The 72,089-nt window shown below is 37.8% G+C and overlaps 2 protein-coding genes across 14 annotated transcripts in view; one reads left to right on the forward strand and one right to left on the reverse strand.

Annotated features, from left to right (window-relative positions):
• Positions 1-3,749: 3,749 nt before the first annotated feature.
• FMNL2 (formin like 2) lies at positions 3,750-39,249 on the forward strand. Of its 4 annotated transcripts, none has more exons than XM_069080196.1 (15): positions 3,750-3,873; positions 5,568-5,889; positions 8,231-8,422; positions 14,107-14,231; positions 15,006-15,208; positions 17,911-18,145; positions 19,433-19,501; positions 19,667-19,747; positions 20,599-20,728; positions 23,013-23,176; positions 24,690-24,791; positions 28,495-28,593; positions 29,379-29,502; positions 32,464-32,589; positions 37,009-39,249. In XM_069080196.1, exons 1-14 carry the CDS (start codon positions 3,808-3,810, stop codon positions 32,553-32,555), a joined length of 2,004 nt encoding a protein of 667 aa, XP_068936297.1. In that variant the 5' UTR covers positions 3,750-3,807; the 3' UTR covers positions 32,556-32,589; positions 37,009-39,249. The 4 variants fall into 4 exon arrangements, with proteins under 4 accessions (XP_068936297.1, XP_068936296.1, XP_068936298.1 ...); XM_069080195.1 differs by lacking the exon at positions 32,464-32,589 and adding an exon at positions 34,643-34,736; XM_069080197.1 differs by lacking the exon at positions 32,464-32,589 and adding an exon at positions 34,643-34,689.
• A 6,677-nt stretch (positions 39,250-45,926) lies between these two features.
• PRPF40A (pre-mRNA processing factor 40 homolog A) overlaps positions 45,927-72,089 on the reverse strand; it is a 58,401-nt gene continuing 32,238 nt past the window's right edge. For 6 of the 10 annotated variants that reach the window (XM_069079928.1, XM_069079924.1, XM_069079930.1 and 3 more), the window contains 18 exons: positions 71,478-71,502; positions 70,425-70,802; positions 68,929-69,037; positions 68,052-68,116; positions 67,035-67,199; positions 66,619-66,727; positions 63,405-63,555; positions 61,942-62,075; positions 58,260-58,374; positions 58,001-58,104; positions 57,760-57,876; positions 57,303-57,440; positions 53,870-53,965; positions 51,272-51,358; positions 51,087-51,183; positions 50,940-51,001; positions 48,582-48,713; positions 45,927-47,059 (listed from right to left, as the gene is read on the reverse strand). In XM_069079928.1, the coding sequence (XP_068936029.1) occupies positions 46,967-47,059; positions 48,582-48,713; positions 50,940-51,001; positions 51,087-51,183; positions 51,272-51,358; positions 53,870-53,965; positions 57,303-57,440; positions 57,760-57,876; positions 58,001-58,104; positions 58,260-58,374; positions 61,942-62,075; positions 63,405-63,555; positions 66,619-66,727; positions 67,035-67,199; positions 68,052-68,116; positions 68,929-69,037; positions 70,425-70,802; positions 71,478-71,502 (2,177 nt within the window). In that variant the 3' untranslated portion in view covers positions 45,927-46,966. The remainder of the gene's footprint in view (positions 47,060-48,581; positions 48,714-50,939; positions 51,002-51,086; positions 51,184-51,271; positions 51,359-53,869; positions 53,966-57,302; positions 57,441-57,759; positions 57,877-58,000; positions 58,105-58,259; positions 58,375-61,941; positions 62,076-63,404; positions 63,556-66,618; positions 66,728-67,034; positions 67,200-68,051; positions 68,117-68,928; positions 69,038-70,424; positions 70,803-71,477; positions 71,503-72,089) is intronic. The other 4 variants (XM_069079926.1, XM_069079932.1, XM_069079929.1 and 1 more) reach the window with 1 other exon arrangement.

Here is a 72,089-nt window from a genome sequence, read left to right on the forward strand (position 1 = left end):
CAGAGGCCCCTTTAAGCTCTATATCTATGATGTATGATATTATGTACATCACAAATCATCTGTACCATGCTGTATGCCTTCACATTTCTGCCATGCAGATATGAATAGGGACAGCTAGGTGGCACAGTGAATAGTCAGGAAGACCTGAGTTCAATTCCAGCGTCAGACACTTGACACTTAACAGCTGTGTGACCTTAGGCAAGTCACTTAATCCCAATTGCCTTGCCTTCCCCCTCAAAAAAAAAAAAAAGATATGAATGGATTTGTTGCGGTGATATAATTTTCAAAGAAATCAGTAGGTCTGTCTCTTGATCCTTTTCTTTGGATAAAGTTGACCTGTTTCCATTCATGATTGCATTATCAGTCATTCAGTAAACATTTATTAAGTACTGCTATATGCCAAGCACTATGGGTAAAGTGCTTGGGATTCAGAGAAAGGCAAAAGATAGTTCCTGTCCTCAGACAGCTCACAATCGACTGGGGAAAGCCAGTACATTAAAAAAAAAAAAAGATAAAAAGGTGAAGGGTACCTGGCAAGGGGGCATGGTAAAGTCCAGGAGTGGCTAGGGGGAAATGATAAGATTGCTGCCCCCGACTTAAATGGAGGATCTGGGAAGCTTTCCGCAACACTCTCCATCCTCTCTAACAAGAGGGAAGGAGGAGCCCTAGGGGTAGGGAGTACTGGGGGGGTTGGTGTGAGATTTAGGGCTAATATGTCTTGTAGGATGATGAGAGTCCAGAGGGCATGAGGATGAAGTCCAGGACTGCAGACCATCTCTCCCTTCTGAGGCTGAGTTTTCACAGAAGGCAAAATGTTGCTGCTAACTAAAGTTAACTTAATGAGAATGTGAATGGGCCCCAAGTTATTTGTTTCAGTTAATTTGTAACTCCAGCTGGAATCACTTGGTAACCTGAGCCATGAAGTGTTGTCTTATGGACCAGAAATTCTCATTTGTGTAGAAATTACAAATTCCTTGTAGCAGGGCAGAGTACCATTTAATGTTGTATACAAATGTGCTTGGAGTTCTTGTGGCTTCTCGCACGAACATGTGCACTAAAACAGAAAGTTTGAGAAAGTCTAGGTGGCTTTTCATTTGAATACAGGCAGCCTGGAGAATCAAAGTAAGAGCTCTAAAATACAAGACTTAATTTTGAAAACTTATGTAGCATAATGAAGTCCTGCGCTTGATGTCAAAAGACCCGGATTTGAATTTAGTCCTTGTATTCACAGCTTCTCTGAGCCTCCGCTTCCTTGTCTGTAAAATGGGGATGGGTGGTAGTCAAAGGGTGGTATAGTCTATAGAGGGCCAGCCTTAGAATTGGGAAAACCTACATTTAAGACCTGCCTCAGATATTAAATAATTGTGTCTACCCTGGTCATGTTAATCTCTTAATACCCCCAGGAAGCTTGAGAACTCTTTATTGCCTATGAATTGCCAATCTTCATGAATTTGCCAAAACAAAGAAATCACAAGTCCAAATCCAAGCTCTCCCCCCGCCCCCACATTAGGATAACTAATATTTATAGTATCAATACCACACAAAGTTGTTGTGAAACACTTTGTGATGTATAAGGCGCTGTATTTGTTGTCATTGTCCAGTCTTGTCCAACTCTTCACCCTATTTGGGGTTTTCTTGGCAGGGAAACTGGAGTGGTATGCCATTTTCTTCTCCAGTTCATTTTACAGATGAGGAAACTGAGGCAAACAGGGTTAAGGGACTTGCACAGGGTTACACAACTGGTGTATGTCTGAGGCCAGATTTGAACTCAGGAAAATGAGTCTTCCTGACCTCAGGCCCAGCTCTCTAGCCACTGTACCACCTAGCTGCCCATGGCACTGTAATATTTTGGAGATTGGACTCTTAGACACTATTAGCTAGATGATCCTGGTCCGGTTACTCAGCCTCTATGTACTTTAGTTTCCTCATCTATAAAATGAGGGATTGGAGTTCATGGTTTCTGAGGTCCTCTCCATTTCAAAATCTGTGATCTTATGATGGTATGCTTGTCTGTCTGTGTGTTGGTTGCTTCAAGGTGAGAAGGAAATATCCTTTTAGATGGTTGAGCAGAGCAGCTAATCTCAGACTGCTTAAGTTTAGGGGGAAATTGGAACCTAACTAAAAGCCCTATGAGATCCTTTCATGGATTACTATTAGCTTTTGACTAGAAATGAAGTATCTTTCAATGTTATGCAAATTAAGGTTCTATTTTCTTTCTCCTGAGGCATTTTCCCTCCTTACTAGAATAGTGGTGCCCCCTTTGAGAAATAATCCATCTTCTTCTTGATTACTCAAGAAAATGAGACTGTGTATTTGGCCACTGCACCATTAAAGCACATCAAAGCAAGCTGAAAATGGGCATCTTCATTGCTTATATTTAAACCAAGTAGTTGGGTCAGTAACACCTCCCTATATATTTAAGAGACAGTCACTTAGTTGACACATCCTCCTTAGGATGTGAATTCAGTCTCAGTATTTCCTTCCTGAAAGTCCTCCATTCCAAATAGCAGCACTGTAAATTCTCATTTTCCCTCTCTTCCTTTTCTCCCTTCTCTTCCTATTGCTCTCTCTGTCTGTGGCTTTCTCTCTGTGTCTCTGTCTCTCTCAGTTTCTCTCTGTCTCTCTCTCTTTCACACACACACACACACACACACACACACACCTTTTTTTGTTTGTTTCCAATCCAAGTATCTTCCATACTTAATTTTCTGGCTGCAAATTAGTCTAAAAAAGAGAGGTGGCATACTTTTTGTTAGCAGGGAGACCTAGGAAACTGAAAGAAGCTATCCTTTTAAAGCAACTTTTTGAATGATGGAATCTCCCACCCTCCCATAAAACTGCTGCTAGCATAATTTACTCTGTATCCTTAAGATAACCATGGCCCTCCGCATTCCATATAGAATGTCTCACTTGCTTTTCTATGTTTAGCATTCAGTCTCCTTTGCATAGGTCCCATAGGTCCCATGCCTAGAATTCATTCCTTGCCCACTTCCAGCTCTTAGTATCCCATCTTCCACTCGGGGTGTATCTTAAATGCTACCTCATATGACCTTTTTAATTGTTAGCATCCCCTACACCAAAATTTGCTTGGCATATATTTTATATTTGATTATCTGGGTATATTTTGTTCCCCATCAGAAAAATGAAAGATTATTGAGTTGGACTAATTTTCTGTTTTTGTCATTATGTCCCTAGTTCCTACTATAGTGCCTTTCACATAATGGTATTAATGAATGCTTATTAAACTCAATTGGTGAACCCACATCTGTGTCTAGACTCATCGAGTTATGACTTTATCTGGGCTGACCTCCAAAAATGTGACTTTAGTTTTTGGGTAGACCCTAAGCTACAATAATTGTTATGCTATGTGCCTATCATGGCTGAACAAAAGTTTCTTAAATCAGCAATTTTCAAATAGCTTTTGACGCACTTTGGTAGGGGCAGGTACCCCCACAGGTCATTGTCCTTCGTCAGAATGGGTAGAAAGAGGACTGCTTTTGATGAAACACTCATGAACTCATTTCAATGTATAATTATCATAAGTAATTATTCTTGCCCATATTAAAATAGACAGTCATACTACTTAATAATCTGTGATAAGCCAGTGATGACTTGGAAAACTCTCATGGTCTACCGATCATATTTTTTGAAAATCACTATCCTAAGGAAGGATAACATAGTGAGAAGGGTTTTCTGAACCTTAGAAGTAGGTAACTCTGTGTGGCTTGACCATATGGTATAGTAATGTAGCTCCTTTTCAAACTCTTCCAGTTGTCTGAAAAGCTGCAAGACACAGAGAATGAAGCCATGGCCAAGATTGTGGAACTGGAAAAACAGCTCATGCAGAGGAACAAGGAGTTGGATGTCGTCCGAGTAAGTGGGACAATGACAGTTTGCCCAGATGCAAAATTCCAGGGAGTGATTTCGAGCTTTCATCCAGTTGGATATGGAATAAATTATTTTCAGGAGAATAGAATGATATAATGTATATGAGATGATATGGTATACAGATAAGTAGACACGTAGATCAAGAGTTCATCTACATAAATGTGTGAAACATGGTACTACGAGTTCAGTAATTTCTAATCGAAGGATTGGCACTGACCATCCTTTCCCATGTGGCAATGGCATGAACCAGTTGTGTTCAATATTGCATTTGGTTGGAAATATAAACACAATATGAATCTGATTGATGCCACTTGTTTTTTATTAGGATTTAGGTTTCTTTGCATTGCTTTTCTTTAATTCCATTTGAAACCAGATTTCTTGGCTGCCATGGAAACAATGAAATCATAACATAGACAGGACTCAGTGGCATCTACCAAGAAATTCAAAATAAATCCCTTTTATTATCAACAAGCTCAGATATTTTATTTGGCATTGCTTTTGTTCTCCGTGGTGATTTAAGTAGTTCTGAAATGCCAGCCATGTGCTTGGAGCTATGCATAGCATAAAAAGACAAAGGTTGTCCAAGGCTTCTGGTCCATGGCCTGCTTTTTACATACAACACTGTTAATAAAATGACACAGGGCTTATGCAATGATTATCAAGTCTAGGTCCTTTGCTAGATATCTTTATATGTCCTGAAGTTAACTCCAGTGAGTTTACTTTATGGCACGCCATAGAAACCAAGTTTTAACATATGGACTTAATTCACATTGAGATCCCCACAATGTTAATAGTAGACAGGGTGTGAAGAATGTTTGACTGTCTGCTGGAGGTCTAGGCTAAGAGATCACACACGCCAATTCCTGCAAGTGAGATCTGTGCATGGGATGAACTTTCTCCCAGGGCCCTCTTCAGGCCCCCCTAAGAAGGGACTGAAGCTGGGGGAGGAGGGTTGCATTTGCTTAAAGAGGTAGTAACTTTCTTTTCTGTTTAAAACCTGGACTCTAGAAATGATCACTTGGTGATACAGTTTTTGGATACAGACACATCACCCTCTAGAAAATGAGGAAAAGCAACAGTAAGCCCTGAGTCTTGGCCAGGGAGAAATGAAAAGTATCTATGCACCAAACCAAGTGCAGTCAACCTCTGATTATTCATGAGCAGATGATCTATTTTGTGCATTATCTCTGGGTATATTTTGAATCCAACCTGGCTTCGCTCCAGCATGCTTCTTGGGCCCTCTCCTTCCCTTTTCACCTGGTATAATCCTGGGAAGGGAAACCTAATTTTATAATTAACTGATGCAAAGCACAATTAGGAAAGGCAGTTAGCTACTTGAAAAAAGAAAATCATGTGATTTGTTCCAAAGTCAACTTAAAATTTATAATTATTTTTGGATGATCTGTGCCCTGCTTCTTTTCCACCCGTGGCTAATTGGCAATTGACTGTTGTAGTGTAAAGTGCTATTACATTACAAATAAACACTGAACTAAAATGTGTTGCATATTGTCTATCAGTAACGAGCACTTTTCTTGTTTCTTAAAGAGCTCTACATAACTTATATTAACATCTGTATGTTCACCTTTAGATTTTAGAAATGTTCCTTCACACCCTCTCAGTCATTTTCCAGTGCAATCCTGGTTCTCCTGTCACAGGTTCTTGACTGAGTTCTTTTGCAGGAAATCTACAAAGATGCAAACACCCAAGTTCACACATTGAGAAAAATGGTCAAAGAAAAAGAAGAAGCCATTCAAAGGCAGTCTACCCTGGAGAAAAAGATTCATGAACTGGAGAAACAAGGGACCATTAAAATCCAGAAGAAAGGGGATGGGGACATCTCCATCCTGCCAGTCGTGGCTTCTGGGACATTACCTGCAGGGTCAGAGGCAACAGCTAATCCTAATGCCTATGTAGGACAAGTCTCCGGAAGCCCTTCCTCAGTACCATCACCACCACCTCCCCCACCGCTACCTCCATCCACAGCAGTATCAGAAACAGCAGGTAAGAAGCCCCCAAAACTGAAATTGGTAGCAGGGGTGGGAAGGTCATTGCCAGACTTCTTCTTAGCTGTGACAGTCTTGAGAGTTTAGCAGGCCTCCAAAGGGCAGATGGTTAAATATGTAGGCCCATTTTTTTCATTCAGTCTGTATTTTGCTTCTGTGTTCTCAGGTAAAGAATGCCTTAAATTTAAGAAAAAAAAAATCTTATGAAATATTTGAATGTTCACAGTGCCCTGAGCACTATACAGCTCATACAAGATATGACTGGTAAAGGTAATGTAATGTGACTGATTAAAAAAAAAGAAAGACAGAAAGAAACTTAACAGATTCTAACCATCTAACTAGGACAGCTAGGTTGCACAGTGGTTAGAGCTCTGAACCTGGAGTCGGGAAGACTCATCTTCCTGAGTTCAAATCTAACCTTAGACACTCACTAACTGTGTGACCCTGGGCAAAGCATTTAGCCCTATTTGTCTCAGTTTCCTCATCTGTAAAATGAACTAGAGAAAGAAATGTCAAATCATCCTGCATTGTCTTTACCAAGAAACCCCAAATGGGGTCACGAGAGACAGACACGATTAAAACGACTGAACGATAGCAACCACCTAACCATTGGCCCCATTCATAGGAATTACCTCTTGGATTCCTCTTTTAGAATTATTTTCAGAATGTGCTTTGTGGTGTGGCTAGGAGAAAGCTCTAGCTTGGGAGTTAGTAAGACCTGAATTTGAATCCTGTTCTGGCTAGTTAGTGCCTGTATGACCTTGGGAAAGAGGGTTAATTTACCAGAACTTCAGTTTTCTCCTTTATAAAATGAGGGTAATCTTATTTGTACCCCCTACCTCAGGGTTGTTTTAAAAAGAGTTCTTTGTAGTCTTCAAAGCACCATATAATAAGTAAATACACACACGTAATGTGATTGTTATTTGGAATATCCTCCTCATTGATAACACTTGATATTTTTATATCATGCACTTGAATACTTTTTATATTTAGAAATAGCCAAGAATAATTCAAAATCAAGTCTGATAAATAAATGAATACTTAAGGTAGGCTTATACAATTCTGTGTCAGTAATGAAGCATCTGGGTGGTCCAGTGGGTTAAAGCACTGAACTGAGAGTCAGGAGAAACCTGAATTCAGATCCCTCCCAAGACACTTACTAGGTGTGTGACCTTTAATTGCTTTCAGCCTCAGTTCCTTCATCTGTAAAATAGGAATATCGATAGCACTTACCTGCCAGGTTTGTTGAGGGTCAAAAAAGATAATATTTGAAGTGTTTTGCAAACCTATGTAAAGGCCAGCTATTATTACAGAGTAATAAGAGAATGTGTTGGAGGTGGGGAAATTTTAAACTGGTTCTTGGGCAGCTTCCAAGAGGAAGTTTCAGGAGTATTTTAGGGGTGGGAGTTGGGGAGGGGGAAACAATGGCTGTATCATTGCAGAAAGCTGTAACCCTTCCAAGACCACTTCAGAGGGTAGTCATTTGGATATATAAATTCTGGTATTCTTGTTCAAAGCTTCATTGCTCTGGGGATGTTTTTTGTCTGTGCGGACCATAACCCCCTTAATGCCCCAGTAGACAGTTGATGGTAATGAGTTGCTTTGGATGGAACAGCTTACTTGGTTATGACCAGGGGACGTGCCTCACTAAATTCAGGCTGGCTGATCCTGGGACAACAGATGAACAAGCACCGCCAGGCCCACCCTGAAACTTTTCCTGCTTTGTAGTTTCTGTCAGTTTACACTCAGACATCGTGGCCCTTAAGAACGGAGTCGTTTACACATCACAAGGAAGCATAAAATTTTGACTTAAGTGGTCCTGAAAGTGGCGGAGTGTGTTAAAGATAAATTAACTGTCTAATTGCTTTATTGTCACACCACATATAGGACATATTCTTTGCCTTTAACATTTGAAGGTTTAAAATTGCTTGTCTGGTTCACCTTTTCTGGTTACATTTTGATTTCAGAAGTTTGAGTGCAATGAGAATCCATTGGAAAACTTGCTATCCTCCTTAGATTAACTGTCTTAACATGGTTAGCTTTTCATGGGTAGCTTTCAGGAGATCTCTGAACTTGGGTGAAACAATTATATCTTTATTTTCCCTAACCTTTAACTGAAAATTTTGCATTTCCTTTTATTGTTTAAAAAATTCTTCTGAGAAGGGGTTCATACCCTTCACCAGACTGCCAAATGGGGATCTTGATAGAAAAAGAAGAGTAAGAACTTCCTGCCTTAGATATTTGCTTTCAATCATGCTGAGAGCAGATCCTAAAGAGTAAGCCTTCTCATTTCTGTGCCACCTTCTCAATTAAATCATTTCTTCTTTCCCTCCTGTTAGTACAAAATGGCCCAGTGACAGCACCTGTTCCTCCACCCCCTCCTCCGCCCCCACCACCACCTCCACCACCTCCTCTCCCAGGACCAGCCGCTGACACTCCACCAGCTCCTCTACCACCCCCGCCTCCTCCATCAGCACCCCCACTGCCTGGCACAGCTTCCCCCACAGTGGTTTTCAACTCAGGATTAGCAGGTAAGATTGTGGAATTAGTCTAGAGGAGGATCCCTTTGCTTTTTTTTTTTTTTTTCTGATGTGTTCTCCCAGAGGACAGGAGTTGTATTTGAAGGAACCTTGGTAGTATAAGGTTTGGAGTGAAAATGCCTGCTCTAAGAGTCTGTCATTAGCCATTACTTTGTCCATTCCCAAGTGACACTCTTCTTTCTAGGGCCAAAGTTGTTTTCTAAATGGTCCATGAGCTCCCAAAAGTCTGCCTCTCAGATGTTGTTCAAGTTCTCCCCCACGGTTATGGCCAAAGCCAATGGAAGGGGACGACATCTAGGTTCAGAGGTGAATACACTTTTGTTCATTCACATAGCAAATATTGGTTTGGAGTGATTACTCCCTGCAAAGCCCGTATCGGTGCTTTCAGAGAAGGACTTCCAGCTAGTTTTATTAAGGACAGTGAAGATCTTGTCTGTAAAATAGAGAATGCTTTTTTCCTCACAGTAATTGTGTATTGTAGACCCTTAGGCGTCACATTAGTTTATTTGAGTGCATTAGAGTTTCTTCTTGTGGATCAGGGATTGCCAGCAACAGCCTTTCTCAGCTCCTTTCAGCTGCCTTAGAAGAATTCATGTTACATGTAACTTTACCAGGAGACAGTAAGAAAGAAAAAAGTAAATTCTATGCTTCTTTCTTTATCAGAAATAATTTCTATAGATTACCCTTAAGCTTTGAAGTATAAATCCTTAATTTTGAATCACAGGACTGTTTTTCTTTAGGAAATGGAATCTATTTTACCAGTCAGCACCCCTTTCACAGGTGCACACACATCTGGGTGTTCAGACTTGCTCTGAGCCCCACCTGCTGTGTAGAATAAAAGAGTGTGTTTCCCACTCAGATCAGCTTCAAGAGGTTGGGGGTTATTCTGACAAATAGGCCTTTCTCACCTGGTGGGACTTTCCCCACCTGGCCATCTGCACGTTTGGGCTTTTTCTGGAGGATGAAACTTCACTACTCTAGCTTCCATCTCAAAATTTCCTGCTCCAAACCCACAAGGCAACAGTTTCTTGGATAAGCCAGTGCATGTTCGAGTTCCTAATCCCTTGAAAAGTGCTTAATCATGTTACCAGGAGACCATTAGGACTACTTAGCTTATCCCTTTTGGTAACACAAATTTGACACCACCAAATTCTGGCATCATCAGGCCAGTACCATTGGGTTTTACCCTCCCTTTTATGTAGCTTTTATTAAAGAGGCAAGTGGAGGACCTTGCCCAAAATATTCAGAAGAAATGCACAACTTATTTCTCCTCTTCATCTTCTTCCAGTCTGCCATTTTCTCCTAGAATTTTTCTTTCTTCTGAAAGAGAAAAGGAGGGAGAAGCTGATTTATCATGGAACTGGTAGATGATGGAATGTTTTTTAAGAATGACAACTCCCAAAACCTCCTAAAACCAGTCCCCTGGAATCCATTTAGCTGACAGGCCTGTCTTAGTGATCACGTGTGAAATACTCTAACCCCTCTTGCATACCTGAACTTCCTAATTAGGCTTTCCATTAGAGCATTATAAAAAGAACATCCAAGTTGTGAGAGGCATCTGTTGTTGAATTGCTGATTTGACTCTGCATCTTTTCTGGCTGGTAGGGTGTGATGCGGCACCATATGTGCTGACATTCACCTCTCTCCTCCTGAGTTTGTCCTAACATTATCACTCAGCCCTGCAGTGATAGAACAGATGAGCTTGGCAGCAGAAAGGGTCAGATCCCCTTCCAGTTGACCATTGGCTCAGCAAATTGACTTTCTAAGATATCTTTAATCTTCCCATGATTTAAAAAGATTTTAAACCAGTAGTCTTGGTTTGCTTGATACTACCATGGGGCACAAGAGCCCCTTATGAGTTTATTCTCACTCAGCTGTTTTCATGACTGGGCACAGCTATTTTCAAAGCTGCTACAATTAATCTTATTTTCTCTATGCTAGTTGTCATTTAGAAGGATGTGAATGGGTAACAGGGATTCCAAATTATGGATCACTTGCTTGTGGAATTGGGAGATTGCTTAAGGAGGTGCTTAACACCTGAGTGCCCATACCCAATGCTCTGGTAGGTAATAGTGTCCATTAGCACTGATGACATCTTATTAGATTTGCAATATGTGTGGCTGGCATTTTCATTAACCATTCCTCTCCATGTATCTTGGAGGTCTATCAGAATAAATTTTCTTAATGATGAGAGGCAGAGAGTTGGACAGTTTGGCATAGAACTATCCCAATTATGAATCTGGTGGCAACTCAGAATTCATTAGGGCTTTGACAGCACAGGGAACAGCAGGCCATACTCATATATATATATATATATATACATAGGAGCAGTGGAGTGTTTTCCTTTTAGATGAAGATGGGGTTGGGTTGGAAGAAGGCTTCTATTAAAAGCCCATGTATGGAGTGTACACTTGGATTTACAGATACGACACTACTACTATTTATATCTAAGCGGAAGACTCATTCCACAAATCTATGAATCTTTGAGGGGACAAGAAACTTCCAGTGCTTTGGGGGCATCACCTACCAAACATAGTTGGCTTTTTCTCCCTGGCTAAGGCATTTTCATTGAGCCTAAATTAATGCTCTGGCCTTGATAAGCCATACAGTCTGGAGCTCTCCAGTTGGTTATAAAGTTAAACATGTAGATATGAATGTACTGTGTGGGCTTCATGTGAAATGTGGGCTTCAGTTCATTGGAATTCTTTGTTTAAAAACAAAAGACTCTTCATATCCTATAGGATTGGCTAGCATCCTTTCCTCCCCTCCTCCCCCAAGCTTGTTTTCATAGCTTTATAGTTGTTGGAGGTCCTTTCTGTGAAATACAATTAAACATTTGGTCTGTTTGTTCTCTAATAAGGGTCTACTGAAGAAAAGGTAAAGAAAAAAAAAAGCTTTGATGCAGGCCTTCAGAGATTTTTGCTCACTCAGCGTTTAGTTGTGAAATGCTGTGTCAGGATAAGCATGGGATACAATACTAAGAGTGCATGAACTGCTGAATGGATGACTCTAACCATGTCTAATCTTTGTTTTATTTCCTTTGTCCTCTGCTTCCACAAAAGATGGGCCAATCAAGCTTTTCTGTAGGTTCCTTCTCACTGAGTGTTTTTAAGTATTTACCCACGTCTTCCTGTCAATTGCTCTGTGCCTTGACATCTTTCCACTCCATGTTATTTTAAGGACAGACTCATTACATTCTGACATTGTGTTTGAGGAGAGTCATGATGTTGGCTTACTGTTTCCCCACAGTTTTGCCTCAGACTACTTTAGCTGAATTGGTAGATAAGATTTTTCTTCTTCCTTCCTTCCTTCTTTATTTTTCTTTCTTTCTTCCCTCTTTCCTTCCTTCCTTCTTTCTTTTTATTCCTTTCTTTGTCTCTTTCTTCCCTTCTTCCTTCCTTTTTCTTTCTTTTCCTCTTTCTTTCTCTTTGTTCTTTCCTGTTTCCCTCCTTCCCTCCTTTCTTTCTTCTCTCCTTCCCTCCCTCCTTCCTTCCTTCATTCCTTTTTGTTTTAGGGCTGTCTGTCTTTTGTAGGCAGACTCTCTTCCTCATGAGAAAAGGAAATGTTCTTAGTTAGGTGCAACTATCTTGAATCCCTGAATTTCCAGACCTCCAATTTCTGAGAGGGTCACACACTTTTAGCATAGGAGAAGACTTGCTAGCAGTGCCAAGATATGCTAATATACCAAATCATAAACTTATTCTCACCCTTCTACTGCTCTGTTACTCTATCAGTTGTTAAACCAGCAAAGCTTCTCCCTCTGACTTGGGCAGGGGTCAAAGTTTATGGGTGGTGACAGTCTCTATTTCGCTATTTCTGAGCCCTTGCCCCCACTTCCACCCCCATGTCAGTCCTATTGGAAATGGCATCTGTCAGAACAAAAGTGTGCTTCCTTTACATTTTATAAAGATCCACTCATATGGAGGACCTCTGTGAGGGTTGGGAGACTTAAGACCAATACTGACTTTACCCCACTGACCATATGAGGAAGTAGGATTAAAACAAGTATTGTTTTTGAAACTGAAGCACAAGAAAAACCCAAATGGAGAGGGTAAGCTTTTTTTAGTTTACTGAAATTTCACACTCCGGAGAGGAGACAAGGGAGAACTTGAGTGGAATTTCCATCTCTGCTCCCCTCTCCCCTCCCACCACCACCATACCACCCTCATGCAGGGCCTGAATTCTTCTGTCCCCTGAAGGAAGGAGAACTGAAGCTCACAGGAGTTAGAACTAGTGGAAGATAGTGATAGATTTCGTTGTATAAAGGCTGGATTTGGTAAAAAGGCTGTGTCTGTGTTCCTGCATGCTTTTGTATGGATTTATATGATGACATTCCTGCTGTTTATATGGCCTTTGTGACACTGGAGGAATGAGAGGCAACATGTTTTCTCCCCCTTTCCATTAGCTACAAGCAAGGGAAATGGCTAATAAGGAAAAAACCCAACAACCCTTCAAATGTATGTGCACTGAATTTTCTGCCCTGGAACATTCAAGCTTGTCATCCCTACTTTATTAATGATGACAAATGGTGAAACTTCCCAGTAATAAAATGTGCCTCATATGACACACTTGAGAAGAAAACTGTAGCTGGAAGTCTTCATGTTGTTTTATTTACTAAGTGGATCTTTGGTGGATCACCTAGTCTATCCTCAGTTGAGAAAAACTAATATGATTTCTTTGGATTGACCCTCCCCCCTTCTCATGAGAAGAAATGAAAATCATTATTTTTGTTAAAACTTTATAGTCACATGTGAAAAATAATTGACCTCCTGTTGAAAATTTGCTCTTGAAATGAGGAAGAAAAGTATGGAATCCCTTACTGAGCACCTAACTCATTCCTTGATATCTGAGGATCATTGGCTCTTACAGAGTTAGAAAGCAGCTTAACCCCTTTTTTACCAATGAAGAAAACCCAGGACCAGAGAGGTAAAGGTCACTTGGTGCTTTTGTCTACTTGAACATTTTTTTCAGAACTTCATAGGGCTTAGTCTGTTTGAGCCAAGTTTGCCTTGAATTGAGTTCTCAGAAACAAAACTAATTTTTCCATAGGTATAATCCAAATTATACAAACCATTAACAGGAATTTATGGCTTTGGCTGAAGGTTTGTTCTTCCTGAGTGTACATCCTTGGCATTTTGGACAGCTTTATCTGTAATATTTAATGAAAGCCTTTAAAGACTAGTTTGAAAACTTGAACCTTGAAACCAAAGGTTTAGGAAGTTAACATCACAAAGCAGTTTACATTTGGCAAGACAGAGCTCAGTCGTATAGAGGGCTCACTCAACATTTTCTGCTGTCCAGTAATGTTGGCAGTAATTTCTGAACTCACAGAAAAAAATGCCATTTGTTCTGGTTTTATTCTGAATTTATTCATTCACAATATGATGCAGTAATCCAGTTGCCTAACTTGAGTGGGGGGTTGGGTTGGGGAACTAACAACTCTTTAGTTTCTAGACAGTTTTAGAGTCCATCAACCAACTGAGAATTGAACTAAAAATCCCTCTGGTTTTTGTCTATTGAGGCCACATACTATTTTCAGGATTTAAAGCTTTGGATGACTCTTGCCCATTTTCCTCCAGTGATGAAGTGTCATCTGCAAGGATTGTTGTTTGATTGTTCCAGATGGTCCCAATTTCTTTGCAGAATTTTAATTTTGTTCCTTCTGATGCCTGTAGCCGTGAAAATCAAGAAGCCAATCAAGACAAAGTTCCGCATGCCTGTTTTTAATTGGGTTGCTCTGAAACCCAATCAGATCAATGGGACAGTCTTCAATGAAATTGATGATGAAAGAATTCTGGAGGTAATGATGCTCTTAGTGGGTATAACTTTGCTTTCTGATCTGCCCAGTAAAGGTAGTTTGGCTCAGCCAAGATAAATCTCACCATGGACGTGATATTTCCAGTTACACAGAGGGGAAATAGGTCTGTGGATACTGAGCTAGAAGAGAACTCATTGGCCATTTGATCCAACTTCTTCTTTTACAGTTGAGGAAACTGAGATTCAGTGAGATTAAGCAGCTTAATTCTAAGGTTCACCCAGGTGGCAAATTTCAGAGGCAGGAATTTATCCTAATCCGTGTAACCCAATCCTGTGACTCCAGAGGCAGTGTTCTTTCAGGTGATAGTATTCATTATTCATTAGGCTCCTGAAATATATTGTGTTAAGCATGCATATGACATAATCCTTTTTCCTTATAAATTTTAAGATGACATGAAAAACCTCCCTTATCCATTCTACAAATGCATAAGGATCCAAATATCACAACATGAACCAACTACTTTGGATAATCAAAATTCATAGTCGTGGCCATGTTAAGTCAGTTTGATTAGCTTTTTTGAAATAATCAGTTCTTACCTACAGATAGTCACTATTTTTAATGCACTTGTGATTGAAGTCTCATTCCAATTTTAAACTAGGAAAAGATCTAAGGCCTCAGTCTTAGGCAAAATATTAAGCAGAAACTCCTAGATCTCTGATAAGCATGATGAATAATACTTGAAAAACTCTCCAGGGGTTTTATAAGTAAATTAAAAACACAGAACCAATTTTCCAATTTAATTTTTTCTTCCTTCAGGATTTAAATGTGGATGAATTTGAGGAAATATTCAAGACAAAAGCCCAAGGTCCTGCTATTGATCTTACTTCAAGCAAACAGAAGATAACTCAAAAAGGATCAAACAAAGTAACATTACTAGAAGCAAATCGGGCCAAAAATCTTGCCATTACCTTAAGAAAAGCTGGAAAGACTGCAGATGAGATATGCAAAGCAATTCACATGTAAGTTAAGGGCATAGTTCTGTAAAAACATATTCAAGGAGGTGTAGGGGAAGCAAAAAGATATATAAAACAGTTATGGCTTGACAGGAAACAGAAATGATTCTATAGGAATAAGAAGACTCAGCTGTTCTTAGTATCTGTGAGCAACAGATTTCCTTTAAAAAGAAAACCTAAACTCTTGAGTTGTATCACATCCTGATGCTAAATAGGTGGAGGAAAAATTACCTTAGAGAGAATTAGAATGAGTAATTAATATCTCCTGGATTATTTTCTCTTTATATTAATATAGAAATATATTTATTGTTTTATTAGTATGTATAATTTTATAATATGCTTATATTAGCATATCAACATAAAATACATTTATTATATTTATATATAAAGCTGCTATCTTATGTTTGCATTGTACATTGGTTCTGCAAACAAATATCCAATATAAGCTTTGTATGTGTTAGGGAAATAATGGTGAAGTGGTCTATTTTTTCCAAAGTTACTGAATTTAAGTCAGATTTGTTGAACTTATATAAGCTACCTGGTATCTTGGGAATGATCTAAGTGAATACCAAAAACCAATATGATGTAGGCAAATGTGAAAATTCATAAGAAGAAGAATGTGTTTTTTAATGTTCATTTGGCACATTAAACTCAGTTCATTTTTGGCCTTAGATTGCATTGAACGTAATTGTGTTAATTTACTTGATTATAAAGAACATCAAAGCAATCATTTGAAGGTCATGGTGACCTTAATGTGGGAATAGGACACTTTTTGGAAGTGCTTTGTGAGATTAAAAAGTCCTCAGGACTTGGACTGTATGATGCCATTATAACATCTTGTTAGTGTATCATTACAGCCTTCTAGAACTAGAAGGAGCCTTGAGAGGTCATCTAATCCAGTGTCTTGTAGCTGAATAAGAGGAAGATTACAGATTTTACTTTGGTTTGCTAGTATATTATATTTAAACTTACTTTTTTTTAAAACATTCTATGATTGAGGTATGTTGTGATTATTAAATGTAATTCCATTGTTTCTTTAAAAAATAGGGGTAATTCAGATTTAAAATTAAAGGTTGAATTGAATATTCACTCTGGTGAATTCTTTCAACTTTACATGTGTGACTCCTAGGCCAGAATATCTAGTTTTACTTGATTTGGTTAAAAAAAAAACCCAATTATTTGAATGTCTTTATCAAAGTAAAATAAATTTGATAGACTCTTTTACTGAATTTACCAAGGGTTCTGATATCATGTAAACAGGCTTGATTTTTACAAACATTACATCTATGGATCCCTAGAAAAACTAACTCCATTGTCCTATTTCTCCACTCTTTGTCAAGCAGAAGTTTTCTCTCTTCCTTGGTTTGCTAGTGTCTAATATTTAAACTTGTTCTTTATTTTTGGGGGGGGTAGGAGAAGGCAGGGCAATTGGGGTTAAGTGACTTGCCCAAGATCACATGGCTAGTAAGTGTTAAGTGTCTGAGTTCAGATTTGAACTCAGGTCCTCCTTCCAGGGCTGGTGCTCTATGCACTGCACCACCTAGCTGCCCCAAAACTTGTTCTTAAAAAAAAAAAATTACATGAATGGGGTATGTAGTGATTATTAAATATAATTTCATTGTTTCTTTAAATAAGGATAGTTCAGATTTAAAATTGGAGCCTGAGTTTAATATTCACAGAGGTGAATTCCTTCAGCTTGGCATGTATGACTCTTAGACCAAAATATCTTTTCTTAGTTAATTCAGTCAAAAAAATTAGTCACTTGAATGTCTTTGCCATGGTAAAATTAATTCGACTGTTTTAGTGAGACCCTGCCATGACATGTTCCTGCAGATCAGTTGGAATGTGCTGCTGGTAGAGAGAGCCTTTGACGGCCCAAGAAAATTAAGCCAATATCATGGTTTAATAGAATAATGGATTTTGAATCTGAGGGCCTGGGTTTCTATCCTGACTCTGCTCTTTGTTGCTTTTGTGACCTTAGGCAAGTCATGTAACCTCTCAGACGCTCAGTCTTATCATCTGTAAAATAAATGAGTTGAACTTGGTGATCTGTAGTCCTCCATTTCCAGGTTTCAATCTATGATCCCATGAACTGAGAATGAGAGTTTTCTATGTGGTTTAGGTTTTCATAAAGGATGCCTAACAATAGCACATACTTTATCATTGTTTACTAAATTCCTTTACTCACAAATTTCTTTTCTCATAATGCAGCCCACCTGTGAGGTGGGCACTGTGGGCATTATTGTCTCCACTTTACAGATGAGAAAACTGAGTCATAGAGTGGTGATAGTCATTACCTCACAGTAGTGAGGTTTGGGGTGAGCCTTTGGACCTGGTTCTTCTGACTTCATTTATTATTAAATAAATACTTTATTTAAGAAATAAAGTATTTACTTTGATAAAGACATTCAAATAATTGACTTCTTGCATTCTTCCCACTATACTATGCACAGTTGCTTGATCATCCATCGGGATTGGTTGAAATCAGTTGCACCACATCAAGATTCTGAGTTCCCACACTATCTCTGCCAGTATTTGTGTTGTTTAGAAGCAGCAAAGTCTCAGACCTCCAGAAATGCTTAAAGACTGACCAGTGTAGGAGTTATGGGGGGTAGGCAGGGTTAGCAGGGGTCACTAAATAAGGAGAAGGTTGGTTTTTTTCCCACTCTCTTTCAGTACTACTTCTTTCACATCTGTCTTCTCCTCAGATTTGACTTGAAGACCTTGCCAGTAGACTTCGTGGAGTGTTTGATGAGATTCCTGCCAACTGAAAATGAAGTGAAAGTGTTGCGGCTGTATGAGAGGGAAAGGAAACCTCTGGAGAACTTGTCTGATGAGGATAGGTTCATGATGCAGTTCAGCAAAATTGAAAGGCTCATGCAGAAAATGACCATCATGGCCTTCATTGGAAACTTCTCTGAAAGTATCCAGATGCTCACACCTGTAAGGCTGGGTGCCAGCCCTAAACAGTAGAATTCCTCTGAAAAGCACTTAAATGTTTCCTACAACTTTTCTCATGCTGCTTCCCTATTCAGTCAATCAGTTCAGTCAATCAAATCAATTGACAAGCTTCCATTGCTCAAGGGTGATAAAATTCCCCCATGAGGTATCTTTTGCTGTGGTTGCAAAACTCCTTTGGACTTCAAATATAGCTCTAAAAATAATGAGGAGTTGGAGGGGATGGAGATTGGACTTCTCGATTCATTGTCAAACTCACCAAAACAACCATGTCTCTTGTCTAGATTGACTAGACTGAAAACATGATGGGCATCATCTTGCCCCATCCCGTCCCCCCCCCAAAAAAAACCAAACCCAAAACCCTCTTTATTTTGGAATATGGTATTTTACTTGAAATTCTTAAAATTATCTTAAAAGTAGGAATTTGTTAAATTCTCTTTGTGGGTAATTAGATGTATATAGCCTTTGACTTCTTGGCCAACTCAGATAGTCGATAGTCTAGCATGGAGTAATTTAATGCAGACAGGCCACTTGCATACTATAGAAAACTTTAGATTGTTTTTTAAAACCATTTCCTAATTAAAAACTGAATGCTTCTTGCTTGCCAAAGGGAATATTTCTGTTGAAAAGAATATTAGTTGACAATTATGCAATGCTTTGGGGTTTGCAAAGGGCTTGATATACATAATTTTCAGTTGAGACTCAACATTACTGTGCTATGGTTATTACAAGTATTATCCCAATTTCACAGATGAGGAAACTGAGACTCAGAAAGATTGTGACTCACCTAGTGACAGGGTTTGAGCCTAGGCTTGATGGATTCCAAGATCAGATCTCTGTTTGCAGTGTGACTCTGCCTTTTAAGGATAATCATATCTACTTTACGTTTCCCAGCCCTGATTTTTCCATCCTTTCTCTTCCCCATTGGTTTAAAAGTAGAAATATTATTGCACTATGATATGGCAAGCTGGGAAGATGAGGGCTCCCTGGATGGTACTATTGACTGTCAACTGTGCGGAATGTTCCAAGTAGCTAGTTGCATATTTTGAGAAATTTGAGTTTTAAAGTGATTTAAAATAATGTTTATATATAATGATGTAGCTGCAGTAGACACAAAATGTACAGGTTGAAATCAGATACAATGGAAGTTCAGCATTGAGATTCTGAGAGCTAAATTTAAGTCCAGTTTCCTGTGTCAAATTTCAGATTCCAATTCAGTTTTGCAAATGTTAACGTATCTTTTTTTCCGCTCCTTCTTTGCTGTTAATCTAGCAACTGCATGCAATAATAGCAGCATCTGTCTCAATAAAGTCATCCCAAAAACTCAAGAAAATTCTGGAGGCAAGTGAAAGTTTTTTTTCCCCTCATTTTTTTCTTACATGTATTTAAAAAGCTGCCTGTCAGTCACATTCCTTATTAATGTGCCTATATATAGAAATGCCTGGGGCACCAAACCAACATGTTTCTCTCTCTCTCTCTCTCTTTTTTTTTAAATTTACCTTGCAGATCATCTTGGCTCTTGGTAACTATATGAATAGCAGTAAACGGGGAGCAGTTTATGGATTTAAACTCCAGAGTTTAGATCTGGTAAGTGAAATAAAAGAAAACAAATCATCTTAACGGGAAGACAGGTGGCAGAGATTGAACTGGGAGGGGAGAAAAGGGGTGAATTACTGTGCTATTCATTGTCACCTGAGCTATATGAACAGGACTAGCAAAGGTTTTACATTGCATAGTGTCCATTGGGATCATGGGATGGCCAAATAAAATCTAGCAAAAGGCTGAAGTGATTATTTAAAGGCAGTGTTTTGAAATGTCAGTTTGAAAGTGAGTGGGATGCTGCCTGTTATTGGTATAGCCCCACCTTGTCCTGGGCCAGCATGTTTACCACCCTCAGTTCCCAGGAGGCCCAGGAATGGTCAGAAGGTCGGAACTGAAGGTGCTCTGAGCACAACTGAGTTGGTGAAGCTTGCACAATACCTGCTTCCTCCTTATCTACTTGGAACAGGGTTATCTAGCCGTTAATTTTTTGAGGGATAAAAAATCTGACCTTGGATCATTTCAGTTTTTATTCTAGGTGAATGGGAAGAAAAATCAGTGCCATCAGAACAAAACAGAGAGGTGTGAGATACACGTAGGGGATCAGAATCACCCACTTAAGTTAAAATGCCCACTGGCTAGGGAAGTCCTGTGCAGTAAAACCAATGCCTCATGCACTAAAGGATACTTGGCTTCCATCTGTACCCTTAACTATTAGCTCCTTGCCACATCTCATCTGGAAATGCCTGAGGGAGTGGTCATCCTGCTGTGCTGCTGTTTTCTCCTTTTTCTTCCTTCGTGTTTCATTTCTAAAAGAACAACACTTGTGCTGAGCTATGCAGTTCTTATGATCCAGATTTTCCACACACGAACCTAAAACCCTTCTCTTTGGTTTTCAGCTCCTAGACACCAAGTCAACAGACCGAAAGCAAACCCTGTTGCACTATATATCCAATGTTGTAAGAGAGAAGTATCATCAAGTGTCCCTCTTTTATAATGAACTTCACTATGTGGAGAAAGCTGCTGCAGGTACATGATATTGCTTGATTATGTCCTCAGATGTGATATGACTTCTTGCATTATCTGGGGATTGGTCACTGCTCAGACAACTAGCTAATGATTGGGATCATTTAACCAGAGCCTTAAGCAGCAAGATTTTCAGGTACATTCTTTTTTTTCAAAGGGGAAGAGAACAGGCATTTATTAAGTTCCTACTGTGTGCCAGCCGATCCTCCCAACTACCCTGGCAGAAAGGCAGTCTTTTTAATTTCCATTTTATAGTTGAGGAAACTGAGGCAAAGGTTAAGTGACTTGCTTAGGGTTATACAGCTAGTTAGTGTCTGAGGTGGGATTTGAACTCAAGTCTTTCTGACTCCAGGCCTAGTGCTCTATGCACTGTACAGCCTCATGGTAGCATCAGAACAGGTATTATCTACTCTCAGGTAGCAAATGTTTTCAGAGGGCTAATGTAGAAATGAAAATGTCACCTTTCTGAGATCTTGTCTATAAAGCTCACAGAATCTCAGCGTTAATGGGACATAAGAGACCATCCAAATTCTAATCCAACCAGTCTGAAGCTTAAGTCTCATGTGCTTTTCCATCCAATTAACAGGACCATTTTTGTTCCTTGCTGGTCTTTGGAGTTTCCTAGCAAGAGAACCTCTTGGAGCACCGGCTCCAGTGTCGGGATGACCTGGATCAAATCCGGGCTCAGATACTCAGCACCACACCCAGAAATAATAACTGGCCGTATAACCTTGAGCAAGTTACTTAGCCCCAATTGCTTAAAAAAAAAAAAAAAAAGAGAACCTCTCGGTCACTTATTTTTCTTGCATCTTAGAATCGATATAATATTGAGCTTTCAGGGACCTCAAAGGTCTCCTGATCAAACGCTCTCATTTTATAGATAAGGAAACTGAGGCCCAGGCAGGTGACACGGTGACTTGTCTAAAGTCGCACAGGGAGTGATCATCCAGGTTTGAATCCAGGTCCTCTTACTTGAGAGTCATTGTTTGTTGCATCAAATTGTGTTCTGTTCTATAGTATAGCAGCCCTAACCAGGAAATAGTGCTAGGAGGACGCATTAAAAAGCAAATGATTGGTTGTTGATTCATGGTTCCAGAAGATAGAGGGGGAAGTCATAGCCCAGAAGTGTAACCAGCCCTTGGAACCAGTGTGGGGCAATCCGCATTTGTGCTCCTTCAGTTTATAAAAGTAATTGAGATTACCACCTAGTTGGCAAGAATCAAAATGGAAAGTTACCACATAGCAATCTTTACCCTGTTTATTGACTGCCTCCCTAGTGGTGGCCTTTGTCTCTTGGTGTTCCATGGTCTCCTCCATCTTCACAAAGTCTTATAGTGTCACAGTTCAGTTTATCTGGCATGTATTAAGGACCTATGTTGGACATAGGGACTGGCACTAGATCTTTGATTTCACTGATATGGAGAACTCATCTATTAGGACACTCTTTATACTAATAATATAGGTTGGCACCCTTTCTGCTACTTCTGCCTAGGGCATTGTGAGGGTTACCCAATATCATGTAGGCAGTGCATGTTAGAGGCAAGAGTTGAACCTAGGTCTTCCTCTTTTTCAAGGTCAGTAGTCTATTACTCTAGGTGCTGGAAATACAAATGAAAAAGGCAGTAGCTTATGTGTTCAAGGTGCTTAAGTTCAGAGAGGAAAAGGATAGATAGGTAGATCAATAGATAGAAACAAAATATATTCAAAATAAATATATACTCTCAGACCTAGGCTTCATCCCCCATGCCAAGTAACACAGACCTGATCTAATCTGAAGAGCTTCCCCAAAAAGCTCATCATACCCATATTCATAATTTACCCTAGGAAAAATCACCAAATATTACATGTTTCAACACCTGTGGGAATGGGATCCCTTGGGCCAGATATGAGCCCTTCTTAATTAGGGAATAAGGTACCTGTCAGCCAGTCACATGTGATCTGCAAAGGGAGTGCTGCCTTAAAAGCCAGTCACTAGATTTTAGATCTTTTAAGTTAGGAATTCTTAACTTGGTGTTAGTAAAATTTTTAAAATACATATTATTTTGATAATGTATTTAACTGTATTTCAGTATAATTTACTTTATCTATCATAGACTGTGTATTTTATTTCATACATTTAAGAAACATGATTTTGAGAAGAAATCCAGTCTTTACCAGAGTGCCCAAAGGGTAGGGCCATGCTAAGGAAAACATTGTCAGCCCCAGTTATTTGTCATATACCTCATAGAGCAGGTTTTTTTGCTGTCTCAATTGATGGCCCATATCCCTTTCTTTTCCTCCACTTCAGTGTCTCTGGAGAATGTCCTTCTTGATGTCAAGGAGCTCCAGAGAGGCATGGACTTGACCAAAAGAGAGTACACGATGCACGACCACAACATGATGCTGAAAGAATTTATCCATAACAATGAAGGGAAGCTCAAGAAGCTGCAAGATGATGCCAAGATTGCACAGGCATGCAGTGTGCCTTCCATTTTGTCCCCCAAATAATGTCTCCCCTAAAATATGGAAAGCCCTCTTCTGGTCCCTGTCTTTATGTCTTTGCCCAGTGGCAAGCCAGTTTGAATAGCTATGCAAGTGTAGACAGGCTGGATGGGGCTCCCCCAACCAGTCAGGGTACCAATACATTATAACCAAGTCCAACAGAATGTTATATAGAGTCCCACCGTAAAGTCATCCCCCCAACCAACTGCCAAAGACACAAAGAGAGTGAGAAATGTTGCTTTATAATCAACTGAAAACAATGAAAGGGGCTTTTTTGGTAAAAAGACTTTTCCGCTGTTTGAATCTGCAGGCGTAGCATACTTTGATATGTCAAACCTGTGACCATCTACTGTTGATTGTCCCCTGTGAGTAATCCTTCCAGGAAGTTGGTCACCACATCCAGCTTCCTTTAATGGCTGATGTGGTACAATCCTTTGTCTTTCTTTTCTCACAGATGATGCCAATCTGGCCCATTCATCTTTGGGGACTCAGTCAAGGTGCTTGGCTCCCCAATCATTTCTGTTGCTCCCTGACCCTCAGGGTGGAGGGAAAACATAACCAAAACATTACCCTCTGAATGTAACCACTTAAGTGACTTTTGATTACCCAGAGATCTTTCAGCAGCCATAGTGCCAATACCTGCTACTCATCTGACAGTCCCAGTCCCTGTTCCGCCCAGATCACACCTTGGGGCTTTTGTTCCCTGCTGGGGTTCATCCCTCTAAAAGACTAATTAGCACTTATATTGTATGACTGCCTCGGAACATAACTCCTACTTAGATTCTTGTTCCTGTGGAACAAGTTGCCCGTGTAATATTGTCTCGAGAGTGTTTTCTCAGACTAAAGTCATTTAGATTCGATAAAGAAAGTTTAGGTCATAATCCTTGTGAGATTTTTCCTTCCGGGTTCTAGCAACTAATATTTTTCCAGTTATTTAAATGTGTCTTTATTTCTCTAAAGAATGTTTTATACTTGGATTCATATAGTTCCTGTGTGTGTCTTGGTAGATAGACTTTCAAGTATTTTATCTATTTATTTTTTTGTTACAGTATTTATTTAACTTGGAATTTAACTTTCTCTTTTCTCCTGTTGGGTTTTGTGTGTCTTCTTTTGCATTATTCAGAATATTCTGAATGGGATCCCTGTGAGAAAACCTAGGGGGAAAAAAGATAAGAGGAAGGGGAGAACAGCAGATTGTGGCCAGTGAAGTTTATTTCTTCGTTGCTTATCCTTCAGTTAGTCCACCCTCCCTGGCAGAGTTGAACATTGAAAGCAATTCACTGTTGGTCATATGAGAGAGGAAAAAAAATGAATGGGAATGAATGTACAAAAAAAAATCCCAGTGGAGACTTAGAGAGGGAAATATAAGTTGCAATGACTTTTATGGGATGAGTCTATTTGATATTCAGTGGTTTATAATAAATATTTTAAAAAGAAAGCAAATCCTAGGATTCATGAAATTTACAAATGTGCTTCTTTGCAGGATGCCTTTGATGATGCTGTAAAATATTTTGGAGAAAATCCCAAGACAACACCACCCTCTGTCTTCTTCCCAGTCTTTGTCCGGTTTGTTAAAGCTTATAAGGTAAACAGGAATACTTGGTGTTTCCCTCTGTACAGTTTGTCTGATTGTCCGGGACCTGGGGCACAGGGACATCCAGAGTCCTGCCAGGAGCAGAGACTCTGTGCACCATGACTTACGGGTTTAAATGTTCCCAGGCGGTTCCACTTTCTTTTGCTGGACTGAATGCCTACTGCTCTTAGGTAATAGACATTCTTTGGTGTATCTTTGGGTATGTTTGACTGAGTCAGACATCAAGCTGTTGAGCACCATGTCAGTATCACAGTATCCCAAAGTCATGGTGACACCTTGTGGCCACTTCTGAGCTCAGGCACAAACAGTCTCTAACTTATTTCTATTTCTCTAATGGTTGAAAAGAGTGTGTGCACTCTAACTAAGGAAATTATTTCTGTTAATCCAGGGTCAGGGTAGGGTTAGGTAAGGCCTGAGATGACTATGACTTTAGGGCTAAGAGGAAAAGAGGGTGGTAATTGATGACATTTTCACTTTCCAAAGTATTTGCCAGTGCAATTGCTTCCAGGAAATGGAAGGAAGGGGAATCATGACTTAGTAAGAGCCTGTCTACTAGGTACTATGCTTAGGGCTTTTTACAAATACTACTTCATTTGGTCTTCACAACAGCCCTGTGAGGTGGGTGCTATTATTATCCTCACTTTCAGATGAGGGAACTGAGGCAAACAGAGGTTAAGTGACTTGCCCAGGTTTGTACAGCTATTAATAATAATAATAGCTGAGCTCATTTGATCTTTGCAATAGTGCTAGGAGTTAAGTACTTCTATTACCTCCATTTTACAGATGGGAAAGCTGTGGCATAGAGAAATTAATGACTTGCCCAGGTTACACAGCTAGTAAGTGTCTGAGGCTGGATTCGAACTCAGATTTTCCTGACTTTAGGGCCAGCACTCTATCCACTGTGCCACCAATGGCCTCTAAGATGGCCTTCTGACAGCTTTGTCAGGTGTGTTAGGATGATGTTTATCTTATTTGTAGCAGCAAGCACCCCAGTGTCCCCAGGGTGGCTGCCAACACAGGTTCTTAGATCTGCTTTGCTAAAAAAGGAAAGCAACTCAAAATGGGTTAACAAGCTTACTTTTATCAGTCAAACATATATTGTTTACCTAGTTCAGGGGGAAAAGGTCAGCACCCCAAACTTTAGAATATACAGAGGTTACAAGTATAAGTTACAAGAACATTTCAGCAGACAGGCTTCCAAACTGTCCAACCATTACATACATCCATACTTAATCACAGTTACCGAGAGGGAAGCATCAACATCTGGGTTTTCAAAGCCGGGGGGCTCTCAACCGCTGCCCAGAGTCTCATCTAGTCAAATCACATAATACTTCTCAAAGTAAGCCCCAAAGCAAAGCCTTTCATCAGGGCTTATATAGCCTTTTCTTGACCCACTGCCCAATCACAAAGTATCTCCTGAGAAACAAGGCTCCCACCACAGGCTCCAGGCGTACTTAACCTAGGGGCAGGAAAGATCTTAAAAATTTGCATTCCCATTACATTGTTGAGATTTTTGTTGTTGTTAAGTCCATTCAGTCACATTCCTTTCTGATCCTATTTGGGGTTTTCTTGGCAAGGATACTAGAATGGTTTGCCATTTTTTTCCTCTAGTGTGTTCCCATTTTACAGATGAGGAACTGAGGCAAATAGGAGTTAAGTGACTTTCCCAGGGTCATGCACCCTAGTAAATGTCTGAGTTTAAATTTGAACTCAATGACCACATGGGTGAACTGGTACCTGTGATCTAGAATACCCCCTACCATACCCCAAACAAGTGGTCAGCCAGGCTTTGCTGGGATTCCGACTTCCCAAGAGGTGGAAACCCAGGCCAGGAAGCTTGTTCTTACATCAAACCCAAATCTCCCTCTGTGGAACTTTTCTTCATTACTCCTAGTTCTGTGGTCTTGGGACCAAGCAGGGTAAAATCTAGTCCATCTTCATGATAGTCCTTTAAATGCTTGAAAACAACCATCATGTTCTCCCATCTCCCATCACGTTTTCTCCTCAAATACCGCCCCCCCCCCCAAAACAAAACAAAACTTCTCTGTAACTCATCACGTGCTTATTGAATGACTAATATTTGCTGAGAACTCTTCTAGGGGCTAGGGACACAGAGACAATCTCAGTTCTTTCGGTTAATCCTCCTGTGGCAGAATCTTAATGCCTTTCACCATTCTGGCTCCCTTTCTGGACACTTTCACCAGAACTTTGAAAACAATCATAGTATGCCTCGTGCTGTCCTAGGTACTTTAGGGGAGGAGCCAAAAGAAATAGAAGAGCATTCTTCTTTGCTTTAAGGGACCTCACAATTGGGGTGCCTGGGTGGCACAGTGTATAGAGAGCACCAGCCCTGGAGTCTGGAGGACCTGAGTTCAAATGTGGCCTCAGACACTTAACACTAGCTGTGTGACCTTGGGCAAATCACTTAACTCCAATTGCCCTGCCTTTTCCCCTCCAAAAAAAAAGTCAAAAAAAGGACCTCACAATCTAATGGGGGAGCCAAAATATACTTAATAGAATTATAAAATGCCAGGCTTTGAAAGTATGTAAAGATTATCTAGTTTATCTGCCCTTGTTTTATAGATGAATTGAGGCACAGAAAAGGGAAGTTGAAGGTCACATGCTTTGTAATGACTGACCTGGTATTTGAACCAGGTTTGCTGATTCTGTTCATTCAAATTCTAATACACACAACATTGACTGAGCTCCTTTACATACAAGGCATCATACTGTGACAAGGACAAAGAGGAATAGACCTCGTCCATCCATGCCAGTAATTTATAATCTAGTGGGTGAAATGAGACAGAGACACAAAGCACTTGAATCCAAGGTGGAATGTGAGAAGTGCTAGAGGACAGTTATAAAGAACTCCAGGAGAGTGGAGGAAAGGGAGACGGCTTCCAAAGTGAAGCCATCAGGGTGAGCAGAGGAATCATGGAAGAGGTGGCGTTTGACCTGGGCCTTGGATAGTGTTCAGGATTTCACCAGACAAGGATAAAGGAAAAAAGCAATCCAGGCAGAGGAAATATGGTGTAGAGACATCACGGCATGCTACATAGAATATCAGAGTTGGAGTCAAGAGGACTTGGATTCAAATCGATCCTCAGATACTTATATTAGCTGTGTGACCGTGGGCCAACCACTTATCCTCTCTCTGCCTCAGTTTCCTCATAAGTAGAGTGAGGTTGGGCCTACCTGATGACCTTTTGGTTCCCTGCTAACTTTAACTATCATACTTTGATCCTATGATTAAAAAAAGTAGAGTTACAGAGATGGGAAAACATAGCATATGTTCAGGGACTACCTAGTCTTGGTGAGGAGTTCAGGTTGGATGGAAGATAAGGCCCCCTGTCTCTAAAATGACTTGGGATTTTCTGCTGACCTCCAAACCTGTAAGTAGTACAAAATTCATATATGACTGCTGAACAGAGTCGAGGAGGGATTAGAGTGAATTAGGGCTAAGGCAGGAAGCCACATGTTGTGCATTAGTCTTCAAAAGTGAGTAATCTGGACTGGAAATCCTATGGAGAGAGTGGTAAACCCTGGGCTGAAAGCATGGAACCTGCTGAATTCAGCTTCATTTGTACTTTCAGGTTCTGGGCCTGACTTCTCTTAAGTCATTGCCTAACAAAATCTGGCACCCCCAGTCACGTGCTATTTAAACGCAGTTCCCTTGTCCTTTTGCTTCAAACAGCAAGCCGAGGAAGAGAATGAGCTGAGGAAAAAGCAGGAGCAGGCCCTCATGGAAAAGCTCTTGGAACAGGAAGCATTAATGGAGCAACAGGACCCAAAGGTACAGAATCTGTACAAGAACTCATCAGTGGGCACCCTTGCCACCCGTGGTGGCAGGTGATAGAAAAGCTTGCCCTAGATTTCTGCCTCCCTGTCCTACCTATGAAGTCAGGAGAGCCAGGAGAGAGAGAAAATCTCATCCACCCACCCTGCTAAGTGGTCAGCTAAACCCACTCGACAGGCCTCTCTCCTGTCATATAGAATCTACTGGGGAGAAGATTGCTTAACTTTGCTGGACAACTCATTCTGCTGTCTAAAAATCCTTCTAGCTAGATGCCTGCCCTGGTGGGGGTGGGGGCGGGGGTCTAAGTCCTGGGTCCTGCTTACATAAATTGAATGGGAAAACAAGACTTGTATGCTCATAACTACAGTACAAGGCAGTGTGAGGCATCGAGGATGGGAGGACGTTTGAGTGGGGAGTACAGAAAGAACTAAGGTATGGAGGCAGGTTACTTCCTCATAGCTCTTTGAAGCCCTCCAGGATAAGGAATTATCAATTAGTATCCCTTTTGTAGAGACTCTGGTCCTTGGTGGACTAGCTTGAGTTTTTTTTAACCTTTTTAGAAAAAATTTTAATCCAGAATGATCTTTTTTCTTCACCTGTCTAAAATATTCACTTGATTTCATTTCAATCCAGTCATCCAATGAGGTTTCTTTTCGTTGAGTTCCAGATAGTAGAATAAGGCCATTTGCTTCCAATTTGCAAGGAATCCTTTACGTATGTTGAGTTCCCCTGAATTTCCTCCAGGTTGTGGGGCACCACTGATCTCTTTCCTTTTATTCCAGTCTCCTTCTCATAAAACCAAGAGGCAACAGCAGGAATTAATTGCAGAGTTAAGAAGGCGGCAAGTGAAGGATAACCGACATGTATATGAGGGGAAAGATGGTGCTATTGAGGATATTATTACAGGTAAATGAGCCTTTTTTGTCCTAAACCAATGGAAATTCCCCACTGACCCCAACTTCACTGGACTGCATGCAGCAGATCTTCTTGCCATACGTTCCTGGTGTTTGCAAGTCCTTCAGTGGGTCTGATAATGTTCCGGTGTTACCTGTGGACAGTGGCTCCTCAGGTGTGCAGCAGTGTTTATATGATGTGAATCTCAAGCCCACCTATCTGAACCCAACAAACTTTCTCCCATGCTACTTTGTCCCCTTCTTTCTGACTTCTCTCTTATTTCTGAACTCTTAATGGAGGCTCTTTCCTTTATAGAATGATTTTCTATTTCTTTCATTGAGTTACTATGAGCACTTCTCCCCTCCACCACCTTATAAAGTACTAGAAGAGAAAGCAGGTTATTCCTCAGTATCCCACCATGCCTTTCAGGACATTTTCAGAAAGCCTCTCTCCTCCCCTGAGATAACAGAATTCTTCTATCTGTGGATGAGAAGCTTATGTTTTCATTAAAACACACTTAACAGGGTTTTAGTCCCATAACTAACACACAGCTGGGGACAGATCATTTCATTCAGATTTGAATGATTTATCTCTCAGAGTGGTTCCTGTCAGATTGAGCCTTGGAGACTAATCCATGCTCTCTACCTGTTGCCCCCAATTCTTGAAAGTTTTCAATTTTCCATATACAAGAAGGAAAACCATTTTTATGATGGTGACAAGAGACTTTCCTTGGCTTCCCACTCTGCAGTTTACCAACTCTCTGCCTTTGTTTCTTTGACATCACAAATTCAACCCTATAAATATGCATCCCAAGCTAACAGAAATTCTGAATCTCTATTCTCTGCCCCCAAATCTTGCAGGAAAAAGAAACAAATTAATCAGCAGGCCTGATTACTCCCCGCTTCAGCATCACTGTGCTTGGTAGGAAGGCAAAAGTACCTCAAGAGAAGGCTCATACAGGGTGGTCCAAAAGTCTTAACACAGGATAAGCTATTTACATTTTAAAACTGCACTATGACTTTTGGGAAAACCTGTATATGTAGTTCAAGCAAACATTTAAGTGCCTACGATATGTGATGTGTCATACTTAGGTACTAGAAATGCAGAAATGAAATGTGCCTGCCCTCAAGGAGCTTACATTCTATTGGAATATGTTGTATGTCCATGGTGATGTGTATAAAGCACCATATTTGGAGTCACGGGATTACAGATTTAGAAGGGGAAAAATCCTTAGAAAACATGTGGTTTAACCCCTCAATTTTACAGAAGAGGAAATAGAGGCTCAGAGAGGTGACGTGACTGATTACAGAGCCAAGATTCAAGCCTTAGGTTATCACACTGCAAAGAAAAAGGAAGGGAAGAAACATTTATTAAATACCGACTGTGTATCAGATACTGAACTCTAAGCACTGTTATAAATATTTTATTTGATACTTATGACGATCCTGGGAAATAAGTGCTATTATTATCCCCATTTTACAGCTGAGGAAATAAAAATAGACAGGGGTTAACTGACTTGCCCAGGGTCACACAGCTTGTCAGTATCTAAAGCTGGATTTGAACTCAGGTCTTCCTAACCTGAGTTCAGGATTCTATACACCTTACCACCTAACAGCCTCCCTTTCCACAGCAGCATGCTGAGGCACAGGACCTTGGGTTCAAATTCTAGTGGGGTGACTTCACCTATTTTCGAATATCAGAGGTGACTGAACACAAATGGGGAACTTAGAGTAGATGATCTTTAATGTCCCTACTGACTCTAAAGCCTTTAAAATATGAACATGTATAGACACACACACACATATTTATACTGTAGCAGTACCAAATCTCAAATTATATACAGAGCAGTAAATCATCAAGATGGCTGAGTACTCCAAAAGGATGTACGACTTAGAAATGAAGGGATGACATCATAAACAGTTTATAAGAGCAGGGATCTAAAGAAGAAGGAATGGCTCATGACCAGAAAAGGGATAGAGAGGATCAAGAAGATAAAAGGACAATTTTGATTACATCAAATTGAAAAGTTTTTACACAAACTAAACCAACGAAGCTAAAATTAGAAGGGGAAAAGATCTTTGCAGTAAGGTTCTCTGATAAGGGCTTCATTTCTGAGATGTATAAGGAGCTGATTCAAATTTAAAAGATTAAGAGCTAGACTCCAAAATAAATGGTTAAAATCTGAACACTCCATGGTCACATAAGAAATATACTCCAAATCACTAATGAAAATTGGGAAATGAAAATTAAAGCAACTCTGAGGTTCACGTCACATGCATTCACTGAATAGCACTGTAAATATTCTCAGGTTTTTTTTTCCCTTCAACTTTTTGACCCTTTCTTCCTCAGAACAGGTGGAAAGTACAACTTGATCTTAGAGAATGTAAGCTCATTGACAACAGTAACAGGTTCATTTTGGTCTTTATAACCCTAATACCCAGCATAATGTCTTGAATTGTGTTCAGTAGATATTCAGTAGGTAAATGCTTGCTGATTGATTAATTAAGATGGGGGAGAGGGGCACTTGTTTTTCATTGTAAGAATATCATAACTTAAGCTTCAGCACGCAGTAACTTTGTATGTTCACTAGACTGATGGTCCTTCATTTTATCAGCTTGTCTTTCTAGAACAGTATACATACAGTTGGTGAAATGAATCAAATGTGCATTTGAGTGATTCACCTGTAGTATAATTCACCAAGGTGAAGGGATCAAATGCCTTCTCATTAGATATTACTAAAAGGATTTTTTTAATGCTCTGATCAAAATAGCTGCCTTATAACCACCTCTTTATCCCAAGTCAGAATTTGCAAATTTTGTAGTTCCTAAGTAGCTGACCACTGGCCCTTTGGAATTCCCTGTCCTCCTCCCCGCCCCCCCCAGTCATTAACAAAGCACTAACTAATGCAGTCAATCTCTGCTTCTTACTCTGTTCTATTTTGTTTGTCTTGTTTGGCTGTTATTTTCCATGCAGTGCTGAAGACTGTGCCCTTTACAGCTCGTACGGCCAAGCGTGGCTCTCGGTTTTTCTGCGAACCTGTTCTCACTGAGGAATTCCATTACTAAACTATTACTTTTTCACACCTGATGCTCTTAAAAGGTTGCCGTAGATTTTTGACCCATTATCTCTATCTGTGTGGATATCAAACAGGGTCAGATGAATTGTAAATGGATAGCATGTATCTGATGTCCATGTGGAATTCTGTTTCATGTTGTTCCCATGTTGCATGGACTTGCGTTCAGTCACCTCTGAAATTCCCATTGCCATTCTCATGATGACCTTATTCATCTTCACATTCCAGAAATGTCTTTAGTCTGTGTGGCAGAGCCGTGGAATAGCAAGTTTTGAAATTGTCAAGTATCTTGTTGGAGGAAGGGGAGGCCAGGATCATGGTTTGTGGGGGTCATAAGAAATGGAAGGGGGCATACGTTAAAAATCTTCTAGTCTAGCATTCTGATTATATAGATGAAAACACTGAGAACTAGAAAGTTTGTAAGAATACTTGACTTCAAATCAGGAAGTCTAGTTTTAGTGTTGACTCAACCAGCCCCTTTTAAAACTTTGGGACAATTACTTAACTTTTCACTATTTGTCTTTCCTCCTAAATAAAATGGGAATAAGACTAGTTCCTTCACACTTTATTGAGGATGTTTTGGCAGTTAAAGAAGATATTTTTCATATATACTTTAGAAGGCTAAGTGCTGTGGAACTATTAAATGTTATTTTTTCCTCACTTTCAAAAGAGGTCATGACTAGTTCTAAATTGTGACAGTTCACTTGCTTTCCTAGGCTACCTCACCCAGCCTGTAGATATTCAATTCTGTGTGGTAGATCTGATAGAGCATGGAATAAATGAGCCCCCTCCACCAGATATGTGCATGGACTATCCAAGACAATGTACAGGTTCCTTTTTTGCCTTGTGAGAGTCTTCCAAGACCTTTCCCATTCATTCATCAGTGTTGTATGTACTACTGTCTTGCCTGACTAACTAGCACGTGCATGTAAGAGTGTCCTTAGAAGAAGGGGAATCAAACAAATGTCTTGGTTATGTCATTCATCATGCCATCATTTGTGCCCAGTCCCATGTCACATCCGGAATACTTCTGCTAAATCAGCTTCATGGTGATTTCTTGGGTTTCAGTGGTAGGAATCGTGGTCTCATCAACAGAAAACTGGCCATTGGGTGATGAACATTTTGACTCTCATAAGTCATGAAAACTGTTTACAAAAAGTGCAAGGGGGTTGATTTCTCAATTTGTTGATACATTAGACATCAAGTGAGATAAGAAAGTGCTTTTCAAACTTTCTAAGTACCCATCAGGTACCAGTTCCGATTGTTATTTATCCATACCAATGAAATTACTGTTCTTTTAAAGTATTGAAGAGGGCAACGGTAGGAGTGTTTGTGTGAATGAATTACCAGTGCATTCCAGGAAATGTCAGCATTGCAGGAGTCACTAGGAAATAATTCAGCCTCCCAAAATAATGAACTAGTCTGCACTGGTGTTTAGCCACAGAAGAGATTAAGTTCTTTGGGATTCCAGATAATATAGGCCAGGGACAGTGGATAAAACATATATACTAAAAAGAAGAAATGGTGACCTTAATTCTTTTTTCAGTATACATGTCTGCAGGGGATGCTTTCTAGTGAAATGGACTTGGAGCTGGGCACATGTGTATTTGGCAGTATTAACTGTTTGCAGAATGTACTTTTAACCTGTGTTATGTGTGTTTCCATTTTGTCTTTGAGGAAGCAACAAGTGAAGGGTGGGGGTGGGGGGGTGGATCCAAAAACAATGGTGTTCTTGCTCTGTAGTGAACTTAACTCACAGTGCTTATTAATCACTTTGTGGACTCTTATTCTGTTTGGCCATTGTTTGCTCTGTCAAGTGAATTTGTTGGATTATTTTCCTGGAGCCAATCTTCAAAGCAGCTTGGAACTGGGTAGTCAGAGATCAAGGGGGTGGGAAGACCATCTCACCTTTTTCCTGCTGTATCTAACCCCAACTCACAGTGGTGACCTTCCACTCTCTTGTTCTGTTGGCTAACCTGCCTGGGATTTTTAAACATTTTTAAACATTGCTCTTCATTTTCATCCCATTTTTACTTAACCATCATTTTGTGTTTTGTTTTGTTTTTTTTTTCTGTTTAGCCTTAAAGAAGAATAATATCACTAAATTTCCAAATGTTCACTCGAGGGTAAGGATTTCTTCTAGCACACCGGTGGTGGAGGATACACAGAGCTGGCAAGCATCACTTTTTACTTAGCTTCCTCCTCTCTCTGTATATGCCAGACCAATGACTGTTAATATGACTGAGGGTAATGCTGGGGAAGTCATCTCATCTCATTTTCTAAAGATGTGGCCTTTATTTGCTCCTTTACTTTTATTATAAGTACATATTATGGAGGTTGCACCTCTGTAACATGGAGGCTTGGGTGAGGGTATTTGATTGTGGTTTCATTTGCTTTGGGTACAAGGGTTCCACTTTCCTCTGCCACTTATTTTATGCTCCTGAATTTTTCTCCTCTCCCAACCTCCTTCTCAAATCTCAATTAATTAAGAAAAGATCATGACTGGGGAAATCACCTCCAGCACTTTATGGCACAAGGTTTTCTGAGAACTTGGGTGGTTTGGACATCAAAGATTAGATCCAGCCTAGACTCATTCCACACAATGAAGTTTGAAAACATCTTATTCTATGTGCTTTTTGCCCTTGTGGGGCTATGAAAGTAGGATCAGTTTGCAGGGAGGGTGGCTGGGTAAGTGGGTGGGGCGCGCGTGTGCGTGTGCTTGTGCGCGTGCGTACACAGTGCCTGCATAACCCCAGGAGACAGGAGGTAGGTGATAGGACACAAAGGCCCCTATGAAATATTCTCTAGTTTAGTTTTGTCTTTTTCCCCATTGGAGGGTTGGTCTTAACTGAGATCAGCCATTAGTGAAAGATACTAAGAAGAACGGAACAGCAGTGGGAGTCAGAGAGGCTGGATATCTGAAACCCACTTTGCTCACTCCCCTAATTCTTGTCTCAGTCCAAAGGTGTCGGCCTAGGTGTAGAACCTGTTTTATCACATCATCTACTGAGCATGCGCCCATAAATTCCTCTTCTTCCGCTTGATGGCCGTATTTTATGGTGACCAACCACTTTGACAGAAAGATATAGAACTAGACATACATACATACATACATACATACATACATACATACATGTGTGTATACACATAGAGAAACAAACATTCATGACTGGCAAACCGTTAGCTTTTGCAAACCATTGATTAACCAGAATGTTGGTATTAATTGGAATTTTCTGGGTAACTGAGGATTCACAATCTCCCCCAACTTTTTTTTTTTACATCAGGCTTTGTTACCGAATATCTTTCTAATATCAGTTTCCTGCCTTATTACAACATAGCAAAAACAATGGGATCTTTGCTGATTGAAGACTCTATGGTGCTGTGGATAACCCCTGTAATAGAATAGATCAATAATTATGATGATGACAGTCAACATTTACAGAGTACTTAGTATGTGCCGGACGTGGTGCTAAGCGCATTACAATTAGTATCTCATTTGATCCTCCCAAGAGCCCTGGGAGGTAACAGCTATTCTTATCTCCATTTTATAGATGATGATACTGAGGCAAGCACAGTCTTTTTGTCTTAGGAAGTAGCACATTGGCCTGAATGTGCACTGTCCCAAGGCCATACCTTGGCCATTTCTTTTTTAAAATATATCCCTGATGTGAGTTTATTTTCTTCTCATTGGCCTTCTTATTCTCCTAAAATTAAGTACAAAGGGAAAATTCAATTTAAACCAAGGTTCTGATTAATCAAGATTTTGCTAAAAGTAGGCATCATAAAGCTTCAGAATTGATCAGTTTAAAGAAATTTTAATCCTTCCTCCTGTGAAAGGGTAGAATCTAGGGTTGGGCCAGATTTCAGGACTTAAAGATCAACTTCTGTCATGTAACATCCATTTTCCAAGCAGAAGCTGCCCCTCAGAATAGGGAGCAGTTTCTTTGTCTAGTGATTTTTGGTAACTTGGGAAACTCAATCATATCACATGCATGAGAGACTGCTTACAAGCTGAGGTGTCCAGTAACTCTGCCATTGAATCTAATCTTAAGGGGAAAAATTAACAATTAATTTTTCTTTTTTCTCTTTTGGTCACCTTTACCCTCATTACAATGATTTGTAATCAGATTATTTGCTTCTCAGATTGTTTATTTAAAGCCTCAACTGTTTCCAGTTGTTGCTACATTTCAAAATATAAAGTTAGAGTTTCCAGCCAGTGACTGAAATCTCCTACAGTTTTTCCCTCCCCAATGCCCCAAACCCACCAGTATTAAACTAGAACCCATTCATTTTGTCATTGGCCTCACTTAAGCTCAATGAGCTGAAGGCTTTTTGTCTAATCTTTTGACACAAGCTGCTTTGATTGGCTTCCAGCAGGACTTTATTTTGTCTAGACACATGGCATGAAGAACTCCTCTCTCTGACTGGCTTTTTCCCTCTTACAGATCTTAGAAACCAGCCGTACAGACGAGCCGATGCGGTGAGGAGAAGTGTCCGGCGACGCTTTGATGATCAGAATTTGCGCCCTGTTAATGGTGCTGAGATAACCATGTGAGCCAGACCTGCCTGCATGTGTAAAGTGAAGGGTGTACTTCAGTGATAACCATGTCTGTGGGAACTCTTCCGGCTACCATTTAATGCAGCCTTGAAAACAGTTACATTCTGAAGGGCCAAGAGGCCTCAAAATTGCATAGGAACTTTAAAAATAAAATAAAAAAGATGGGCTCTCCATTCACCTGTAGTTAACAAGTGCCTAAGATGAAAGTACCTGCTCAAATTAATCAAAGCAATAGGACTTGATTTGATTGGGTATCTTTTTACACCATATGTTATTCAGTGTTTTTAACCAAAATGTAAATGTCATGTTATCTTCCTTTTGTTATCTGCAACTTAATGATTGTCTTATGGCCCACCTTGGTTTCTTGACAGGTTGTAAATAACAAATATTTGGGTGAGATCTGCTGCAGATCCCTTTTGGCTTTTACATATGTCTCTGTGCTGTCTAATAAGGAATTTATTTTAAGCTTCAAATAGCAATTCTATCTAGGTTGTATATCAAAAGGTTTGTTGCTGTGTGAGGGAAGCCATTCTCAGAGAGACTTTTCCTTCCAGTCACAGCCAAACCCTGGTGAAGTATAAAGAGGATGTGATTTCATTAACACATGAAGATTCACCCAGTCAGTCTTCATTTTCATGTATGACTTTTTCTGTGCAATGCCCTATGAGGGATGGTTTGAAGGGTAAGACTGCAATACTACATACAAAATCATGGGAATATCACTCAAGACACATTTATGATTCTATGTTCTTCAGAGAGAGGCAGCTTATAGGTAACACAAAGTATATTTATTAATTAGCATTCAGCTATTAACATCTCAGTAATCAGTATTAGGATCTCCAAGGACCATTATGGTTCAGTTCTGAGCACAGTGAATAGTCATGTGCCTTGTCAGAAAGAAGTTTGCTTGGCCCGTTGATGAGCATTCAGATTGCGTCTTCCATCAGCGGAGTGCTGATTTGAGTACGCCTTGTTCTCCTTTGACAATCGCATTTGAGTTTTGGGTTTGTTTGTTTGTTTTTAATGGAGGTGAGGGGTGCATTTGACCACTGGACCTAAAAAAATTCTAAAGGCTAGTCTAATGCTCCTTCTCTGGGATATTTTAGGGGAAATTGGGGATTGGTTTGTTGGGATATTTGTATTTGGATGAAGTGAGGGAAAGACATATGCAAAATGAGAATGAAAGGCAAGCCAAGCTCACTCTGCAGGTACAGGGCAAGCCACTACTTTATTTGGCTTCTTTGGCAGGGCATTTGATCTAGTCCAAAGTCAAAACCCGAACTGAAGCTAAAATTGTCATTTTGGAAGATAAATTCTGCTTCCGGCTTACCTTTCTTGGTAGCATTTCATCAATATGTTAATTGTAAAATTTATTGTATAGTATTTAACCACTGAATTTCTTTTCTTTTATGTTGTGCTTATAAGTGAATCCCTGGTGAAGGTCTCATTTTCCTTGGATGATGTGTAGTTATATGATAATCTGTTTTTAAATGTACAGATATTTTGCTACAAAATTGGTGCCGTTTTTTATGGTTTTTACACCTCTTTTAATTCCCACTTTAGCCTCTGGGTAATATTGTAAATATTGTTTAAAAAAACTGCATCAGCCTGTGCTATACAATCTGAATGTTATTTTAACTTATAGTTTGTTTTTTATATTTAACTACGAGGACAGTTGAGGGATCAAAGTTGTCTCATTTTTTTGCTTACCTATTTACAGAAAGTTTCATTTCAAACTGCCACCTGCTAGCACATCTCCAGAAATATGTATTCTACATGCTCTCAAAAGAACATGCCAAGATTGTGTCTATGTCTGTTGACACTGATTGGATACTGTGCCTAAGAAGCAGTGATTTTAGCTGTGAAATGGAATCCAAATTATTGGCTTACATTCAAATATATAAATGTTTTAAAGCTTAGTGCTAACAAACATAAATGAATTTCCATACATGTATTTATTGTTCTACAATTAGAATGGACTGTAATGTTGGCATGTTCTTTTTGTTTTGTTTTTCTTGTAATGGGCCTGCTTCTTAGCAATATTAGAAGTGTTTTATAAAGCAGTTCATGTTACTTTTCTGGTCTGTTCATGGCATATGAGCAAATAAACTATTTACACTACTATACAGCAACGCATTGCTTTTTATTGGTCAGAATATTGGGGTGGGGTGCTTATCATTACCATCATCTTACAGGAAGTTGTCTCACTCTTCCAATGTCAAGCTGTCCAGGGCTTCGAGAGAAACAGCTAAGACAGGATGTTGCTAATCTCTTGCCTGTCTGCTGTGTTTTTAATGATATTTTGTGATCCCACCTGCCTACCTACTACTCTCAAACGAAGACACAAGAAGTATTGAGGTGTTTGGTGCATACAGGAAAGTTATGGGAAAAAAAAGCAATTCATTCCCAGAAACTGTTACAAAGTAGAATGGAAGTTGATCATGTTGTAAAGTTCAATGAATGAGTCCTGGTTATGTATGAGTCCTTTGCTTTCAAATATTTTCCACTCTACTGGGGATAGATATAATGTATTTAGTAAGTGCAACACAAGTTACACTATGGTGGAGATGAAAAAATATCAAATAATCTAAGAATACTCAAGGAGACAAAAAAACACATGTGAGATTAGAGGCTTCACAGAAGAAGTGACACTTTTGAAGAGGATCTTTGACAGGTAAAGATGAAGAGGCAGTACATTTCAGGAAGATTTTATTCCTAACAAGCCATTTAAAGTTTTTTGGAGCTAACTGATGACCTGAACATTAATTTAAAAACACTGTTTTGGCAGCTTTGGGAAAGATGGAACACTGGACATAAGGAGGCCAGTTGGGGTAACACAGTAGTTTGGGCAAAACGTGAGGACCTCAATTAGGAGAGTGTCAGTGTGATACTGTAATGACTGTATCTGGATGCCAGAGGTGAGGGAAAAGGAAGGAACAAGGGGGTAACTGATTTTTTGAGGCTGAATGACTGAAAATGGTAGTGCCATCAATAGAAACAGGAAAGTTGGAAAGGAAAACATCAGTTGTGGACATGTTTAGTGGGCATTTGGGATGTATATTATCCCTGTGATAATTTGATAATTGTGAGAAGGATTGAGACCACCAAAGAGAAAATTTAGAGAGAATGAACCAAGGAAAAAACCCAAGCACATTATTTTAGGATGTCAGGAAGAGAATGAACTGTCCACAAAGAATAGTTACTTAAAAATAGGACTATTACTGTGGTGCCTCTAAAATCAAGTGAAGAATATCTAGCATATGGAAATAATTGATTTTTTTTTTGGAGGGGAGAAGGTAGGGCAATTGGGGTTAAGGGGTTAAGTGACTTACCCAAGATCACACAGCTAGTAAGTGTTAAGTGTCTTGAGGCCGGATTTGAACTCAGGTTCTCCTGACTCCAGGGCTGGTGCTCTATTCACTGGGCCACCTAGCCGCCCCTGGAAATAATTGTTTTAAATAGTAGAAATAGACCATTCAATCTGGCAATTAGTGGGTCTTTGATGAAATATAAGCAGTGCAGTGGGAGAGGGTTAAGGAGAATGGGGTGGGGATGTGACAAATTGGAAGAGGTTGCTGGATAAGAGCAAAAAGATCCTTTAAAAAAAAGGATTTGAAGACATTTTTGTCTAATGATGAGCTTGAGCAATACAAGTTCATACTTTTTAAGCAAGGATGTAATTTTTAAAAATTTTTGTTCCATGAAAAATTTCTGAGATACAGTTTTGCTGCTTACTTAGGTAAACACGTCTGAAAAATTCAGATAGAACTTTGCCAACAACATAAAGTATGGCTAAATCAGAGAAAAAGGGGGTGATGTGGACAAGGGAAGGTAAGTGGCAAACATGGAGCCACAGAATCCTGGATATGGGGCAAGTGCCTATAGTCCATAGTCAGGGAGACAGGTGTCTAAATAGCAATGGGGAAACCTGAAGTCAAACATCCTTTGAAAGAGGTTGAACTATAGTGGCAAGTTGTATTTACAGCATACTGATACAGTATAAAGGTTACTGTTCGCTTTAGAAAAACTAACAAAAACATCTGATCCTCTCCTAGTCCCTACTAAGCTTTCCTATTTCCCATTTTTCTTGACTGTAGCAAATAGGAACACGTATGCCTGGGAACATCCCCTTACCCCACATTGCTGGTATATATTGACCTGTTCCTGTTCTATTTTTTTACTAGAATTTTTGTTTTGTTGCACTTTTCCTACAGGTGGTGGTGAGGAAATGAGGCAACTAAACTGTCACCAAAATTTCGATTTACATTCATGAGCAGTTCCAATTGTATATGATGCCAGTCTATTCATTTAACATTAACTAACACCTAAATTTTACTTCTTGTCATCTTAAGTTTAGTCATGCATTTGGTTCACACTTGAAGTATCCCAACAAAGTTAGCTTTTTGCCCTTATTTACCACAAAGAACCACTAGTTTACATGGTGTAGTGGAAGAAATGAAGTTAGGAGGCAGTTAATCATAGCTCCCCCACAGGCTGCCATTTATTTTAGCACTCTCGGCCCGAGTTTCCTCTTCTGTAAGAGGAGTGGTCTACTAAATCCAGTTCTAGTCTTTATAGGAACACAGGTGATCTCTTTTTGTTCATTCTGCTTTAGTATTTCAACAGAAAAGAAAGCAAATCCAGTGCAAAGGTGCAGAATAACTGGGGTGACCAGTAGATCGCGCACAACAGCTATCTATGAAGGCCTTTGAAGGAAAAGAAAAAGACGCATATCCACTTTATTTAGTAAAAGCTGCAATATCTTTTTCTAATAAATTATTTTTATTTACAAAAGGTCTAATTTTATTTAACAACTATGAGGCTTTTAAATTAATTACATCAAAACAATATATAAACAGAAAATTTGGCAATTACAAACACAGAAAATAGAAACCCCTCTTTTCCATGACAGCCTTTTCTTTAAAGCAAGTCCTCAATTTACTCAGGTGAAACCTATCTAAAACAGGGTTTTGCAAAACAAGTTTAAACGATCACATTCATCTCCCTGGGGAACAACAGAAAGTAGAGACTGGCAGTAGGAAATGGCTCAGTTTTGCTTTCTTTTAAAGGGTCATATTGAATCTGGTCCTGTTTAGTAGCTATGGGCAGCTACCCATGTCATTCTGGCTGCTTGGCTGATTCCTACAAAGCCACCTCAGGTTCTGCCTTACCAGGTCAGCTGTGATATTAGCAGTCATTTCATCACCAATATTATATATTGCTTATGTAGCACTGTACTTGGGTTCTATGAAAAATTACAAAAGACAAAATACCATTTTACACAGTGGATTGTGAATGTAAAAGGACTCTTGACAGCTTAATATTCCATATCTATACAGGGAAAATTAAGTGGAAAAATGAAGGTAATAAATGGATGATGGTTAACAAAATGGTAAAATATCTTTGTGAACTGGGCAAGTGAAAGACTTCCACTTTGTTCTGATCTTTTCCACTTCAATGGCGTCTTGGAAAAATGAATTTCGACTAATCTTTTAAGCTTGAACTTTGTTGGGTGGGTTTTGCGACCTGGCTGGACTGATTCATTTCAAGAACATCTACCTAGAATATGATTTGACCTCTATTTCTATGGTATGATGAAGGCAGTGTGAAAGAAAAATCACTTGGGTATTTTGAGAGATTTCAAGCCATGTTTATGAAGTTTCAAACCCATTTCTATCTTCTTTACACAAACACAAGGTAGCAGGAGCCAAGCATTTATTCTCATTTAGTGACTTAATAATAGTCCAGAAAAGAGGGCAGAGCAAGTAGACCATCTCCCTCAGGTGTACCTCTATTATCTTAAGCCAATGCTCCTAACCCAGGTGGTATAGTACATATATGGGCATGAGTAGAGTTTAAGTTTTTAAACACTTATGAACATGGTTTATTGCACTAATGGTTTAAAACCCTTTAACAATTTAAATTACTAGGCAACATAAATGAAAGCTAGATGAAGATACTGAAAAAGCGTGATTTCACTTTCTCAAACCTAAACAATAGTAAAAGTAAATTCAAATAAAAATATTTTAGTGAAAAAAAAAAACGCATACTAGGTTAATCATAGCTAGAAATAAGAGGCATTACTACTAAGTATGGTAGATATTAACTTTCCTAACACAAGAAAAGGCATACTTGTTTGGATTTATTTTTCCCTTCTGCAAAATAAGTGAAGTGTCACCTATAACAGTGAATGATAAAACATGATAGTAACACATATTAGAATGTAATTTAATATTTATATATTGCTGGTATTGGAGAAGCATCCCTGGTGGGGGGAAAACGATGCCCTTATATTTATATTCAGGCAAATGAAAATTTCCACATCAAGCTAAAACCAGGAAGAATTGTGCTTCATCCTATCTTTTGTTGCAAAGCCTACTTTCTTTACTTATACAGTTCATATTTTACTTACATACTTTAAAAATCCTGTTTTAAAATAATCCAAAACTTAGTCCTGCCTCCATCAAGTTCATTAAAAATAGTCAAGACTCAGTCACTATGTGAAGAGACTTTTCCCTTTTCATATTCAGTTATAAAATTACCTAGCCAGCACTGAGAACTCACAGAATCTTAATAGCTGGAAGGAACTTTTAAAAATATTCTAAGTTCAGCTCCCCCCCACCCCCAATCCTATTTTATAGCTGAGGTAACCTGAGGCCTAGAGAAAGTGATTTGTATGTCACAGAATTAACTAGTGGCAGAGCATCCTTTTCAGAGGGAAAACAATTAAATCAGTTTTATGACAGGGGTAGTCTTTTTATTCAATGCTAAGAAATTCCTAACTGAGCAAAGAATCACATATCTGCAGCTGTTTAAGAAATGATAATGCAATGTTGTCTAGAGCTTTTATAAACCTCAGTTACTGGCACTCTTAATTCAAGGAATTTTAAGGAGTGTGCTATCACATAAAATGAAATTAGATGAAATGTTTCTTAAACATTACTTGCATAGCAATATCATTTTGCTATGTTTCCTAATGAAATGTAACAACTTCTCAAACCAATTCAGTTGTCTTATAAAAGAACTGAATTTAATGACAAGAAAGGTCCTTTCCCTCAAGAACAAAAAAATGCGTCAGCATTTAAGTCAATAACTAATATAAAATGTACTGCTAACTCTTTTAGTGGAGAGGTAGATCAAATAAACAAACATGCAGTATTTAATAAGCTATAGCAAATTTAAACCCACATATCAATATTCAAGATTCCCATAAAGGCAACATTACAAAGGTAAATTGAAGAGCTTTAATTCCCATATTCATAATTTCACTGTTTGAGCATATTGGTCAAAAACCAGCTTAAGTGAGTTTTGGCTTGTCTAACTATTCTCAGGACTAGTTAGAGTCTACCCAGGGCCTTATAATTTCTGCTCATTAAAACCTCAGTGCTATGTAAAGGAATAGTGAGGTTCCAGTGTATTGGTGCTGGATGCAGCAGGGTTATTTTCAATTATGGTATTAATTTTAATTACATACAACTATTAAGTATTAGATAATTTCCATGGCTGTTATAAGCTCTAGAAATAGAAACTGGGGGTACTTAACAGCTCCCATTTTAGAAAATTCCATACAGATTGTCTAGCAGGGATTTAATGAGTTAGGTTGATGCAAAATATCTTTGAGAAATTCAGAAAGATACATAAGAACATGCTAAAACACATATATACAGCTTTTTATTTTTAATGGAAAAATAAAGACAAAACTTTTAAAGTAATATTTACTTTAAAAAAAATCTTCCTCATTCATGGAAATTATAAAAGCAAAATGTTTTACATAAACTCTAAATTATCTTGTGAAACATTGCTACCTTTGTCAAAATCATAAGCTTATCTTAAAAGATTTCCCACTTCTAGTTCCATGTCAAATAAGCATTTGACATGATTAGTACTATTAACTATATATATGTATATATTTATACCATAAACACAAATGGAGTTTCTCTGAAGGTAAACTAAAGTAAAAATAAGCCCCTGCCGCCAAAGCTTTTACAATTCTTTTTGGTTCTAAATACAACAGTAGAGTAAAACCTTAAGCAACTCAATTTGATTGCTTCACATTTTCTCATACATATACAGTTTGATTCTCATACCTTCTGCAGAGCCAAATAACATCTCAATGCAGTGCAGAAAAATTGACTATTTGGAGAGGAGAAAAATTGGGAGAAGTCACAAAACTTTTCATGGCTTTACTGTGGGAAAATAACACAACTGATTTCCCTGGTTACCACTAACCACTTTCAACTTTTTAAGATGGTGAACTTGGGGGATAAAATAATCTCCTGATTTTTGCTAACACTGAACTAAAAAAATAAGGGTCTACAAAATAACCAAAATTAATGAATAAAATAGTGACTGATGGGTACCTAATACTCTTTAACACTAGATGTGGGTATGCTTTATTTAATGTGAAAAAAATCTCGTGGACAGAAGTACTCCCTGATAACAAAAAAAATGCTATAGCCAGTTTTATCTTTCAAGTGACAAATACCAACTTCTAGAAGCAAGAATATAAAAATGATGCCTCTAGCTTCACTTAAATCAACTTCTCACAAAAATATTATGTATGAACATTTTAGTTCGAAGCACAAATAAAGGGGCCTCATATGCACTGATTTATTTATAAGTACTCTTATAAGTATCATTAGAAAAGAGAAGTAAACTACATGGGAAAGGAAGATGAGTTATTAAGTGAAACTTCGACGGGCTTAGAGTAAATACACCACCACATTGTTGCTTAACTGAATCATAAAATATCCATATTTCTGTTAGAGCTGTACAGTGTATTTCAAGTAGAAATAAATACTAGTACACGCTAGAAGAGAAGGTTTAATAATCGATAAAAATGTACAAAAATATTCAAATCAGAAATGCTTTAGAATGTGTACCACAGAAGTCAATACTTCTCACTGAGTAGGGAAAAGTTTTCCTCAATGAAAAACTGGACAGAGGATATTTAAAAAAAAAAAAAAGAGAAAGAGAGAGAGAAAGACGGAAAGAGATCTGATTTCTTTTTAAATCAAGACAACCTTTTGTTAAAGAAAATGTTTAAGTCGACATTGATTTTTTTTAGACAAGGATATTGCAACTGTCACTTAAAATTTGGTGGCACATTCTTTAGTAGGTCCTTAAGGCAACATATTTAAATTAATTTACAATCTGATTTGATGTTAATTTCTTTTTTTAAACATCGCCTCAAAATAGATGTTCAAATAATGCCCTCACAATAGCCTTCTGTTTTATTCATCCAGATGCTCTTAAAATTAACAATGGTGGCTATAATACAGTAGTGCCCATTAAGCACTACTATATAGTTAAGGGTTTTCATCAAAAAACACCTATTTTTTTAGTTCACCATAAAAATTCACATCAGTTAAACCAGTTAGGAAGTGCACAAAAAAGCATTTTGATCAGTTGCTGGTGCTTTTTTTGTACCACTATGCATCAAAAAAGGTTTCATTATATCTTCGAAATCCAACTTCTGCAAATTTCAAACCACCTCAAAAAAGTATCATCGTGGCATTGACTTTAGAACACAAAAGTAAGGACATCTGTGGTAATCAGTAAATCACCATCTCTACTCTATTTTGCAGTACCCTAAAAAGGGGCTTCAGAGTGATGATATGAAAATGATTCTCTATACAGAATCAAAAGTTTTCATGTTCAGTTTTGAATTTCCTTCTCTTTTGCAGATTTAAAGTCAACTCCACTGTAACATTACTTAATGCACTTCTTCCTGTGATATAATTAAAACCCAGTGTTGCTTCAATGGAATTTAAAACATCAGAATCCCTGTCCTGAACTAGACATTTTTTTAATTATACTGTAAACATATATTTGGTATAATTAATTTATTGATCATCATCCAGTTGTTCCAAGAGGGTCCTTCTCCGCTTTTCTAATTCTCCTTCACTTAGTTCACTGCCAGAAGTATCCCAATTACCCTGGAAAGACATTAAGAATTAACAGTATATTTAAAAATCTTGAAATAACAAAATTTTTAAAGATGAAAATTACACAGCATTTTTAAACTCATTAATCCTTGCTAAGAAGAAATTTAATTACACTGTATCAGTTTTATGCCAAACTGATAAAGCTGTTTTTCAAAAGACTTTTAGGTTCATATTATTGTCTACTTACCTTTCTTTATTGCTTCAGAAGAAAAACAGGAAAACATACAATCCATTAGAATCATGTGTGCACTCAATCTATATAACAGCTGTGCTCCTTATTCAAATAAACTGAGTAGTCTAACCCACTCAATGAACTTTAACATGAATAAACCCAAAGTATGATGCAAAAACCTATTTCATTAGGTAAGAATTTTTACCAGAGGATTAAAAATCTAGAGCTAAAAGGCTCTCTAATCAAACTGACTCACCTTTCATAGATCTAAGGAGGTTCCTACCTGACCTACATGAGGATACACACAGAATAAGCATCAAGTATATACATAGCTATCTATTGAATATTCATTTTCTTATGTACATATGTGCCTATCTCCTGTTTTTGAAAGTATACCATAAAGCTAATTTTGCTTTTATCTTGATTAAAGTTCTAAGTAAGATGTTTCTCCAGAAATAATGCAAGTCCATTGTCTAGTGTAATCATAATGCTTAGAAGGGTTTTACATCATTTATATAAAATCAAATTTCACAGCTTAACTCCTCATCCCACTTTGCTCCTTAAAAACAAAGAAAAACTCTGGAGAAAACTCCAAAAGGCATTAGGACTTTGTCTCAGAACCTGGCATAAACCTGGTCCCTTTTCTTCAGGTGCTGTTTGGTTCTCCTATCAGATGGATTATCACATAATGCAGCCTTCCACATGGTACCTGAAAGCTGCTCTTAATTTGTTTGTGATGGGACTTCCACCTGCTGTCTTTTAGAAATAGCCTCTGGCTCTTTGTAGTTTTCATCAGTCTTCTTTCTCTAGCTCCTTTAGAAAAATCACCTGAGGGCCTAGCTTTTTGAGGGAGTGGAAATTGAAAATTTCTGAAGAAAACTAGTGGAGAAAAAAACCAATAGCTTGGATTATATATGACATGCTCCACTGTCCTTTCTTTTGAGAGAGATCTCAATTTATGAGACTATTTACCTGGCTGCAAGCAGATAGTCTCTCATTCCACTTCTCTTTCTTGAATCTCATCCTCCCTTTGTCTGAGACACAAAAGAGGAAACACCCTAGAATTCAAATCACTACTTAATTTTATAGTTAAGAAAAGCAGTCTTGCTATGAAGTGACTTTGTAATCATACTATCATACCTCACTCTTCAATGAAATAAGTACTGCTACAGGATTTCATTACGTTTAAAATGGAAAAACATTTTGAGGAGACACTTGATTAGCTGAGACAACTGTTTTTCTTAAGGATAATTATACTTGGTGTAAGGTTGGCCTCTAAATATTAGTTAAGTTCTGTGTAAATGGAAAACATACTCTTGAAGCAAAGTTAAAAATACTTACAGAATCCTTTCCAGTCTTCTTTTTAGGTGATTTGTGTTTTGATTCTGATCTCTGCCTAGTTCTATCCTTTTCATTTTCTCGTTCTTTTTCTTTTTTATCTTTTTCTCGCTCAGCATCAGACTCTGGAGAATCCTACAAAAGGCATATAATTGAGAAAGTGCATCATTTAAAAACTGTTCACTGGTATAACATTTAAGATATATCTTGTATGAAGCAGTAGGGTAGTGTTCTCTTAGATCCAGTAATAAGGAAAAATTTGTCTTTTGCTAGAGGTTCACAGCAACAACATGGCATTGCAATATCACTAAGAAATGCTTCTCTGGCTGTGGAGAAATGGGTACACTAAAAAGTACTGTTGATGGAGATGATAAATGATTTATAATTACTCTGGAAAATAATGTGAAATTATGCTCAGAAAGTGACATAATGTCCATAGTCTTTGACTTTGATACACTACTAGGTGTATACCTCAAGGAGGTAAAATAAAGGTCAAATATATATCAAATTATTTATAGTTGCAAATAAGTGGTAACAAAATTAATAACAATTAGTTGGGAGATGGCTAAAAAACCCTGTAATATGTGAATGTAGTAAGACAACCTCAGGATAAGAAATGATGCATTTGTAGGGAGGTACATAATATGAATTGGTGCAAAGTAAATAAACCAAGAAATGATAAGAAAAACAAAAAACTCAAAACTAAGTACTGAGTACTTATAATAAAGAAGCTTAAGCCTGAAGAAAAGCATTCCCCTCCCTTCTTTGTAGGAGAACTATGGGTATAAACTACTGCACATATGGTCAGATTTAACTGATGTGTTGACTAATTTCATTAAATTATTTTTTTTACCCTCTTTATTTTTATTCTCGTGGATGCCCTTCTCAAGTTAGGGAAAGATATCAGGGAGATAAAGATAAAAACAAAAGATTGTCAATAAAACTTTTTAAAGTGGCTATCTAAAGCTCCACTTCAGATTGTAACATATAAACCTTGTCATATTCTCTCCATCTCATAATAAAATGTTGGGCATACATACCTGGTTAACACCTAGGTATATCTCACATATTGGGCACAGGAATGAATTCTACCTACGAATTAAAGGGAGCTAAAGGGTGTATATTAGGAATCCATAAATATAGTGTAAAAGGGATTGATGTAGTAGAAAGAACACTGAATTTAGTAGGCAAAGTTCCTGGGTTCGGTTCCTTTCTTTGACGCTATCTGATGGAACTTATTTTATTAGCAAAATGAAGATGGTTGGAATAAAACTCTAAGGTCACTTCCATTTCCATTGTTTGAGGGGTGGATGTAAAAGGATGAAAGATAGAAAATATGGAAAATTAAGCATGGGCTAATGCAAAGTGCAGGGGCTAAAAGCCAGAAGCGAGGTGCAACTGGAGCACAAACAGGAGAGGAATCGGGGTAGAATAAAAAACTTCAGGGGTCAGAATCTGGAATGTAAGTTATCCAGGACTAAAAATATGATGGGGTGGGCTTAAAAGTGACTATAGGGAACACCTAAAAAAATTAGTTGTTAAATATTATAAAGCTGTGTCAGTTGGATTAATTTTCAACCATATGATGGAGAGCCCCCAAACTCCACACAATGTAGTAAAATTTAGTTTTGTAATTGAGCTTTGTAATAGATAGAATACAATGAAGAAGAAAGATCATCAAATGGTATAGTACTGAATAGAAAAGATATTTTTGAAAGGGAAGGGAGGAAGGAGAGATTCCTGCAGCAATGGGGCAGACTTATAAACTACAGACTATAAGACCTTGTTACTGCTGCCTTGTAATTTCTCACATATGAAGCTCCATCTCTGTGCCTTTGAAATGGCCATTCTCCAGTGTTTTACCTCATCAGCTCTGCCTTAGGTTTCCCAGCTTTTTAAAAAACAATACGTACATATTTTATCCCCATCCTACCCTAAAGCCCATGCTAGAGTGTTCACTCCACGAAAGTGAGTGTTTTTCTTAAGAATTGATCTATTTTTTGCCTAGGCTGGAATTGTAGCCAATACCCATAGGCCTGATCCAAATACTGATGAGCAAGTAAGTTTTAATCCATTCTATGTTTCTAACCTGAACTGGTTTGTCCCCTTTTCACTAAGTTTCGTGGTCTATCCTCTCTAGGGGCTCACTATATTGGTGCCAAACTTAGTGTGGTCAACTAACTGACTTTAGCCCTAGTTTAGCTGAGAACTCCTGAACTCAAGTGATCCACTAGTCTCAGCATTCCCAGTGGCAGGCTTGTGTCACAACACTGTCATTTTTGTACTTTCTCTGTATCCAGACTAAGCACTTAATAAATGCTTGACTACTTGTGAGCCACCAAATGAAGACGGCTAACTTACAGATTTGTGTCTCCTCTTCTTGCTTTTCTTCTTATGCTTTTTTGATTTCTTATAACTTCTCTCTAAGAAAGATAAGAGCAAAAGAGTGTTAGACTCTGTGGCAACATAAGTTCAAGTCAGTTTAACAAGATAAAGAAAAAAGCTCACCAGACTCAGCACTAGAAGAACGTTCTGAAGCAGACCGGGATTCTGACCGCTGCCTCTTTTTCTTTGAATGGCTGTCATCATCATCTGAATCTGAGCCCTAAGGGAAGAAATCATTTAAGATGCAAATTCATGATGATTCTTAGAAAAACATACTTATGGTCATATTCTATGAATAAGAATCTTACCGATCGAGAACGTGAACGTTTCCTGTGATGTTTTTTAGATTTTTTAGAATGTTTCTTGTTCTTTGAATGATGATGCTGACATTCATGCTATAGTTTAAAGGGAAAACAGAGTCAGATTTGTTTTAGATAACAGTTTTCACCCATTCCTAATGATCCACCAGATGTATATATGAGAAAGCGCCAAACAAACTTATCTAAATGAATATCTAGGAACATATCTAAATGAATAGTACTCAAAATAGGCATTAAAAAGTAATCATTTAGGGGTGGCTAGGTGGCACAGTGGATAGAGCACCGACCCTGGAGTCAGGAGAACCTGAATTCAAATCTGTCCTCAGACACTTAACACTTACTAGCCACGTGACCTAGGGGCAAGTCCCTTAACCCCAACTGCCCCGTCTTCCCCCCTCCAAAAAAAAAAAAGTAATCATTTATATGTGATTCAAATTAAATTTTTAATACTATTCAGAAGGTTGTACACCTCCCTCCAATACTGCTTTCTTACTCAGTGATTTAGAAAGTATATATCTATAATAAGACAGAATGGGGGTAGAAATCAAAGTACAGATGAGGAGTGGGATAAATGAGCCTAAATTATTTGCTGCAGTCTAGGTAACTGATTTTCTAATACACTGAAATACAGTAACACCCAAGTCTTTAAAAAGCACAGTGACAATAATCATATTTTAAACAAGGGTTAATTTAGTTCCCTAAGCTTCTATGGCAGTAACCTCCCAGAATACAGTCCTCTACCACATATAGATCAAAACAGGATTATCCAGTGGTGAAAATTGTAAAACTCTAGCATATTCTTTCATTTTTCTTCCTATGACCTGCCATGTTATCCCCCACTCACTTTATAGATATACAATGGTGATCTCCTACTTTTTAAACCACTCTGCAAAACGAGTGTCAAGGATCTTCTATAAGTTGATAAATACTAATGTGTCAACCCTCCCAAATATTTTCAATTCTTTTTTCCTTCAACTATGAAATGAAGGGCTTTGTAATTCATAACCCTTGCAAAATTGCTCGGGGAACAAAAGGAGGTTGTCTATTGCCTCACCTGATAAATCATATTCTGCCTAAGGTAAACCAAACTGTCTTTATTTAATGTTAGAAAGGTAGGAGGCTAAATCAGAAGAATTTCTCTAATATTACTCAAAGACATTAAAACGTCTGGCATCCAAAAACCCATTTTTATTATGTTCTCCCAATCCCCTTTACTTCCATGCCTTGCTTGAATGGTTCCAAATAGCACAGACAGTATCATGTTTTCTTCCTTATTTCACAGCCTCATGTTGCAAAGGTCCTACTGCCAGGTATCTTCCAATACTAAAGAAAACCAGCAAGGGGACAAGGAACAGATGCTCCTGATGTAGTGATAAGGAGCCAAAATGAGAGGGTGAGATGGGATCATTTGGACTGTCAGGTTTTTGACTATGCCCCCCACTTCCCCCTAAATCTTCATCCAGTGGCCAAACTGCTGGTGATGAGACACTCTGTATTTAGCTAAGTTGGCCATAGACAGTAGAGATTATTACAGAGATAATTACAACCAGAAAAAGTCAACATTTAAAGTAACTGTAGAATGGAGAAATAACAGTCAAAACAGAAAAAAAATCGATAACTTTATTTAATATTTGTTTATAGGCATTTCCAGGAAAATTTTATCCACTGATGTCAAATTACCAATGTAACAAAATTATGTATAAAGACTTCTGCTTTAAGTTTGTTATCATTAGTGACACATTACATTATATTCTGCATGATCTAGTTGGTCAGCTATAGGAAACACTTCTATTGAGTCCTTTGCAAGTTAGGGAGCTAAAGCTAATGATGAAGAGCAAAAGCTGACTGCCCAAGCAGTCTCAAGAGAAAGATTCCATATAAATTTACTCTTTTAGCTAACAGATCCAGGGGCAATGTGAAAGTGGCTAGGCATAATTGTGTTTATCTTATCAATTACTTTCCAAGTGCCTCATTTTTCAGAACCTTTTATAGTTTTTTCCACTTCTAATCAAAATTTTTCTGGATATACTTATCATTTCTCATGAATACCTGAAATGCTCTACCTGAATGACATTTGGGGGAAGGATCTTAATTTCCAAGTTTACTTTTGGCAAATGAAAAATTATCTAACTTTGTGTAAGACCTTTTAAAAATTGTGTTGACACTGCCATCTGACCACCAGACAGAAAATCTGTGGAAGAGCTGAAGGGGTGGGGGTAGGGAAGGAGATGGAGGAAGGAGAAGAAAGGAGGAAAGGAGAGGGAGGAGGAAGAGGAGTAATAATTCTACAATGAAAAGGAACTGAAGGAGGATCCCCACATGTTATGCTGGAGGTGGTGGTAGTACTTAAAACTAAATTGGGTTAATCAGAATATCTCCTTTTCCAAGCCAGATAAACAGAGGTGATTTTGTACATGCATTGATATATAACATGAAGAACTATAACCTTAAATTTTTGTACTCAACTATATATTTAATATTTAAAAACAAAAGATACATAAAATAAATCTAAAACAAAACCCTTCCGTGCCACAAAAATATTAACAAAAGTTTAAAAGACAGTTACTAAAACTATATTAAAATTACCTCAAGCACATGCATGAAATCCTTAAATATTCTTTTTCTTTCAGACTCTAGAGTGATGTCTTCAAATGCCGGTTCCTTTACAAATCTTTCTCGAATCTATAGGAAAAATTCACAACAACACTACTAAGTAAACAACACAAATGAATCCATAATTTTCAAAATTAAAAATGACGCAAGGCATTCTTCAGCTTCCTTCCATGTTTAACCTTCAAAAAAAGATAGTCCTCACAGTCAAGATGGCGGGGTAGAAACAGGACTTCCACAGGGCTCCGGCTTCCACCTCCTCCAATTCATTTAAAAGGTGACTCTGAACAAACTTTGGTGCTACAGAACCCACAAAATGACACAGAGAAGCTAACCTCCTGCTGAGGACAGCCCAGCAGGAAGGGGTCAGTGCAATGCTCTGGGAGCCGACCCCAGCCTCACTAGAGCTGGAGGTCTTAGCCTCAGGGTGGCCACAGCCAGCTGCCGGCTGGAGGGACTTCACATCACCAGCAGCTGTGATGATTTCCAGAATTATCAATCCATAGATGCTAAGGACAAAGTGAGAGGTCAGTGCAGTGTGGACTTTGGGATGCAATAGTTTAGGAATGCAGTAGGCCTTTGCCCCCGGGGCGAGAAGCAGCTGAAGCCCAGTGGCCATGCAGCCACAACCACGTGGCTCCTTCAGCTCCTGGACTGTAGATTGTAGGGGGACCAAACAACCCTTCTGAGGGGTAAATGCTCTTGCTTTAGCTTGCTTGGATCTGAATTGCATTCTAGGGTGGAGATCCTGGAGTGTGCGACCAGCTTGCCAGAGTGTGTAGAGGCTTCAGAGAGGGCACCCAACTAATACCTTCAGCAGCTGAAAAAACCCCAGCAATTGGGACGAAGCTCCCCTGTCTGATAGCAGAGTCCTACTGTGGTAAAAAGCCCAAAAGTCAAGTAATTGAGTGGCAACAAGAACAGACAAGGGAAGCAAAGCAAGTAGAACAATCCAAATTTACCCTCCTATTTTGGGAACAAAAAGGATCAAAGTATGGAACAGGAGGACAGTGAAGTCAGAACACCTGCACCAAAAGCTTCCACGAAAAATACAAGGTGGTTTCAGGCCATAGAGAAGCTTAAGAAGGATTTTGAAAACCAAATAACAGAAGTGGAGGAAAAATTGGGAAAAGAAAGAGAACAATGCAAGAAACAACCTGACTGAAGAAAATTACCTAAAAAATAAACTCAAATGGCAAAAGAGGCTCAAAAAGCCAATGAGGCAAAGAATGCCTTAAAAAGCCAAATTTGCCAGATGGCAAAAGAATCTCAAAAGCTCACTGAAGAGAAACATTCCTTCAGAATTAGACTGGAGCAAATGGAAGCTAGTGACTTTATGAGAAATCAAGATACTATTAAACGGATCTAAACTAATGAAAAAATAGAAGGCAATATGAAATATCTCATTGGGAAAACCACTGACCTGGAAAATAGATCCAGGAGAAAGAATTTAAAAATTACTGGAGTACCTGAAAGCTATGATCAAAAAAGAACTTACAAATCATCCAAGAAATTCTCAAGGAAAATTGCCCTGATGTATTAGAACCAGAGGGCAAAATAGAGGTTGAAAAAATCCACCTATCATCTCCTGAAAAAGATCCCCAAAAGAAAACTCCTAGGAATATTATAGCCAGATTCCAGAATTCCCAAATCAAGGAGAAAATATTACAAGCAGCCAGGAATAATTTGAATGTTGTAGAAACACAATCAGGATAACACAGGATCTGGCAGCTTACACTGAGGGACCGAAGGGCTGGGAATATGATATTCCAGAGGGCAAAGGAGTTGAGATTAAAACCAAGAATCACCTATCCAGCAAAACTGAGTATCATGTTTCAGGGGAAAAATATGGTCATTCAGTGGAATAGAGGACTTTCAAGCATTCTTGACGAAAAAACCAGAGTTGAATAGAAAATCTGACATTGATACAAGAAGCAAGAGAAGCATGAGAAGGTAAATAAGGAAAAGAAATCATAAGGAACGTGTCAAAGATGGACTATTTACACCCCTATATGGAAAAACGATAATTGTAACTCATGAGACTTTTCTCAGAATGAGAATAGTTGAAGGGAATAGAAATGTGTGTGTATATGTATATATATATACATATATATATGTCTATATAGGAGGATATATGGGCATATGAATACATGTGAATGTGTATATATATGTGTACAGGCATACATAGATAGAGGGCACAGGACCAATTTAATAGGAAGGGATGATACTTAAAAAGTGAAATTAAGAGGTGAGAGAGGAATATAATGAGAGGAGATGGGGAGAGACAGAATGGGGTAAACTATCTCATATAGAAGAGGCAAGGGAAAACGGTCACAATGGAGAAGAACAGGAAGGCAAAAGGGAATGGGTCAACCTTATTCTCATTGAATTTGGCTTAGGGAGGGAATGAAATACACACTAAATAGGGTATCTCACTCTATAGGACAGTAGGGGGTATGATGGAAGGGCAGGAAGTTGGAAGCACCCACTTTTGAAAAGGGACAGGATCAAAGTTGAGAATAGAGTAAGTGGGAGGTAGGATAGGAGGGAAGGAAATATAGTTAGTCTTTTACAATATATCCACTATGGAAACATTTTGCATAGCTAAACATGTACAACCTATACTGAATTGCTTATCTTCCCAGTAAGGGTGGGTGACAAGAGAAGGGAATGAATTTGGAATTCAAAGTTTAAAAAAAAACTGCACACACACATACTATTATTACTTTACATGTAACTGGGAAATAAGATATACAGGCACTGGGGCATAGAGATTAACCGTCCCCTACTGGAAAGTCAGAGGGGATATGGAAGAAAGTAGATTTGAGGAGAGGATATCCAGTGGAATCGCTATTTTGGGGTGGTGGGTAGGGGAAAAACGGGAAGAAAATTTGTAACTCAAAATCTTGTGGAAATGAATGATGTAAATTAGAAGTTAATAAAGCATTTGATTAAAAAAAAAAAGTCCTCGTAATCCCCCAAAAGCCTAACAAGTGATGAGTAATCTATACTTTTTTCCTCACAGTAAGCCGGCTTCTAACTCCCTTCAACTTCTATTTAAGCTATATAATTAGACAAAGAATAGTAAAGTAAAAAATCAATTAGGAATGTTTTGGCAGCAGCAAACAGTAAAAAGAACATTGCATCTGGAAGTCAAGAGAACCGATGTTCAAATAAATACTGGCTCTACCACTTGCTACTTTGTAAAGAGCTCTTCCTAAGTTTTTTAATCTACAATGCTATGATCTTTCTGGGCCTCGATATCCTTATCTGTAAAAGGAGGAGACTAGACCTTGAAGGACTCTTTTAAATCCATGACTTATAATGTATGGTTTTGCAATATACAGCAATGTTATTAATGAAATATCTACAGTGAATTGTACAAATACAAGAAAGCATAAATACATACATCTTCCCAGACAGCATCCAATTCTATTGGAGGAGCAGCCTGTTTCAACATGCTCTTGAATGCAGACTCTTTTCGTTTCATCTTACGAGCCTCTTCCTTTTCTCTTTCCCGTTCACGGGCTTCTGCCTTTTCTAACAACTAAAAAAAAAAAAGATTTCTATCTTAGCAGTAGATATAATAGCAAATAAATACAATTTTAAATTCAAATTGTTTTTGACACATTCTGAATTCTCTTAAAACAAAACAGTATCATAATTTTAACTGATATATCTTTAATAGTAATTGATATGGTACATTCCAAAGGGCTTTATTTTCTCTGCCTTGCAAAATACAACTGTCATACTACCTGATGTCCCTTACTCCCAATAACATTAAAACGAAATATTATGTCATTCAACATATTTTCATAAATGTTAACTTTATTAGTAGAAAGGTCTAAGTTAAGACAGCAACTTACACTATTAAAAGCCAATTTGATGTTTCCAGCATCTAATGTTGTTGATCTTTTAGTTGAACTGATTACTGCAACAAAATCTTCAAATGTAGTATTTACTTCAACCAGAAATCCTTTATCCTATAAAACAAATATCTCATTTATACGAGAAATATATAAAATCCCAATTCAGAGAGTTCTTAAATACACAGTTAGCTGTTTACCATTGTTATGTCACTCAATGAAACACATTTCATCTCTTTACCTTTAGGATGTCTTTTATTATCTTCTTTTCATCATGATATCGTGCTTTTAGATCCTCAACATAAAACTTGAAAAGATCAAGTGCAGTTGATCCTAATGAAAAAACTAGAGAAGTCAAAAGCTAGCTCTAACCAAAGAGCTGCAATTACTTTTTTCATTTAGAAAAAAAAATATCTCCCATCCAAAATGACCCCCCTACCCCCATCTGTCCATTCCACTCATACAATCAAATGATAAATTAGGAGGGAAAACAACCTTACCAGGCTGACCAAGCATGTTGGTAAATCTAATATCGGAACTAATCGTTGGATATAACTCCATCCAAGATGACATAGAATGCAATTGTCCATGTTCATGCAACTCATCTAAAAATATCTGAAAATATTCATATTTAGATAAAAATAATCAGCTACACAAACATAATTATATGATATTTTACATTGTGCTCAAGAAAATCCTACAAATACTCATCTCAGGCTACTTATATCAAAGATGTATTAGACAGCTAAGTTTCAATTTTTAAAAATACCTCCTATCAAAGAGGCATCACAGACAATTCTAGTACTTAAGAACTTTCTGATGTGAAAGACTTATCAAAATTCCTGTACTAAGCATGCCTTTGCATGTGATAGCTATGCAATAAGGACTCATTTAATTATATTTCTCAACCTCAATAACTGTTTCTAGTTACACATCTCTCTGAGGACACTTTCATGGCACATCTCTTTGCTACCTACACGTCGGTAATAGTGACACTGCTTCCTACTCTCTCTCACGACCCTCTAGATGACCTATACCTCGAATTCTTTAGAAACCATGGTATTCTATGTCTTAGTTATGTATCTGCAAGTCAAATCAACAAACATTTATTAAAAATATACTATGGGCCAAGCACGGTGTTAAGTGGAACAAAGAAAAGCAAAAAATCACCTGTGTGAAGGTAGAATTGACAGGATTTGTAAATAAAATACTTATGAAGGGGGTGGGAGATGTGTGAAAGTAGTAAAAAGTTGAGGATAACATCTAGGTTGTAAGACTGGTGGTTCCTGTAATGGGAATGTAAATTTGAAGATCTTCCCTGCCCCTAGGCTAAAGTGCACCTGGAGCTGGGGTGGGAGGCTTGTTTTTCAGTAGATACTTTTTGATTGGCCACTGGGTCCAAAAGGTTGTTACATTCTCTGAGCCAGGAGAAGGCTATATAAGCCCTGATGTGTAGCTTTGTTTTGGGGGCTCACTCTGAGAAGTGTTCTGTGATTTGATCTGGATTCTGGGAAGCCGTTGTCCAAAGCCCCCCGGCTTTGAAAAACCCAGATGTTGATTTGGTATGGATGTAATGGTTGGACAGTTTGGAAAGCTGTCTACTTGATCTGTTTCTGTCTTGATAATTCTGCCTGTATACTTTGAAGTTCAGGGTGCTGACCTTTTTCCCCTGAATGAGATAAACGATATATGTTTGACTGATTAAAGCAAGCTTGTTAACCCATTTTGAGTTGCTTTCCTTTAACAAAGCAGATCTAAGAACCTGTGTTGGCAGCAAACCCTGAGAATGCTGGGGTGCTTGCTGCTACAGTTCCCTAGACTAGAGGTTAGTAGAGGTAAGTACAATGGTTAACGAGTTCAATTTTGGACATGTTAAGTTTAAAATATCTATGGGACATACAATTTGAGATGTGTAAGAGTACTTGAAGATTTAAGACTGGAAGTTGAGAGAAATTAGGATTAAATGAGTAGATCTGAGAATCATCTCTATGTAGAAATAATAATTGAATTTATGAAAGCTGATGAGACCAACAGTAGAGAGGGAGAAAAGGAAAGGGTCCAGGACAGAGCTTTTGGGAACACCTCAAGTTAGTGAGTATGACCTATAAGATACAGCAAATGAGACTGAGAAGGAGCTGTCAGCTATGAAGGAGAACCAGGATAGAATGGCATCAAACAAAGTATGGAGAGAAGGGAGTATCTCTCGAAGGATAGAGAGAAAACAAGGATAAGGACAGAGAAAAAGGCATCAGATTTGGCAATTAAGAGTCCATCAGTAATTTGTTATGAGAAATTTAATTCGAATGAGATTAGAAGCAAACTACAGAGCTAAGAAGAGGAGAAAAAGTGGAGGCACTAACTGTAGAATTTTTCAACGAACTTAACTATGAAGGGAAAGATACACGAGCCAGCAAAGATGAATGAAATGATAGTTTTATTCAGAGTGAGAGACATGGGCTTATCTATAGGTAATAACGAAGAAGCCAGGAGACAGGGAGAAACTGTAGAATAGAGATGACAGGGAAGACATTCTGCTGGAGAATATGGGACAAAATGTGCATGTGAGGGATTTACCTTGATGAGAAAGGCCACCAAATGTTTGGGTTTTTTCAGTAAGAGCTCTGGGACACAAAAGGAACTACAAAATAGCCCACAGGCAATCCAATCTGTTCTATTTATTTCTGAGATTGCATTTTCTATTCATTAGTAGTGTCTGTCCAAATAGACACATACTGATGGATCGGTTTTATAGGCATTCCATCCAACTGCCTAACAAATCTAGACAACAGGCATCCTTCACCTAGGTAGAACTTTTGAACAACTATACTACATTCTGACGGCTTTGAAATATTCTAAGGGATGATGCAATCAGCACAGTGTCAATTGCAAAAAAAAAAAAAAAAAAAAAAAAAAAAAAAGCATCATCCAAAAAAAAAAAAAAAAAAAAAAAAAAAAAAAAAGGAATGTTCAAAAGATCTCATCTTCCTTAGGAACTCCTCTTGCATCTGGATTATGCCTTTTGATACTGGAGATAACAGTTTTGACAATCATGTCTTCCTATTTTATTACAACAATAGTCAAAAGATAAGTTTTGCTATAGTCGCAGACTTTTAAACATCTTATGCTATTTTAATATACTCATGAGATAAAACTTAGTGGAGGAAATAGTTAAGAAAGCTATATATGAAACTACTGAATCAACAAGTCTTTTATACCACCAGATCCCAATTAGTATGGATAGGAAAGAATAAGTGATCCTGTGAAGAGGTTGTATTATTCCAATTCAGGCTGCACATACCAGTGAATGCAATTACCAGAGATTACAAGTGGGATCTTAATATATTTTCTGTAATTTTTTTAACTGTGTGACCAAAAAAGACATAGTCTACTATAGAGTATCACTTGCAAATGCCTATCTGTTCCCTTCTGATAATTTCATCTAAGTTGCCCCTAATACATGTAAAAATTACTCTAGAAGATTATACAGAAATGGGAAAAAGATTATGTACCAGCAGTTGACATTCTCAATTCCTTTCCCTGAGATTATAATAACAACCTATGAACCACTATTTCATGTGTGGCAATAAGGAGGAAGTATAGTGCTTAGTTTGGAGTCAGAAGACCTGGGGTTCAAATCTTTGCTCAGCTACTTCATTTCTATGTGACTTTGGGCAATTCACTTAATCTCTCTGGCCTCATTTTCTCCATCTCTAAAATAAAGGGCTAGACAAGACTACTTCTTGTAGAATGTAAAGATGAATATAATTAAAGTCTTCTGAAACTACATAACCTCACTGGTCACTAGATAAGAACTTTACATTTAGAATATACTAACTAGGTTTTTATAGTGGCCTAAAAAAACTATCTGTTCTTTATAATATCCTCTATCTGCTTCTCTCTCAGTAACTACAGAAGCAAATGGCATCTTCTATAGAGTACTGAAGGTCATTTTATATATTTTTAAATTGCCTTATGAACTTTTAAAAAGGGCAAGGACCTCAAGAAGTACAACTTACAGATAATGAACTTCTCTCTTTTAGCTACACTGGATTTCAGAAAGCAGAGAAGAAAATATCTGAAAGCTTTCCAGTATGAAAGAAGCTGCCAAAGCTTTCACCCTGCTGATATAGCCATCAAGATGTCAGGGTCATCTCCATAACATGGGGAAAGTTAATTACTAACCTGAAAAGATTCTCTATTTTTGCGCTGCCGCCTCCTTTCTCGCAACAGACTCTTCTGTTTTTCTTCTTCCTCTTCTTTTTCTAAAGCCCGGATATGTTCTTCAAAGCATATCAATGCATCTTCTTTGTCCATGTCTAAAGGAAAAAAAATGCTTTAAAAAATATGTACTTCAGTTAAGAAAAGATTAATTTCCTGCCAATAAAATTACTTTGTTAAAAAAACAAGAATAAGAATATGGAGATCAAAACTGTGGGGTAATAAATGTATGTGAATTAGCAATGAAATTCACTTACAGGTATATTTTAGTTAACTTCATGGCTTATCATCTCTTAGGAAGTTTCCATTTTAGGAACAATTAACACATTTTCTAGAAATGGGACAAATTTTAGCAGTGTCTAAATTACTTCCTGACAATAATTTTGAAATGGTTTCATTTGTGATAGCAGTAGTCATACATGAGTGCTTCTAATAACACAAGGCTGGCAATGATCAAATGAAACTGGTTCAAATTGGATTCCCCACCTATAGTTAATTCTGTTATCTGAGTACTGGATTTTGTACCATACAGACATGTTTCAAAGCTATCTTTTATTGGGTTTTTCATTATGTAGTTTTAAAAACTGGGTAGTACTCTAATGAAATATGCTAAGTTTATGAAGCTCTGATGACCACACTTAATGATTACTAGTGATAGTGCAGACCTGTTGGTGTGGGGAAATATGTCAACAACTGATGGGCTATTGTGCTAGAATATGGCTGAATAAACTCATAAAAAAAGCTAACACTTTTGGAGGGATCTATCTACTAAAAGGGTTGTCAATGAGTCCTCTACAACAGAGCAGTAAAGTTGAACGTACAACTATTAGACAAGAAAAAAACAGATGCTATTGGTATGAATTTAAAAACAAAGTTATTTCTACTTATGAAATTGACATTTTAGTTCAAGGATATATCCAAATCATTGCCAGAAGTCTAGATGAGCCTACAAGATGGGGACATCCTATCAGATTGTAAAATATCCCCCAACAAGATTTTTGGAAAAAAAAAATTCAAATTTTTTGTGAACTTGGAACATTTGTCTACAGAGGAAATGATCAACAGATCACTGCAAAGTAGAACTGCTCCAAATTACAAAAATTTCAAATGGAGATGAAATATTACAAGATGACTTTGTATCATACATCAGGTCAAGAGAGACATGTAGATCAGACAAGTTTCAATGGCTTGGAAACTTGCCTGATTTAAACCTATGATATAGAACACAGGTTAGACTTGGAAAAAAGGATTGTCAAAGGAATAGTTAATATTCAATAAGATGAAAATATGGTTTCACGATGGAGGACACAACAAAATCTTGTAAGTCAAAGACAAATCACACGGCTACACCAAAAGGACATATTACACATTAAGTTTTTTCAAAGATAAAATTCTCTTTTTAAAAGTTATTTCTTGATTATTCTTACTCTGTAGCTCTTCATCTTCTGCAAAGGTAGGGTTATCCATCAGATATTGCTGTGCTTCAGACCAAGTAGTGGAGTAGGTAACGTTAGCCATGTTGTCAAGTATATTTTTTAAGGCCTCCCAATTTCTCTTCCGCAACTGCTTTGCTTGTTCCTGAAACAGTAGTAGCAAAACACATAAACAAATGATATCCTGGAGATCAAACAGTCGATGTTGAACAACAGTATATGTTGATCTTCAAATATGTAATTTATTCACCAACTCAATGAAAAAATTTTTGTTTTGGGTTTTTTGGGAAAATTTGAAGCATGCACAATAAGGGTTACACTCTATCTCCTTACATAAATCGTCAATAGAGTATTAGACCTGGAGTTAAGATAACAAGAGTTCAAATTAGCCTGACTATTTAATAGCTATTGTTACCCTAGACAAGTTAGTTAACCACTGTATGCTTGAGTTTAGTCAGCTATACAATGCGGATATTAACAGCACCAACTTCACAGAACTGTGAGAATTAAATGAGTTCATGCTTTCTAAACCTTAAAGCACTATCTAAATACTAGCTAATATTATAATATCATCACTACTGTAGACAATAACTATTTTGCTGGTTCAGACTCAAGTTAAATTGTTCTACAGATTCTTCAGGTAATACTCTAAGCATCATTAATTCAGCTTCTCATTTTGTCTTATTTGGGCTACTCAATCAAATCAAATCAAACTCTTTATCCTCATTCATGATAATGACATTACTATCATAAAACTACATTCCAAAATCAAGTTTCTTGAACTGTGCAACCCTCTTATGTTGTCATGAGAGCTCCTAAGTTGTTCTTTGGTAATTTATCAAAACTAAATAGTGAACTATATATAAACCATCCTTAAAGCAAACATCTAACAATTTTTGGTTAGGTATTTCCTATTTAGGAAAGAATAGGTTATGTTTCCAGCTTGTGGAATGGTCTATAAAAAGGACGAAGTACTTACAAGTTTCAAAAACTAGTCCCTTTCCATTTATCCAGAAAACATTAAGTATTATTTATGTGCAATAGTCCTGTGCCCAGTAAGATACAAAAAACAATTTTATAAACTTCACTGTTACATTGTTTTTTTGCCATCATCTCTATACTGACCTATCCCTAGTCAATGAACCTTCCCTTATAAAGAAACAAATGATGTATCAACTACAAAGAATCTTTTTAAAAACTCACATGCTCTATAACTGTCAGACTATTCAGCTTGATAACAAACCATTAAGTCCTTCATGACTCCATTATTCCTTCCAACTACTGTAGAACACTACATGCTCCTTGTTACTGATGTGTAAGCAAGCAAAAATCTTAGTACAAAGTATTCTGAGTAAATATCTCCACATCCTCAAGTACTATCAGCCTAGCATAACAATACATTATTGGCATAGTTGAAATAAAACTTTGCTCTATGAGATAATCATGATTGCTGGGCTTTTTTTTTGTCCTCCTAATCCCCCCCCCCCCAATTGGTTTTAAAAAATGTTTTAATTGTTAAGTGTTTTCATAACACTGACCTATATTTGCACCCATGGCACAAATACTGGTCTCCTCTTTGGTTTACCTTTCCTTGGCTTTAGTATATATCTCACTAAATAAATTTGGTGAGAGGCAGCTCGGTGGTGCAGTGAACAGAGCACTGACCCTAGAGGACCTGTGTTCAAATCTGGCCTCAGACACTTAACACTTACTATCCATGTGACCTTGGACAAGTCACTTAACCCCAATTGCCCTGCCCCCTCCAAAAAAAAAAAACAACCAACTTGGTGGGTATTTTTCTTTCTCAATTTTTGAGAATCAATTTAGTGTTGGATACTAATTTTCTTTTAAAAGTCTGGGAGGATTCTGTAATGCCAGCCTCAGATACTTAATGACTCCAGGGCAAGTCATTTAAATTGTTTACCTCAGTTTCCTCATCTATAAAATGGGATAATAGCTACTCAGAAGGTTATTGTGAGGATCAAATATGTTAATATTTATGAAATGCTTACCACAGTGTCTGGCATAAACAGTCACTATATAAATGTTTTTTCCCTTCCCTCCTTTTCCTTTCAAAGCATTTTACAAATATGCTAAGAAAAGTGACTAAAATACCTTCTGATCCAAGACACCATTATTAAATGTATCTCCTAAGAGGTGAATGATAAATATATCCCGTATATAATGAAATTTTTATAGCAGCACTTTGTTGTAGTCAAGAATTGGAAATGAAGTAAATGTCAATTGACTGGGAATAAAAAAAGTTGTATGGAATGTAATATATTATATCTATATTAATAATAAAGTTGAATGGAATGTAATATTATTACTCTGTAAGGATTACAAAGAAGCATGGCCACACTTACATGAACTGATATAAAAAAAAATAAGGCAGAACAAGGAAAATAAAATATAAATGAATGACTATGTAAAAAAGTAGAACGGTGACAAAATCAAAACTTAAATGCTGTGAAATTAATGATTCCCTAGACTGACCTAAGATATGAAAAAGCAACCCCCTGGTCTTTTATCAAGATTGGGAACTATAGATTTGGTCAATCTTCTGATAGGTTTTGCTGTTTTTACCCCTCTTTTTAACTCTTTCTTATAAAAGATGGTTTTCTGGGAAGGAAATAGGGGAAAAGGATATATTGGGAAAACAGGTTGTTTTTACTCATGTCCAACTAACTCTTCATGACCCCATTTGGGGTTTTCTTAGCAAAAATCCTAGAGTGGTTTACCATTTCCTTTCCTGACTCATTTTACAGATGAGGAAACTGAGGCAAACAGGGTTCAGTGACTTGCCCAGGGTCATACAGCTAATCACTGTCTGAGGGCAGAATTGAACTCAGAAAGATGAGTCTTCCTGACTCCAGTTCTGGTATTCAAACACTGTGCCACCTAGCTGCTCCAATAAAAAGTAAACTCATTAAAAAAAATAAACCTCCTCAAGTGTACGGAGTGGCTCCCTTTTTTATCTATATCACCAGTATCAGCACACAGAAGGCACTTAATTAAGCTTGACTAACTGGTTTGTGTGTATGTGTATGTGAGCAGAGGATACTTTTTCCCCCCACCAAAGGTGTTCTACTTCTGAGAAGCTAAAAGTTCAGCATTAATGAAAAAAGAAAATCCTGAAACCCTGCAAAACAAATATTCTTTTATCCTCTAGGCTTCAAGGAACTCTAGATGGGTAGAGAAAAATCACCTTTTCTTTTTTTGAAAGAAAGAACAAGACATCTTCATAAATTTCAAGACGATCTCGCTCAGATATTGCATTCCATACTTCCATCTCTCCAAACATCTGTTCAGCTTTTCTATATGTCCAAAAAAAAGTTAGTTTTTAGCAAATTCCTCAATGTGCAAATTCTAAGTCTTGTCATTTAATTGTATCTACTGATGTGCTTTTATAATATTTTAAAGATTGTTATTTTAAATTAATGCTTTGATTAATAATGATTTTGCATACCAAAGAAATTATTTGGGTACTTTTAAGTTAAAAATTAATAAAATTTGTACATGTCTATACGTAAATTTCTAAGTTAAATGTACTTGAAAATTCTTTTCCCTGGAAACCAAAACAGTCTGAAATGAAAAGAAAAAAAAAACACTTTGAGGAATTACTTATATCTGGTTGTGGAAGTCATTTTTTCATGGTTTTCAAGAAACCGCTGAAAGGATTCTTTAGCTTCCTTATATTTTGATCTTGCTTCTTCTTTTTCTTCTTTCTCTGTCTGGACTTTATATGCATTAAAAGCTTGCTTTTTTTCACTAAGCTTTGCCAGGGCACTGAAAAGAAAAAGAAAAAAATCCTGTATTATTAAATATAGAAAGGAAAACTATAGACTGTGCTTCACAAAATACCATACAATGTAATGAAGGAAATAAGTTGTTATTGTTCATGAAAAGGAAAGCATGAAGGATCTTTCAAAAAAGTTCTATTCTGAAAAACAAAACCCAACAAAATCTAACAAAAAAATCCAAATACTTTTATTTCTTGAAAATAATTAAAACAAACAAAAAGCAAAACAAACCAAAAAAACCCAGCCCAACCAAAAACCTGCATGACTAATCTGAAAATGTTTTGCAAGTCTTACCTATATAAAATTGCTTACCTTCTCAATAAGGGAGGGAGGAAATTTGGAACTCAAAAAAAAAAAAAAAAACATTCAAAATTGTTTTTATATGGAACTGGGAGCGGGGAGAAATAAAACATTAAAAAACAACAAAAAAAAATAAAATAAACCCAAACCCAACACATGTAGTCTTTAGCATACTGAGTTCTCAGTGCTTAATCCATTAAAATAGTGGATCATTACCCAAATACTCAAATATCACCCAAACTACTTCATAAAATTCCAAAAGAATTAAGTCAGGGGGTGGCTAGGTGGCACAGTGAGTAAGAGTGACAGCCCTGGAGTCGGGAGGACCCAGGATCGGTCCCAGCCTCAGATACTTAACACCCACAGAAAAAAACTGGCCGTGTAACCTTAGGCAAGTTACTTAACCCCAACTGCTTAAAAAAAAAAAAATTAAGTCAGGTTCTGTTTCTCAATTATTAAATTTTCAAAACTATCCCAAAGTGTTCTAAACTTGAATATCCTAGGAAATGTAGACAAAGAAAAGAGTATGAAGTACTACCTGTATCGGGGATCGTTAATAATCATTTTCATTGCTTGCTCCCATGAGGCATTAGATGGTACTCGCTGTTAAGATAAATTATATAATTTAAGTGGGCATATCAATAGTTATATAATGGGCGGCTATGTGGCGCAGTGAGTAAAGCGCTGGCCCCAGAGTCCAGTTCCGGCCTCAGATACTTAACACCGCCACACACAAAAAACTAGCTGTGTAACCTTAGGCAAGTTACTTAACCCCAATTGCCCTCCAAAAGGCAAAAAAAAAAAAAAAAAAAAAAGTTATATAACATTAACTTAAAAAATATCTTTGTTTTCTGTTACATTCTTATATGGAAATATTTTTCTTTGTATATATTTAAAATAGAAAGGGAAGTACATATGCTTTTAAAATAATGAAATTATAAAGCTGCATTATTTTCTAACAAATATTTTTAATTAAAGACAAATTCAAGTGTTGAAACAAGCTCTGCTTGTTTCTAACTCCACCATCTTTGAAACTTGTGCAGGACAGAACATTGGCCTTGGAGTCAGAAGGACCTAAGTTTAAATCTAACTTCAAACACTTGACAATTACTAGCTGTGTAACCCAGGGCAAGTCACGTAACCCTGACTGCCTCTTCCTGGCTCCTCCCATCCCCCCCCAAAAAAACTGTGCAGGGAAAATAGTGTCTTAGATATAGGATACACTAAAATGTACATTATTTCAAAAGGACAAAGAAATACAGTCCTATTTCTAGGATTATAGTATTACTAACTACACCTTTAAGTAGCCCTAAAATAAGGCATTGAAGGCTTTTTAAAGAATAACTAGTTAAGAAATCTGTAATTATTTTGTCATGTAAAAAACCATCAAAAATGTTCAAAGAGACATTAAATACCTTTTCTTTTAATAATTCTTTAAAAGCTTGCTTTGCTTCTTCTTTTGTATTCCAAGTATATGTTTTCTTAGCAGGTTGACTATCTTCTTCCTCCTTTTTGGGGGTGTAACTAATGAAATCATGAAACAAAATAAAAAGGTTATTATTCCTAGAAAAAAATCATTGCTCTCATTAGGAAAAGCACTAGACATTTCATTAGCAAATATCCGATCAGGTTTTTATCTTTTGTTGTGGGCCTCAGACTTCATTGTTTGTGAGGAAATTCCCATTAGAAATCCATACCTGTAAGTGTTCTGCAATTTATAATCCTAAGAGTTGCCAGAGGGCACTGAAAGGTCCAATGTCATTAAATGGGTAAGATGCATCAGAGGCAGAATTTGAACCCAGGTGTTCCTGATCCTGAGGCTGGCTCTCTGACTACCATACCAAGTTACTTCTCATTTTGGAGTGTCAGGTTTTCCATTATCATAGATTTAAAGGTGGAAAGACTTTAAATGCTACCATGAACAACCCAGTCATTTTTCTGAAATGGAAAATGTGGCAAAATAATAATAATAATAGTAACATGTCCATTATCATAGCTAGTTGCTGAAGCAGGACTTGAACTTGGGTCTTCATAATTCCAAGTCCAGTGCTCTATCCATTATGCCACACTGCCTCCGTAGGCCATTTTTTTTTTTTTTTAAGCAATCTGGGTTAAGTAACTTGCTCAAGGTTACACGGCCAGTTATTTCTGGGTGTGGTGCTGAGTATCTGAGCCCGGATTTGATCCAGGTCATCCCGACACTGGAGCCAGTGCTCTTACTCACTGAGCCACCTGGCTGCCCCTAAGCAATTGGGGTTAAGTAACTTGCTCAAGGTTACACAGCCAGGTGTTTCTGGGTGGGTGCTAAGTGTATGAGCCCGGGATTTGATCTCCAGGTCTTCTCAATACTGGAGCCGGTGCTCTTACTCGATGTGCTACCTGGCGGCCCCAATAATGGTCTTTTTATTTCAACCTTGTTGAAATTCTTCAAAAGTATTAGTACTCTTCTGTGTCATTAAATATATGTAACATAGCTTTCTTTTATGAGTCTGACAAGTGAGAATACAATTAGGCAAAGCAACACTATAATTAGCATGGGAGAAACTTGGGTATGCACCGATGCCATGACCTTCTAAGCATTTTTTTAGAAAAAGACTGATTCTTACGATTTTAAAACTCTACTGATTCTTACGATTTTAAAACTCTATCATGCTGCTGATGAGTCAGTTTGAAGTACTGACAGTTTGATGTATGCAATATCAGCTGGTCTATCTCCAATTCTACCCTTGGAATATAAATAATCACATTTTACTTACTGAAGATTTTAATGGATACCTTTAGTGGACAGGTAGAATGAGGAGGTAAGAAAGGAGGAAAAGACATCTTAAAATTTTGAAATGCTAGAATTTGGTTCTGCTACATCTGGTATAGTCATTATGAACCTCAATGGTACCATATAAAGCCAACTTACTCTACTGAAACCTCCTGCTTCGACACTTCCTCTGGTACATTGCTAGATACTTCTGCACTTTGTTCATGAACAATAGGTGTAACAAGTTGTGCTTGTTCCTCAGTTGAAATTGTTACTGTATTGTCATTATCTATGACAGTAGCAACAATGGAAGTAACTTCAGGTTCAGTGACAATTGGTGCAGTTGAAGCAACAATGGAGGAAGGAGTTGATATGGCAGCATTAGCACTAGCATTGGCTGCAGCAGCTGCAGCAGCTGCGGCAGCTGCTGCAGCAACAACAGCAGCTGCAGCTTCAGCAGCAGCCATAGTGCTCATTGTAGTTGTAATTTCTGTTGTAGGAACTGGGGCAGTTGATGTTGTGGTTGATTCTTCTTTACTGTAAAGTACATTAAAAAAAAGAAAGAATGTATGGTTACTTCAATATTATATGTTACATAAAAAGCAAATCAACCATGATACAGGATGGGATTCAGGGGTACAAGTGGGAGGAACGGAGAGCAATCATGCAAATTCACTAAGGTTAGGTCTCCGAGAATTCACCAAATCACCTCCCTTCACAAAATAATGCATCACACTTTCAACAACCATGCAATATAACCTAACAAATAATAAAAATCCAAATGACTTGATGCTCCAAGAGAACCGGAGAAGTTTGTAAATTTGCTTGAAAATAAACTGTGCAAATTAGTGATAAATTTCTAAGGTGATTTTAACGTAATTTTCAAGGCTATTCAAAGGCATATTTAATGGCCAAAAATTTGTCATCTATAATTTATATAGTATGATTTCTATAGTAATTTCTATAATTTCTGTAGTAATATTTCTATGTTCTACAGAAGTATCCTCTAGCAGGATGCCATTGTGAATTTAATAAACAATAAATTTCCCAAATGAATTTAAAACCGCCCAATTTGGCAAAGCCTAAAGCAAATGTAGAGCTAGATCATAAATGTTTTACTTAGAATAAAGTCCAGTAACTGCATCTTCACATGTAAGGCACACCTTCAGTTCCCACAGACCTATAACAACATTACTGAGTACTCCTACTCACCTGCTTTCTTCAGCTTTGATCATAGCTGTTTAAAAAAGAAAAAGAAAATTAATCCATTGATGGCTATCTTACATGTTGCTGAAAGACTTTAAAGAGAAAGGAACAAAGAAATCCCACTAGGTCAACTATACTACTTTTATTAACAGTTGGTTCACCACAAAGTCCTCGTGTAGAAATTACATTTATTAAGGGCTTTTCCAAACCCCAGTGATTTCCCAATCTCTTTGTTTCTACTGCCCATAAACCAGCCAAATTATGTCTTAACTTGGATAATTGGGACAACAGAAGTACTATTTTCCTAGGGATCAAGGAATTGATTGCTTAAATTCTAACCCAAGTTACTATGAAATCTGGAGCTCAGGTACTAGGATTGAGTAGTAGAAAAGTTAGAACTCAAAATGTCTAAAACCTAAATAATGCCACTCAGATTAAAGTTGTTAGAAATTAGCTTTCTTCTTTTTAAATGTCATGAGAAATAATCATACACCTAGTAAGCAACATGGGAATTTAGGTCAATTTTAATCACTATTTCCTACTTACCCTTTAATAATAGAAATTTTGTATTCTGTTTCAGCTTTTGCTCTATCTCAAGTCTACAGTAATGCCTCAATT

This window comes from Petaurus breviceps, unplaced genomic scaffold (genome assembly GCF_028583685.1).
Source record: "Petaurus breviceps papuanus isolate PSGF00001 unplaced genomic scaffold, PetGlider_PUasm1.0 91133, whole genome shotgun sequence".
NCBI lineage: Eukaryota > Metazoa > Chordata > Mammalia > Diprotodontia > Petauridae > Petaurus > Petaurus breviceps.

Bases quoted from the DNA above. Each gene is read 5' to 3' on its own strand.
- FMNL2 (XM_069080194.1), top strand. From the start codon at position 3,808: ATGGCCAAGATTGTGGAACTGGAAAAACAGCTCATGCAGAGGAACAAG. The intron at 3,874-5,567 runs GTAAGTGGGACA...GTTCTTTTGCAG, and splicing joins AGGAGTTGGATGTCGTCCGA to GAAATCTACAAAGATGCAAA. The intron at 19,502-19,666 runs GCAAGTGAAAGT...TTTACCTTGCAG, and splicing joins AACTCAAGAAAATTCTGGAG to ATCATCTTGGCTCTTGGTAA.